At 48.5% G+C, this 71,387-nt stretch overlaps 1 protein-coding gene across 1 annotated transcript; it reads left to right on the forward strand.

The window, feature by feature from the left end:
• Nucleotides 1-5,497: 5,497 nt before the first annotated feature.
• Nucleotides 5,498-38,997, forward strand: LOC308257175 (F-box-like/WD repeat-containing protein TBL1X). The gene is made up of 12 exons (XM_080686259.1): nucleotides 5,498-5,838; nucleotides 22,632-22,773; nucleotides 23,234-23,375; nucleotides 24,713-24,776; nucleotides 24,895-24,992; nucleotides 27,475-27,535; nucleotides 29,910-30,031; nucleotides 31,288-31,362; nucleotides 31,650-31,777; nucleotides 33,856-34,021; nucleotides 35,781-35,882; nucleotides 36,427-38,997. Exons 1-12 carry the CDS (start codon nucleotides 5,634-5,636, stop codon nucleotides 36,451-36,453), a joined length of 1,332 nt encoding a protein of 443 aa, XP_080542385.1. The 5' UTR covers nucleotides 5,498-5,633; the 3' UTR covers nucleotides 36,454-38,997.
• Nucleotides 38,998-71,387: the final 32,390 nt, after the last annotated feature.

Consider the following 71,387-nt stretch of genomic DNA (forward strand, 5'->3'; position numbering starts at 1 on the left):
GCTTAGAATTAATGCAAGGCTGCGGTGCTGAATAGCTAAAGAGAAGGTGGATAATGAAGAGCAAGACTCGGCTCAGTGTGGGGCACTGTGACAGTCCATGCACACCCAAGGGCGTGACAGATGTCCTGGGCACCACCTCCACCCCATGTCACCGTGTTTGCTAAAGAGCTTTGGGGAATCCCTGGACACTGCAGCTCGCTCCCTCGGCAGCTGGGGCCTCACCTCCAGACCGCATGCTCAGGGTCTCATCAGAGGTGTGCCCGCCCACATGCGCCACCTTCCCAGAAGCGGGGCTGTTATGGGGCCCACAGGGGCCCTCGTGGGTGGGGCAGGCCTGCTCGGCAGCCGAGCTGGTCATGCGTTCCCACTGGATCTCCTTCCTGGGAGAGTGGAAGTCCAGGCAGCATCCGGTCCAGCTGTAGAAGGCCAAGGACAAGAGAAATCTTGGGCTGGGTTCAGTATGCCCTGGGAGGGGGACCAAGAGACCCGCCAGTGATGCAGGGAAGCAGGCATCCGAACCCTGGGTGCTCGCAGAGGGCCAGGCCACTCAGCACGCCCCCTGGTGGCCTTGCCTGGAATAGCAGGCAGGTCTGATGTAATAGGCTCCTGAGGCAACCATGAGGCCAGGAAGCGGTCTCACTTCTGTGAGGTAGGGACACATGAGCTAAACCAAGGCCCCAGGCGGCACTGCCCAGGAGGGAGACGGTGAACCCTGGTCTTACTTTCAAGTCCTTGCGAATCAGATTTCCTCCTATTCTGAAGTGACATCAATATCAATTCTGTGTAGGGCACCATTTGTCTCTCCACTGACAGCTTGTGTTTGTATCTATATATACTAGTAAAAGGCTAATATGCAAAGTGTCCCCTCAAGAGTTCGACCAGGAGACTGGGAGTTCGATTGTTCTCTATAATGTGCGCTGACCACCAGGGGGCGGCACGGAACATGGTGGGTGACCAGCAGCGGCGGTGGGGTGCTGAGGAAGCGAGGGAAGGAGGAGGCAGGGAAGCAGGAAGGCAGGGAACCTGATCGGCTCTCATGGCCAGCCAGGCCTAGGGACCCTCCCCCTGCATGAATTTCATGCACCAGACCTCTAGTTTTTACTATAAATGCAATGTAATGGAAACACTGGGGTGATCCACCCACGGTGTTTCCACCTGATCATCGCGTGTATTTCTAGCCAATATATTTTGATGGGTGTGTTATTATGAATCTATATTTAGTAAAATTTTAAAATTTATAATCTTTTCTTTTTGATCCTTACCCAAGGATACTTTTTCCAGTGATTTCCAGAGAGACAGGAAGGGAAGAAACATCTATGTGAGAGACACATGGATTGGTTGCCTCCTGCACACCCCCCACACCGGGGCCAGGGAACTGCAACCGAGGTACGTGCCCCTGACCAGGAATTGAACCCGAGAGGTTCAATTGTAGGTGGACCCTCTGACCACTAAGCCAAACCAGCCAGAGCTAAATTTATAATCTTTTAAAAAATATTTTTAAAGTCATATCAGAGTAAGGCAGAAACATCAATGAGAGAGAAACATGGATGGGCTGCCTCCTGCATGCCCCCTACCAGGGATGAAGCCCGCAACAGGGGGATGTGCCCTGGCGGGGAATGGAATGGAACATTAATGATGAGAGAGACGCATTGATCGGCTGCCTCCTGCACATCCCACATTAGGGATCGAGCCTGCAACTCAGGCATGTACCCTGACCGGGAATCGAACCGTGACCTCCTGGTTCATAGGTTGATGCTCAACCACTGAGCCACGCCGGCTGGGCTGATCTTATACATTTAAATAGGTGGACGTTTATGAAGCTGTTTTTTTGTTTGTTTTTGTTTTTGTTTTGTTTTTTAAGCAAGCAGGTTTCCATCCGAGGGAGACCTGATGGAAGTAGACCATGAACTTGGTGCGGAACAAATGCTTCCTGGACCTGCAGCCAGGAGACCAGGACTTGCCCTGCTCCACCCTCCTGCTTCTCTCTGTCACTTAGGTTCTGTCTCCTCATCACTGGTGCGCACCCCGGGTACAATCACTGCTCACAGCTACCGAGAGCCTGCCACATGCCCCACACCTCGTACTGTTCTCGACCATTTACCCACATTAACACGTTTACTCCTCCGTAACCTTCTGAGGTACATGTGGTTTTACAGGGATGGAGAGAGAGAGAGACAGAGAGACAGAGAGACAGAGAGAGAGAGAAACATTGGTCGGCTGGTTGCCTCCTGAACTACCCTGACCGGGCCAGGGATGAACCTACAACCCAAACCTGCAACCCAGGCACATTCCCTTGTCCCAGAATCAAACCTGTGACCCTTCAGTGTGCAGGCGGATGCTCTAACCACTGAGCAACCGGCCAGGGCGTAAATAATTTTGATTGAATCTAATGGCCCCAGGGAAAAGGTCTTCAAGGTATGTATACCACCTTATGCTCAACAGGAACCCTGAGAATGCTGGGCTGCAGGGGCTGCCTGAAGGCAGGTGGTACAGTGATCAGTGCCTGTGGGCCCGTGGGTTTGGATTCCTGCCCAGTCACTGTTGGCAGATTGCTCATTCTCTCTGGACTTCAGTGTTTTCCGCTGCAGGGACTGGACCAAACCCTGTGTGGCCTGCTGTGAGATAGATGCCCGCCTCTCAGAGCCACATAAGTCCTGTCACTGACATTTGGAGTTCTACAGTTCAGCACAGCCACCTGTGCTTCAGTCACACCTAAACTTCCACATCCTGTCCAGTGTGTCATCACAAGACCTCGTCAAACACCTTGTGAAAATCTTGTGACTATAAGGCATCACCCCAATTTACCAACCTTGTACCTGTCTGGAAGGGTTTAGTATAACATGGAATCAGTATGGACTTCTACAGGTGACGGCTTTGTTTTCTAAACGCTCACGACCCAGCCAGGGGCACACTGGCTCTGTGGGGCTTCCCGCTCCTGGGACATTCAGAAGACAGGATGGTGGGTATACAGTCTTCTGAACGGGCAGAGGGATCCCTATGAGCACCGCTTCTAGGCATGCAAGTCTCAGGTGTGGGAGCCACTTCTTCAATGTAGACAGCAGCCTTATATTCAAATGATGCTAATCTGGGAGGGATGCCTAATGTGAAGATTAAAAACAAACAACTTGACCTGGCCAGGGTTTCTCAGTGGCTAGAGGGTCTTGGGTTCGAATCCTAGTCAAGGGCATGTGCCTCAGTTTCAGGTTTGATCCCAGGCCCGGTTAAGGCTGGTGCAGGAGGCAACCAATTGATGTGTCTTTCACGTTGATGTTTCTTTCTCTCTCTCTCTTTCCACTCTCTAAAAAATCGATAAAAAAAATATCCTCGGACAGGTGAAGATTTAAAAAAAACAACTTAAAATGGTGTTAAGTAAGGATGCGTATCCATTTGCACCTAAGTTCAAGAAATGAACAGTACATCCCTTCCAAGTGACAGATGGGTAATCTCATCATGATTATACAATGAACATAAAATGTTAAAAACAACTTCGGCTGGAATTGATGGAGATGATGAAATCATTGTCCCTGCTTTAACGAATCTAGTGGCCTGAATTTCAGCCCTGAGATTTAAGCCAATACCACCTTGGGGGCGGTGGGGCGGGTGGCTATTTTGGGACAGGGGGACTTGCAAAAACTTTAGGACCTACTCTTGATTCCAATAATTACAGGCTGTTGTTCTTTGTGATTAAGCCCCTATCCCAGTGGTCGGCAAATTCATTAGTCAACAGGGGGACTTGCAAAAACTCTAGGTCCTAGACTCTTGATTCCAATAATTACAGACTGTTGTTGTTCCTTGTGATTAAGCCCCTATCCCAGTGGTCGGCAAACTCATTAGGCAACAGAGCGGCAAACCGCGGCTTGCGAGCCGCATGTGGCTCGCGAGCCGCAGTTTGCCGACCACTGCAGTCTAGGTGCATGGATGTGGTCCTTTGTTTTTTGGCTTATCATCTCCTCTTACTTTTTATTTGGAGTTAATTACAGATTCACCTGTAGTTGTAAGAAAGAACCCTGGACCCTACCTCTCCCAATGGTAACATCTCGCAAAATTATAGCACAATATATAAACATTGATACAATGACACAATCCACCAAGTTTATTCAGTTCCCCAGTTTACATGCATTCCTGTGTGTGTGTATTTAGTTCTGTGCAATTTAATCAGTCTGTGAGAATTCACATGGCCACCACCGTCACGGTACACTTGAGATTGATTCTTACAGGCATATTCCCTAAGTGTCAGTTCAAAAAGAAAAAAAAGCGGGGGGGGGGCATTCATGGGCAGTAAGCACTGCCCAGCCACAGGACAGGTGCCAGAGGAGTCTGTACTCTTATTTCAATTGCCTGGATGTCACAAAGATCCGCCATGGGATTCTGACCATGGAATGCAGATCCCTCATTTGGCCGCTGAAGAAAGAGACCAGAGTTGAACTCATCCTGGCTCTTCAGTGGTGGAGCCCAGACAAGGACCAGGGCCCTCGGAGCCTGTCCAGTGCTGTCCGGTCTTGTCCTTGCCGCCTATTCCCAGCGTCATCACCTGCTAAAAGTCCCCGATGGATGCAGCTGCTCTGAGGAAACAGGTGTCCATCAGCATCCAGCTTCATAACTACAAACAGCAATGAAAAATTGTTTTTTGTAAAGCATGCAAATACAGACATGCTGCTATTTCTTTATTTGGGACTTTTATGGAAATTAAAAAGGGGCAGGAAGAGGTGGCACACCCGTTCAATTCATAAACATTCAATGATGCCAGCCCAGCAAGCTCTTCCCCGTTGTAGAGGATGCAGCCCTGGGACACTAAGTCCTGGTGACAGACTTCCATGAAAGTGAGAACAGGGTTTGAACGGGAAACTCTTCTGGGATTAACTACAGCAAGAGCCAACAAGAAGCCATTTCTCTTCTGGGCTGGACGCTGCAGGAGAGGGTTTGTGGGAGGAGGGGGTTTGTGGGAGGATGCGCAGTTCCTCCTGTGGACAGGTCCAGCTCTGGGCCCTTGGCTGAGGGGTGGGAGGGGGTCCGCCTTCCCATCTCTCCAGCTGGAACAGTATGCGCGCGCGCGGTACGCTTCCGGGACCCGGAACTTGGGGCCAGGTGCGTCCACGCGGGACCGGCAGGTGGCGCGCGGCTCCCGTCCGCTTCCGGCCTCACCTGCGTGGCTCGAAGTCCGCGCCCACAAAGGCGGCGGCGGCGCAGGGCCGGCCGTGCGCTCCAAGATGGAGGCGCCAAAGACTCCGTCCGCTGTCTGGCCCGCCCCGCGCGGGAGCTTCCGCCGCCTCACTGGCCGCGCCTCGATCTTCCCGGAGGCGGGCTGACGGGCCCCAAACCTCCGAGGGCCTTCGGCGCCCGCGCGGGAATACGGCCAGGATCCCGGGCCACCCACCCCCGGCGCCGAAAGCGCCCCCTGAGCACGCCCCCTTCTCGCCCCGGGCAGCTGGGGAGACCCGAGCACGCGCCCCAGCGCCTCAGCCCGCCCAGGCCCGTCCCCCGCTCCACGCCCCGCCCCGCCCTCCCGCCGCTCCGCCCTCCCGCCGCCAGCCCTCTAGGCTCCTTCCCGGATCGGCCCGCAGTTTCAAGTTGCAGCGCAAGTTCGCTGGTGGCCTGAAGTCTCCTCGCGTCGGCCAGCCGGACTCCCGGAGTGCATGGAGGTGGGCCCGCGGCCTCTGGGGCCTCGCAGCCTGCGCGCCCCGCGCCATGGAGGGCGCCGAGCCCCGCGCATGGCCCGATCCTTGGGCCTGTACCGCCGATGGCGGGCGCCCCGTGGAGGTGCAGCTGAACGGTGGCGCCCCTTGGGGCTTCACCCTGAAGGGCGGCTGCCAGCACGGCAAGCCGCTGGTCATCACCAAGGTAAGGCGACCGCGGGACCCTCACAGGACTGCCCGCAGGTGGGCGGGGGCTCGGAGGGGGTGGAGGTACGGAGGGAGCGGAGTGATCGCGCCCTGGCCCCGGGGCGCGCGTCTGCTCGGATCACCTGTGGGGAGGTGGACTTCCGGACACGTATAGGTGTGGTTCGGCGTCACCCCCGCTGCTCTGTGGCGTTTTGAGCCCTGCTGTCTCCTGGCGCCGCGCAGTGTTTAAACGGCTTCTGTTCCGGGTCCCCCTCCGCGAAGGAGCCCGGCAGCGTCCCTTGTCACTCCCGGTCTCGCCAGCAGCGGCCTGCACCTGTGGGGCTGCCCAGGGGCCCGAAAGAAACGCTCCCAGGAGCCGCCCCACCGGTGTGTGCATCTGTTCGGCCCCGGCTTCAGCACCCCTGGGATCTGTACCCTTATCGCTAGGAAACCCAGCCCAGCAGCTGCCGCCAGCCAGCTTTTAGATCCCCATCTGTCCATCATTATTTACTGACTTTCGGTTTCCATTTCCATGGCGCTCTGGAGACCTGCCCAAACGCACAGAAACTTTTCAGCCGCCTTTATAAAAGTGGAGCTTCAGCTCCAATACTAAGAAATTCCTAATGTGTCTCATAGGAATGTGTTTCTCTTATATGGGTTTGGGGGGCAGGGTCTGCTTTAGAATTGAATTATCTTGTTTCAGAAACAAAATTCATCTCGAAACGGACCAGGGGAACCTGTAAAAACACACAAACAACAAACAAATCGCCCTGTTTTCTTCTGGTTCAGAGTGTGGGTTGGTCCGTTTATTTGGGAAGGGTTGGGCCAGCTCATTCCTAGGGACAGAGTTCCATTTAAAATGTAAAAATGTTTGGCTACTGGAAGCGTTTGAAGGTGACCTACCTGTTTGCTGGGCTTTCCTGCTTGTCCACTGCAGGGAGGAACCTGGTGGCTGCCAACCCACCCCTCCTGTCATGAGTTTGGGAAGTGGTGTGGCTTTGTTGTTCAGAGAGCAAATGAGCCATCAAACTGTTCTATTTCATACTTTCTCTCATGTTTATATTTGCAGAACTGGGGACTTTGTGGGAGGTTTGTTTACAGTGCACTGAATTTATGTTGAACTGCATTCCTTGAAAAGATGGTGGGCAGTCATTGTACACCTGGCCCAGCAAGGGCACGTTTCCCACATAGTTTGTATTAACGCGAATTTTGCCTGTATCTTTTAAAAAAATATATACTTGGGTATCAACTTTTTTATTAATTAAAAAAAAATTCTTTTTAGAGAGAGAGAGAAGGGGAAGAGAGAAACATTGATCAGTTGTTTCCCATATGTGCCCAGACCGGGGATCAAACTCGCAGCCTAGGTTTGTGCCCTGACCAGGAATGGAACCCCCAACCTTTTGGTATATGGGAAGACGTTCCAACCCACTGAGCACCCAGTCAGGGCTTGCCTGTATCTTTTAAATAAAGGGTTTACAGGGCATTTCTGATGGTAAAATTAAAGATATTGGATAAATTATTCGGACCTTGAATATTTCATGTATCCTTTTTAAGAAAAGATACACAATTCAACCTTCATGGTGGGGTAAATGTAGGTTTACAGTTGTGAGTACTCGGAACAGTTTATTCTTGTATTATTACTTAATGTATTATTTTCCATACAACTGTAAAACTACCCCCCCCACACACACACACACCCTGTATATTCCTTGGACTTGCCTTTATAGCAGATGGAACAAGTTGTAAAACGTTACTTAAGATGAAGCCTTGCTTTTTGGCCTTTTGCAGTGTGAGAAAGCCGGAAGTCACTTTAAAATTTAGTTGTTTGCCGAAACTGGTTTGGCTCAGTGGATAGAGCGTCGGCCTGCGGACTGAAGGGTCCCGGGTTCGATTCTGGTCAAGGGCATGTACCTTGGTTGCGGGCACATCCCCAGTGGGAGGTGTGCAGGAGGCAGCTGATCGATGTTTCTCTCTCATCGATGTTTCTAGCTCTCTGTCCCTCTCCCTTCCTCACTGTAAAATATCAATAAAATATATTAAAAAAAAATTTAGTTGTTTTGCAGCTGGATAAAGGGACTCCAAAGCACCTTCTCCTTTCTCAGATACCCCAAGTTCTTTTTTGCCTTAATGTATTTTTTGTTTTTTAATTACAGTTGATATGCAATATTATATTAGTTCCAGGTGTGCAACCCAGTGATTAGACATTTATATTAGTTACAAAGTGATCACCCTGATAAATCTAGTACCCATCTAGCAACAGGTACCCCAAGTTCTGAAAATCCCAGTGACCTCCTGTTTTCCTTAAGAGGACCCTCAAAGTTCTAAAACGATACACTAGTGACCCAGTGTATTATCATCAGTGGCCTCCTGTTCTCCCTAAGAGGTGCCATTCTGGAAACTGAAGGAGGTGGGCAGTAACATCCAGCTGACACACCTGGGCCTTCTCAGGGCGCCTGAGGCCGTTTGCTCCTGATTTGGCCTGTTGCTTGGCTCCCATGGTAGTTGCTAAGGTTTTTGTTTGTTTTGCTTTGTTTTGGAAAGTTTTTGTGGCTAGGCCAGTAGCAGTGTACACACACAGCCTTTCTGGATTGTGCTTCAGGATTTTGCAGACTAAAATGCTTGTGATTCTTATCTGAGGCGCTCATGCGTCCCTCCCTTAAACTGATGCTGGGTCTTTGTAGCTGCTTCAAGGTGATTGGAGATTTGTGGTTTCTTTGCTTACAAGGGAGAGGATTCAGAGCAGCTTCGACTTGTGTTCTAAGTTTTCATGCACACTTGTATGCAAGTGCACATACGCGTTCTCACACATGCACACGTGGAACAGTATTGAAAATATTTACATACCTGTCTTTTCTCCTGGATTAGTTGTCAGGGACGCTCACTTACAGTTCAACAGCTGGTAATTAATATCATGTTATTAGAAAAGGAGGAGGACACAGGCAGTAGGAGGGTGAGGGCCTGTGCTGGGGGGTGAGAGTGGGCTGAGAGAGGTCAATGGGGAAAAAGGAGACATATGTAATACTTTCAACAGAAAGAATTTAAAAGAAAAGGATGAAGGGATGCGTGTCTAGCTCTACTTAAAGAATGGAAATAGACTGTTTTGATGGGCACTGGGGACAATTATTTCACACCAGAATTTAGTTTAATCCGAGCTTTAACTTTTTTTTTCCTCTTGTTACCAAAAAATCTTCAGGGCTCATTAGATAGTGATTCTTCTAATCAGTTTTTTGCATTTAAAAAACTTTGTGATTAGCCCTGGCCTCGTGGCCCAGTTGATTAGTCATCCCATACACCAGAAAGGTTGTGGGTTCAATTCCAGGTCAATGCACATACCTAGGTTGCGGGATTGATCTCTGGTCAGGCGTATACGGGAGGCAACTAATCAGTGTTTCTCTCTCTCTCTCTCTCTCTCTCTCTCTTTTCCTTCCTTTCTTTCTAAAATTAATATAGCCCGGCCAGTGTGGTTCAGTGGTTGGGCATCGGCCTATGAACCAAGAGCTCACTGGTTCTATTCCTGGTCTGGGCACATGCCTGGCTTGAGTGCTCAATCCTCAGTAGGGGGTGTGCAGGAAGCAGCTGATCAATGATTCTCATCACGTTTCTATATCTCCCTTCTTCTCTGAAATCAGTAAAAATGAACATACTCTTGGGTGTGTATTAAAAAAAACAACCACTTTGTGATTAAATAGTTTATGTATTAGAGCCCTGGGGTCTTAGTACATTTCCTATTTGTCAGAATCTGGCTGGGAGAAGCTGGACCCTGTGTGAGGACACACTTGCTGTGATAATGAGGTCTCCTTAGAAAGCCTCACAGGGGTGTGCATCTAAGAACTGGAAGGGGTGCCCAACTAGGCTGCTTCAGTCCCTAACTTTCTGATGGAGACCTTGTGTAGCCTACTGTATAGATGTGCGCTGGGGTCACCAATCTGGCAAGTCTTGAGAAGGACCTTGAGGACCAGATCTAGACTCCGAATATTCCTGTTTTTCCTCCAGTCAGTGCCATCTGCTGTTGTGGGAAATCCGTCGCAGTGCCATATTGAATGACTCTCTCACATCCATTTGATGACAGTTTTTAACTCTTGATGCTGTGGATGTTCTGGGCTGGTTTATTTTCTCTGGGTGGCTTTCCTGTGCATTGTAGGATGTGTAGCAGCATCCCTGGTCTCTAACCACTGGCACCCCCTCTCCAGGGGTGATAACCAGAAACCCCCTCCAGGCTGCCAAATGTTCCCTGGGTGCAACATCGCCCTCTTTTGGTAACTGTGTGTCACTTCTGCTTTGGAAGGATTTCAGTGTTTAAAGCTTCCTTCTTTTGAAGACACTGGCCTGTGGGGTCTTCTGCTTGGAGACCCCTGGTGTGGCCAGTCATTGCATAGAGGGCTGTTTTTTCCCCTAGCTCTGGCCTCATGAAAGGCTTCATTACATAGTAAAACGCAAATTTGCTTCATCCGCAATTTTGTAGCTGGAGAAAGAACATGGGAGCCCAAGTTTCATTGTTTCTGTATAGGGTATTCTTTCTTTCTCCTTCCCAGTTTCTTTTGTCAGTTGACCCCTCCCCAACACCCTGTTTGCCAGGGGCTCTCCAAGTGCATGAACTTTGTCAGGTCCCTCCACAGGGTCCGTGTGCAGGCCGCTATGCAAGCAGACTACCAGTAATTTTCCATTCAAGTTTAAATGCCTTGCCTTGAAAATGGACCACCACTGACTTTATTTCTAACACTTTCCCAGAGTTTAACTCTGAGATGACCCACCTGAAAACAATGTCTCCTGAAAACTCCTGGTTTGGCACGTGCATCCTTCACTGGCTCTTTGCCGTCCACTACAATGTTGGTTTCCTGAAAGTCCTTCCCTTATCTCTTGTCTCTCATCTGTGTGGTCCCTTGCACTCCCTGGAAAGAGTGGGTGTATGTAGACAACTGTTGAGTTTCCGTGTGCAGTTCCGACCTGGGTTCACTCGCAAACTCAGAGTGATCCAGATGGTGATCATTCATTCATTTTCCCTCACCTCCTTTATTCTCCTGCATTGCCAGTCCTGTCCATAGCTTTATCCACAAATCTGGGACTCATCCCTAAGTATCTCTCTCCTGACCTTCCTCAGCCACAGACCCCCAACTCCTTTGGAGCCTGAGTGTCTTGTGTTGCAGTTTCTTTCTTATCCGGGTGATGTCGCTGCCTGCTTTATTGCTCACCTGGACAGCCGCAGTGGTCACGGACTTGTGCACTGCCTCCGGGCTCTGCGTGTGTCTGATTCCTGTAAACGGACGGCCAGCAAAGCCGGGACCAGAGCGCTCTTTGAGTTCTCACGCTCTGGCTGGAACTCAGTAACAGTAACCATGACCTCAGCGACTGCTCGTGTGACACTTTAGCTGGGTATACTTGGTACACTAGCGACTTGCAACCAGTGTGCTGCTAGAATGTTTAAAACATGACCTCTTTCCTCTTAGATTGTCAAATAAAAATATGACAACAGCCAACACAACAATTCGGTGCGGACGAATCAAATTTATGCCTATTGTTTTTGTCTGATCGGCAAAGAATATATTTTTTTTGGTGTGCTGCAGAATTTTAGTAATTACTTTATGTGTCATGATATGAAGATGGTTGAAAGTGGCTGCTATAGATGCTTCTTTTTGTTTTAGCTCCTGACTGTTTCACAGCCTCATCTTCCATATCCTCCCTCCCATCTTGATCTTTTAGGCCCCTTGATAGCCACTTTCGCATGTCACTCTTGAGCACTTGAAATGTGGCGAGTCCAACATGAGATGTAGTGCAAGTGAAAATACACCCTGGATTTTAGACTTAGTCTGAAAAAAAGGGGGGTGTAAAGTATTTCACTAATAATCCCTTTAGATCTATTACTTGTGGAAATGATATTTTGTCTCATTTGAATTAAACAGATAAAGTCTCTTATTAAAATTAACTTCACATATTTCTTTTGCTTTTTAAAATGTGGTTCCTAGCCCAGCTGGTGTGGCTCAGTGGTTGAGCATCAACCCATGCACCAAGAGGTCCAAGGTTCGATTCCCCATCAGGGCACATGCCTGGGTTGTGGGCTCGATCCCCAGTAGGGGGCATGTAGGAAACAGCCAAACCATGATTCTCCCTCATTGATGTTTCTATCTCTCTGTCCCTCTCCATTCTTCTCTCTAAAAATCAATAAAAATATTTTTAAAAACCAATTTAAAATGTGGCTCCTACAAAATGGGAAGGGACATCTGTGGCTCTTGGTGTATTTCTTATTGGCCAGACCAAGCATGTCGAACTCGCGGCCCATGGGCTGCATGCGGCCCACGACGAATATTATTTTTTATAATTTATTAATTAAGGTATTACATATGTGTCCTTATTTCCCCCATTACCCCCCACCTCGCATTCATGTCCCCACCCCCCTGTGGTCTGTGTCCATTGATTAGGCTTATATGCATGCATATAAGTCCTTTGGTTGATCTCTCCCCTTTCCCCCCACTGTCCCCTACCTTCCCTGAGGTTTGACGTTCTGATTGATCTTTCTCTGTCTCTGAATCTATTTTTGTTCATCAGTTTATGTTGTTCATTATATTCCACAAATGAGTGAGATCATGTGATATTTATCTTTCCCTGCTTGGCTTATTTCACTTAGCATAATGCTCTCCATCTCCATCCATGTTGTTGAAAATGGTAAGAACTCCTTTTTTACCGCAGCGTAGTATTCCATTGTGTAGATCAGGGGTCCTGAAACTTTTTAAACAGGGGGCCAGTTCACTGTCCCTCAGACCATTAGAGGGCCCGACTATAGTTTAAAAAAAAACTATGAACAAATTCCTATGCGCACTGCGGGCCTGGGACGAGTCGGCTGCTAAGCAGGACAGGCAGCGGCACCAGGCGGGCCGGATAAATGTCCTCGGCGGGCCGCATGTGGCCCGCGGGCCGTAGTTTGAGGACCCCTGGATGTACCACAGTTTTTTAATCCACTCATCTGCTGGTGGGCACTTAGGCTGTTTCCAAATCTTAGCTATGGTGAATTGTGCTGCTATGAACATAGGAGTGCATATATCCTTTCTGATTCGTGTTTCTAGTTTCTTGGGATGTATTCCTAGAAGTGGGATCACTGGGTCAAATGGGAGTTCCATTTTTAGTTTTTTGAGGAAACTCCATACTGTTCTCCACAGTGGCTGCACCAGTCTGCATTCCCACCAGCAGTGCACGAGGGTTCCTTTTTCTCCGCATCCTCGCCAGCACTTGTCATTTGTTGACTTGTTGATAATAGCCATTCTGACAGGTGTGAGATGGTACCACATTGTTGTTTTGATTTGCATCTGTCTGATGATTAGTGACTTTGAGCATGTTTTCATATATCTCTTGGCCTTCCTTCTGTCTTCTTTTGAAAAGTGTCTATTTAGATCAGTTGCCCATTTTTTGATTGGGTTGTTTATCTTCTTTTTGTTAAGCTGCATGAGTTCCCTGTAAATGTTGGCGATTAAACCCTTATCGTTGATATCATTGGCAAATATTTTCTCCCATGCAGTGGGCTTTCTTGTTGTTTTATTGATGGTTTCCTTTGCTGTGCAAAAGCTTTTTATTTTATTTTATTTTTTTTTACTTTATTTATTTATTTATTTATTTTTTTAATACATCTTTATTGTTCAGATTATTACAGGTGTTCCTCTTTTTTACCCCCATAGCTCCCCTCCACCTGATTCCCCACCCCATCCCATGCCCTTACCCCCCGCCACTGTCTTCATCCATAGGTGTAAGCTTTTTGTCTAATCTCTTCCCGCACCCCTCACACCCCCTCCCCCCTGAGAATTGTCAATCCACTCCCTTTCTATGTCCCTGATTCTATTATATTCACCAGTCCATTCTGTTCTTCAGATTTTTTTATTCACTTGATTTTTAGATTCACTTGTTGGTAGGTATGTATTTGATGTCATTTTGTTGTTCCTAATTTTTATCTTTACCTTTTTCTTCTTCTTCCTCTTCTTAAAGAACACCCTTCAGCATTTCATGTAATCCTGGTTTGGTGGTGATGAACTCCTTTAGCTTTTCCTTGTCTGTGAAGCTCTTTATCTGACCTTCAACTCTGAATGATAGCTTTGCTGGGTAGAGTAATCTTGGTTGTAGGTTCTTGCTGTTCATCACTTTGAATATTTCTTGCCACTCCCTTCTGGCCTGCATAGTTTCTGCCGAGAAATCAGCTGACAGTCGTATGGGTGCTCCCTTGTAGGTAACTAACCGTTTTTCTCTTGCTGCTTTCAAGATTCTCTCTTTGTCTTTTGCCCTTGGCATTTTAATTATGATGTGTCTTGGTGTGGTCCTCTTTGGATTCCTCTTGTATGGGGTTCTGTGTGCTTCCTGAACTTGTAAGTCTATTTCTTTCACCAGGTAGGGAAAGTTTTCTGTCATTATTTCTTCTAATAGGTTTTCAATATTTTGCTCTCTCTCTTCTTCTGGCACCCCAAAAATTCGGATGTTGGTACGCTTAAAGTTGTCCCAGAGGCTCCTTACACTATCTTTATATTTTTGGATTCTTTTTTCTTTTTGTTTTTCTGGTTGGGTGTTTTTTGTTTCCTCATGTTTCAAATCTTTGGTTTGATTCTTGGGGTCCTTTGATCTACAGTTGAGTTTCTGTATATTCTTTATTTCAGACAGTGTATGCTTAATTTCTGACTGGTCCTTTTCCATTTTTTTGACATTCTCATTAAGATCCTTAAAGGTCTCACTAAGTTCCTCAGCAGTTTTTAGAAGATTCTTGAGTAACCTTATAAATGTGGTTCTGAACTCTATGTCGTCCAGTAGTTTGCTTTCCTCCATTTCTCTCATTCGTGACATGTTTCTTTGTCTCCGCATTTTGTTGTTTCCTTGTGTTGATGGAGTGGCTTTGTGTGGTAGGTGACCTATAGGGGCCAGTAGCTCAGCCTCCCCAATCACCTGAGGTGGACGCCTTTGGTACACCCCTTTGTGGGCTGAGTGCAAAGTCTTGGTGTAGTTAAGCCTTGATTGCTGTTGGTACACTGGGAGGAATTGACCTCCAGGCCAATTGGCTGTGAGGACCCGCTGTGTCTATAATGGAAGAACTGCTGCGCTAGAGACACGCTTATGGTGTAGGACTTGTTTCAGTGGGGCTTTGGTGCTTACTGAGTCTGCCTCTTGAATGTGTCACTTATGGATGTGAGGAGTTGAAATCTGGTGTCTCACACTGACCACTAGGTACACTGGCTTCTGGATATCCAATGGGGTGCAGGTCAGCTACTGTCTGAGGCCACCCAGCAGGAGCTACAGCGAGAACTACAGTTTTCTCCTCTTTGCTTGGGTTTTGGAGGTTTTGGAGCTGTCTGACCCAGGCTGCAAGTTTGCTAGGTTAAGCTGCGATAGGGCAGGCCATTCATATGCTAAAGCCGCTTCTTGGAGCTTGGGTGGGTTCGTAGATTGTGCGGGGCGGGGTCTCAGGGCGTCACTAGGCTAGGGCGTGGCAAACAGCGATGGCTGCCAGTAAGCTGGCTCTGCGTCTCCGACAGTGTCCCCGCGTCTCGTGCCCCAGCACAGTAAACAATTATTCCTGCATGCAGCCCTGCAAGCAAGCCACCCTCACTTTCCAACCCCACGGCAGACAGTCCAGCTTCTCCCTGTAGGAGTTTGGGTCCCCCGCGTCTCCCCAGAAACTGGAGTTCAGAGTAATCGGGAGCTTATCTCCCTTCGGGTTGAAAACAGCAGTGCTCCCAGATGCCCGTCGCCAGCCCGATTCGTGCGTCTCCGTACCTCAGCTTTTCAGCGCTTGTGCACCCCTCAATGCTGTTTGCTCTTTCCTTCTAGTTGTAGAACTTCCACTCAGCCAGCATTCCCGTGGTTCTGGGTGATAGACGTTTTGTCTTTTAGTTGTAGTTTTGAAATTGTTGTGCGAGGCAGCAGTTTAGGTGTTTACCTACGCCGCCATCTTGGATCCTCTCCAAAGCTTTTTATTTTGATGTAGTCCCATTTGTTTATTTTCTCTTTAGTTTCCATTGCCCTAGGAGCAGTATCAGTGAAGAAATTGCTTTGGCATATGTCAGAGATTTTTCTGCCTATAGATTCCTCTAGTATTTTTATGGTTTACCATCGTATGTTTAAGTCCTTGATCTATTTTGAGTTTATTTTTGTGTATGGTGTAAGTTGGTGGTCTAGTTTCATTTTTTTGCATGTATCTGTCCAATTTTCCCAATATCATTTATTGAGGAGACTGTCTTGACTCCATTGTATGTTCATGCCTCCTTTGTCAAATATTAATTGGGCATAGTGGTTTGGGTCAATTTCTGGGTTCTCTATTCTATTCCATTGATCTATATGTCTGTTCTTGTGCCAGTACCAGGCTGTTTTAAGAACAGTGGCTTTGTAATACAGCTTGATATCTGGTATTGCGATCCCACCTACTTTGTTTTTCTTTCTCAGGATTGCTGTAGCTATTTAGGGTCTTTTTTTATTCCAGATGAATTTTTGGAAAGTTCGTTCTAGGTCTGTGAAATATGCCGTTGGTATTTTAATGGGAAGTGCATTGAATTTATAGATTGCTTTGGGTAGTATGGACATTTTGATGATGTTGATTCTCCCAATCCATGAACGTGGTATGTTCTTCCATCTGTTTATGTCTTCCTCTATCTCTTTTTTCAGTGTCCTGTAGTTTTCCGCGTAGGGGTCTTTTACCTCCTTAGTTAAGTTTATTCCTAGGTATCTTAATTTTTTTGGTGCGATGGTAAATGGGATTGCTTTTTTAGTCTCTCTTTCTGTAAGTTCATTATTGGTGTATAGAAATGCCATAGATTTCTTGGCGTTAATTTTGTATCCTGCTACATTGCCGAATTCATTTATTAAGTCTAATAATTTTTTGATGGAGTCTTTAGGGTTTTCTATGTATAGTATCATGTCATCTGCAAATAAGGACAGTTTTACTTCTTCTTTTCCAATTTGTATGCCTTTAATTTCTTCTTCTTGTCTGATTGCAATGGCTAGTAGTACTAGCACTATGTTGAACAGGAGTGGTGAGAGTGGGCATCCCTGTCTTGTTCCTGTTCTTAGGGGAAATGGTTTTATTTTTTGTCCATTGAGTATGATGTTAGCTGTGGGTTTTTCATTTATGGCTTTTAATATGTTGAGGTATGATCCTTCTATTCCCACCTTGCTGAGAGTTTTTATCAAGAAAGGGTGTTGGATTTTGTCAAATGCTTTTTCTGCATCAATTGATGTGACTATGTGATTTTCCCCCCTCAATTTGTTTATGTGATGTATCACGTTTATTGATTTGCGAATATTGTACCATTCTTGCATCCCCAGGATAAATCCTGCTTGGTCATGGTGTATGATCTTTCTGATGTACTGCTGGATCCGATTTGCTAGAATTTTATTGAGGATTTTGGCATCTATGTTCATGAGGAATATTGGTCTGTAATTCTCTTTCATTGTGTTATCTTTATCTGGTTTTGGTATTAGGGTGATGCTGGCTTCATAGAAGGAGCTTGGAAGTGTTCCTTCCTCTTGAATTTTCTGGAATAGTCTGAGGAGGATGGGTTTTAGTTCTTCCTTGAATGTTTGCTAAAACTCCCCTGTGAAACCATCTGGCCCTGGGCTTTTGCTTGCTGGAATCTTTTTGATGACTGCTTCAATTTCTTTCATAGTTATCAGCCTATTGAGATTTTTAGTATCTTCCTGAGTAAGTTTTGGAAGGTTGTATTTTTCTAGGAATGTGTCCAAGAGAGTTAGGGCAGAGAAAAGAGAGCACAAATGCTATCAAAGAGAGAGAAAAAGATAAGGGATAAAAGACAAAGGAATAAAAAGGAGAATATATATATGTGTATGTGGGGGTAAGATACTACAGAACCAATAGATAAACAATCAAAAAAAAAAAAAAATACAACCACCACACACCCAGCAAAGAGGATTGGGGCAGAATCTGTAGAGGCTGAGCTTATATAGTGAAAATAAGATTAAGAATTGGATGAATATAGGGAGGACCTCAATTTAGTATTGAGGAAGTAGAAAGGGAATAAGTGGATGAGAAGAAAGAGAATGAGAAGAAAAAAAATATATACAAAAAATTGATTTCAAAAATGGTATAAAAATTAAAAATAGCAAATAAAAAATAGTGATGGAAAAATAATGTGAAAAGAAATAGAAAAAAAAAGCAACAAATGAAAACAGGAAAACAAAGAAGAAAAGAAAAAAGGGATAATAAAAAAATAAAAGTGAAAAAAGTGGAGTGTTGTTCCTTTGGCTAGCTTATGCTTCCAGTCGTCTGTACTGTACTCTTTCTCAGTTTCTGGTTGCTTTGGCTCCACAATGAATATTTTTGTGGCCCAGCCAATATAATGGTATGTAAGAAACATTTTAATAAAAATTTCATAACTTAATTTTTACAATATCCTGTTATGCAGAATCTTCTTATATAATAAAGAGGTAAATTACAAATTGACCATCATGCCCTCACAAGATGGCTGCCTATGACCAGGCCGACAGGGGGGTTAGTGAGGGACAACCAAATGACTGAACAAGCAGGCTGTGTGGGGCGACCAGACTGGCAGGGGGGTTAGTGAGGGATGACCAAACGACTGAACAAGCAGGCTGCGTGGGGTGACCAGTCTGGTGGAGGCAGTTGGGGGCGACCAGGCCAGCAGGGGGGTCAGTGAGGGGCGGTCAGGCTGGTGGGGGGGGGGCAGTTAGGGGCGACTAGGCAGACAGGTGAGCGATTAGGAGCCAGTGGTCCAGGATTGTGAGAGGGATGTCTGACTGCAACTGGGGTCCTGGATTGGAGAGGATGCAGGCTGGGCTGAGGGGAACTCCCCCCGCCACCCCTCCCCCCCCACACCGGGCCTCTAGTTATTAATAATGAACTACAATGTTCACTAATGACTGATTACTATGATTGTATTGCATTCATTTTCCTTATGTGCCTCATGCGCAGGCACACCATTTCCCTCCACTAATATTAGCGTATATTTTAGCAACCGATTGCCACATCATTAGTCTTGGACTGACTTGTTTGGTGTGTGCAACAGGAAATATTTCGCTTGCTGAGTGGAGGCGGACCAGGAAGGCCCCTCACAGACCTTGTCCCCACAAGAACCTTGCAGGGATCCATTTGTGTTGGTGCTGGGCCCACCCACAGGCAGACAGCCTGGGCAGAAAGTCTTTGTCTGGGGAGCCGCTTTCCTGCAGGTTAGAGGAAGGCGAGGAGGTCTCGGTGGGCAGTTGGGCAGGAACCCAGGCCTTGCTCCAAGGGCACCAGGAGCCCTGGGCAGTTTTTAAGCAGGACTTGATGGCAGGGGTCTCTCTGGCAGCAGAAGGGCCTTGGGCTGCTAGTGCGATGAAGTCAAGGGCTCTGAGTGGTACCCCAGAGGCTCAGGAGGTCCCACCTGGTGTTTGGATGGAAGATGCTGCAGATGGCACCTGAACTAGGTGTGTAGCTGCAGGTGCTGCCGCCACTCCCATCCTGCCCGGTGGAGTTCAGGGCTGAGTAGCGATGGGAGCCCCAGCTCCTACATGTGGGTGGCGCCTCCAGAAAGTTCCATGGAGGCAACAGGTGCGTCCAGGGCATACCTGGATCTCTCTCTGCCCAGGTGCATTTGGACAGTTGGCAGGTGCTGTCTAGATACCAGGCCAGCAGGGGGGTCAGTGAGGGGCGGTCAGGCTGGTGGGGGCGGGGGCAGTTAGGGGCGACCAGGATTGTGAGAACAGGATTGCATCTGTTCTCCCCAGCAGATCCTGACAACATATGGCTTGCTTTGCTCCTGTGTGTTTTCTGTGCTCTGTCCTAAGTGCTTCTAAAGGAGACAGGGTGAATGCTAAACAGTTTTGGGGACCCAGTTACAATAGCAGCATTGAAGGTCAGACTTGGCCTTGTAATTCAGCCCCAAGCTGTAGCCCAATATATATGTGTTAATCACCATGAAACTGTAACTCATCAAATGAGTCAGCTGCCTAATTTTATACAGATTAATAACCATTCCAGGTAAGTGGCTACTGCCAAATTAACTGCACTAGAGAATAAAAAACCTGTGGTGTAATCGAATAAGTCTTTTCCATGTTCTCAAAAATTTCTTGTTATTCTTTATCGTCTTAAGATTGTATATGAATTATCTTCATAAGCAATAAAATTTTTATTTTTGTAGCCATGCCTTCAATTTGTGTAAAATTGTATAGAATGCCTTGAAAATGTCATCAGATAGGAGTTACTATTCTCAGAAAGAGGGAGGATTGTACAAAGTCAATTTTGTTTTTGCTTTGCTTTGGTTCTGGTAATAATCGTGAAACCAAGCTTAAGATTTAAATGGAGAAGCAATAGCCCTGGCCACATGTGTGTGTGTAAGTTTGTATGTGTGCATCTCTGTGTGTGAATGTGTATGTGCATGTATATTATGCACATGTGAATGTGTGCATTTGTGGGTGTGCATGTATATATGTGTAATGTGTGTGCACGTGTGTGTGTGTGCATGCAAGTGTGCACATGTACTATGCAGACGTGAATGTTCTCCCTTGGTTGGAATTTGCTCCACTTGGATCAGCCCTGCAGCTACACTGTCCTTGAGGACTGAGTTGACCATGGTGTTGACACCTCACCCCATGACCTCCTCACCTGCAGCTGGCCAGCCACAGCCCAGCCCGTGGTGGCAGGTTACTGTGCGTAGGTGCAGGCCAATGAGTTCTTCACATCTCTCTCCAGCTCCAGTGTGGAGTGGACAGCCTGGGCAGGCAGTGGGGTGGGTTATACCGCAGTAGTATGGCGCCAAGGCCATCTGTCCAGTAAAATGGAAAGGCTTCCCTCCAGTGGCTCCGTAGTCAGATTCACAAGATCCGAAATGCTGGGTGGAGCAAGAAGAGGAAAATGGGTAGCCTGGACTCCAGGTTGTTTAGTGGCTGTCCCCTCATGGGAGGTACAATTCTCAGGTTTCAAAATCAAACGGAGAAAACAAACAGCGTTCTTTTCCAAGTTTTCCTTCACCGAAACTCACTTATACTTGGTGAGCTTTGAGATCTCTGAATGTCCGCCAGGATAGAAAATTTGCAAACTATTTAAAATTTTTGTAACTGATTTATTTTAGAGAGAGAGACACACAGCAATTTGTTGTTCCACTCGTTTATGCAGTCATTGCTTGATTCTTGTATGTGCCCTGACCGGGGATTGAACCCCTAACCTTGGTGTGTCGGGATAATGCTGTAACCAACTCAGGGCCCAAACTTTAAAATTACACAGATTTCTTTTAAATATTAAGAAAATAGTGAAATATGGCTACACAGACATGGATGTCCCTTGAAGCACACCATATCTCGAGACAGATGGTATGCATTGTGTAAGTACCTGTGGGTGAGTTCCCACACTCTAAGCAGCACCCCCTCTCTTGGGACTCAGTTGGCCGTTTTCCAGGTCACTCTTGTCCCGAGGCCTGCACCTGTTTGCCCTCGGCTCCATGCTGCTGCCAGGCAGGCTGCGGCCAGACTGGGGTCCAAAGTCACATTTCTTTCTGAACGATGTCGTCTCTGTCCACTCGTGATCCTTCCCATGGCTGACAGACATTAGCCTGGACCTACTTATGGAGAATAGATAACTTCCTATTCCTCTGTCCAACTTGGAGTAAACATAACATATAGGGTGGGACAAAAGTAAGTTACAGTTGTTCCTTTGGAAAATAATACAATCTACACTAATAAAAGAGAAACAGGCAAATTACTGTCACTCCGCTATGCTACCAGCCAATCAGAGTGAGTATGCAAATTAACCTGAACACATGGTGGCAGCCCCGCCACTCCCGGCCTGTGGGGGTTGGAGAAGTCGGGCGCCAGTGCCTGAGGCTGGCTGCAGCCAGGGAGACAAAGAAGCTGCCTGCCCTGTGATCCCAGGCTGCAGCTAGCAGCAGACGCCTCACGTCTGCCTGCCCCATGTCCTGGGGGAGACAGAGAAACCTGGCCCCAGTGCCTGAGGCTGGGTGTGGCCCGGGAGACGAAGAAGCCACCTGTCCCATGATCCCAGGCCACAGCCAGCCAGAGAAGTCACCCACACTGCATCCCAGGGAAGACGGAGAAGCCGCCCACCCCGCAGTCCCAGGCGCCAGCACCTGCAGCTGGCTACAGCCTGGTAGACGGAGAAGCCGCCCACCCCACAGTCCCGGGCACCAGTACCTGCTGCTGGCTGTGGCCTGGGAGACGGAGAAGCCGCCCACCCCGCAGTCCCAGGCGCCAGCACTTGCGGCTGCAGCCCAGGCGAAGCCACCTGCCCACCATCCCCTGCGGCTGCAGCCGGCCTGGGCGCCTATGGCTGACCAGAGGGAGGGAAGCCCGGATCCCAGGTGCCTATGGTCAGATGGAGGAGGGAATCCTGGGTCCCGGATGTGGGGCCGAGGTAGAGGTGGTTAGGGGCAATCAAGCCAGCAGGGGAGCAGTTAGGGACAATCAGGGTGGCAGGCAGAAGAAGCTAGAGGCAATCAGGCAGCAGTTAGGAGCCAGCAGTTCTGGATTGTGAGAGGGATGTCCGACTGCCGGTTATCCCCTGAGGGGTCCCAGATTGGAGAGGGTGCAGGCCGGGCTGTGGGACACCTTCCCTCCCCACTCCCCCGTGCACGAATTTCGTGCACCGGGCCACTAGTATTAAATAATCATAAGAGGGTAAAGTTTTGCATATTCACAACTGTAAACCTACTTTTGTTCCTCCTTGTACTTATCAAATAAACTGGCGCATTTACTCAGTGACACAAGCCATGGCTTAGCTATACTTGTCAGAGGTGATATTATACAGAAAGGCTGTTTGTGAAAGCGAAGTGCCCAGTGACACCATTCTCCTGTGTTGCTCAGCCACGTGGCTTCTGTTTCCTCCCACAGAAAATCGTTTGGAGCCAATGGAAACCATGGAAGTAGATGGGGATGTTGAGGTCCCGCCCAACAAAGCCAGGGTTCTGCGGGGCCATGAGTCTGAGGTCTTCATCTGTGCCTGGAGCCCCATCAGCGACCTCCTGGCCTCTGGGTAAGGGTGTCAGCCTGGGGGTGCTCCAGGGCCAGGGGTCCGAGCTGCTCGCTCCCTCTCACCTGCCTGGGGCACCTTCCCAGGTGTGCAGACCGAGGCCTGGGGCACCCACGCTGCCTTCCCTAGAGTGCCTCCAATTGTGGTCAAACTGTAGAGAAGTCCTTGTGCCGTTTTCTCCCGGGGTGGGGACTAATGCCGGCATTTAAAATTAGTGCAGCAAAGATGGCGCGGAGAGAACCCCGCGAGAAAAGAGAAAACGACTTCCATGCATGGCTTTGGATTTATGGCAGGCCTGTCCCCCGGGTCCCTCCTGGTGCCCATGCCAGAGCATACTGGCCTGGAACCATCGCCTGTCTCTGCTCCTCGGTTGCGGGCACTGAAGCGGGTTGCAAGGTGGGAAAAAGGAGAAACCCGTGAGTGAGCGAGCAGAAAGCTGACTGCAGCACCTTTCCTTCTGCAGGTCCACAGATTCGACTGCACGGATCTGGAACCTGAATGGAAGCAGCAGTGGGGCGTCCACCCAGCTTGTGCTGCGGCACTGTATCCGGGAAAGGGGGCAGGACGTGCCCAGTAACAGAGACGTGACCTCGCTGGACTGGAACGTAAGCACGGCCGCCTCCCAGATGATTGTGTGTCAGGGCTGCCGCGTGGGTCTAGGGGTGCTGGTGTCGTGGGGGCTCCCTTCCCCAGCGCTAGCCAGGTTGTGTCAGGCAGACGGCTGGCTGCGTCCTCGGTGACCACTCACTCCCAGCATTAGCCCACGTCTTTGAGCAGCCAAGGAAACGTGACTGTCCATCTTGGTGTTTCTTTTAAAACATTCTTTTCAATCCTCACCTGAGGATGTTTATTGATTTTAACATAAGGGAGGGAGAGAGAGAGGGAGAAGTATCGATGTGAGAGAGAAACACCGATTGGTTGCTGATGGGGACAACCTGGGCATATGCCCTGACTGGGAATCGAACCCACAACCTTTTGGTATAGAAGACAATGCTCCTACCAACTGAGCCACACTGGCCAGGGCTCCGCCTTGGTATTTCAATTGACAGGTGGGACATAGCTCTTTATACCTTTCCTTGACGTTCTCTCTCGCTCTCGCTCTTTGAAGTGTTTCTGCACACTCTGTCATTTTGTCACAAACTCTGTTCTTTCCTGAACGATGTTCAAGGCTCACTAAAGTCTCCAGCGTGTCATAACTATTGGCTTGGTATTTGTTGTTGTTAATCTTCACCTGAGGCTTTTTTTCCATCGATTTTTTTTAGAGAGATTGGAAGGGAAGGAGGGAGAGAAAAACATCGATGTGAGAGAGACACATTCACTGGTTGCCTTCCGAACGCCTCCTGACCGGGGCTGGGGATCAAACCTGCAACTCAGGTACATGTCCTTGACCAAAAATCGAACCTGAGACCCTTCGGTGCCCAGGTCGATGCTCTAACCACCGAGAAACACTAACCAGGGCTTTTGTATGGTATTTTTAATTATGTCATTGGGGTGAATGGTTGAAACAGATTTTACATGCCCCTCCTCTCCTTGGTTGTAACACCTTACATGTTCATTTAAGAGGTGTGTGAGATGAGTAGTTAAATGGGGTTGGTGAGACTCAACTGGGGACTGATTTTTTAAAAATATATATATTTTTATTGACTTCAGAGAAGAAGGGAGAGGGAGAGATCAGTAAGAGAGAAGAGTCATTGATTGACTGCCTCCTGCATGCCCCCTACTGGGGACTGAGTCTGCAACCCGGGCATGAGCCCTAACTGGGAATCCAACCATGATCTCCTGGTTCATAGGTCAACTTTCAACCACTGAGCCACACTGGCTGGGCTGGGGACCGATTATTGATGCCAGAATGTCCTAGCCCTGGGGTAAGAGGTTTTCTTCGCTTTGTCAGAACTGTCCCTGCTAAGCTGTTTCTATTGGCCTGTTTCTTTCTGGCCCACAGAGCGATGGGACGCTGTTGGCAACAGGCTCCTATGATGGTTTTGCAAGAATCTGGATGGAAGACGGTGAGTCCTGCTGCCCTTGGGTTGGGGTAGGAGAAGAGCTCCTTTGGGGTGGAGTCACGGCGTGAACGGGCTGTGGCCTTGAAGTCAGCATGTTTGCTGTTTGTTTACTTGCACACAGGTAATCTGGCCAGAACCTTAGGCCAACGCAGAGGCCCCATCTTTGCCTTGAAATGGAACAAAAAGGGGAATTACATTGTGAGTGCTGGTGTGGACAAGGTGAGTACTTGCTTATAACACATCTTTGAACTGTAGATGCTTATTGGGGTTGAATCTCTAGTTAGTGTCGAGGTTCCTGTGAATCCTGAGGCTTTCTGCTTCCCCTCAAGAAATCAAGGCAGCGTGTGTGGTGCTTGTTGGTTTTCCTGGCTGTGACCTTGATGTTCATTTATAGCCCGTCATCTCTTTCATTTAAAATGTTTTTTAAAAAAATCTGTTTTTATTGATTTAAGAGAGGAAGGGAGAGGGACAGAGAGATAGAAATATCAATAAAGAAAGAAAATCATTGATCAGCTGCCTCCTGCACACCCCCTCCTGGGGATTGAGCCTGCAACCCAAGCATGTGCCCTGACTGGTAATCAAACCATAACCTCCTGGTTCAAGGTTGATGCTCAACAAATGAGCCACACCGGCCGGGCACCTGTCATGTCTTAATATGTCACACGCTCCACAGACCTTTGTGCAAAACATCCCCATTCAGTTAAGGTGCACAGTTCAGCGACAGCCACAAAGCCCAAAATATTGACCATCTGGCCCTTGGCAAAAATAACTTTGCTGAACTCCACACTCGAGTCTAACCCTCTATGTCACTGAATTGTGCATTCTCTCTGTCTCTCTCTCAAGCCAGTAAGCCCTTCATTCCAACTTGGCATCCTCATATCTATTACAAAAAGCTGAGATGCTGTGGTTGGCACACCACATAGAGGCTTTCCAGAAACTACCATCGAATTTTTGCCAAGGGCCCCTAATTCAGATGTTACCCACATACCACTGTGTCTTGTACGTGGATGATCATCATTACTGCTGATGCAGTTACTAAAATAATGTGTGGGGAATGACCAGTAACCTTACAAGCACTTTCCCCCTGTGTTGGCCCGTTTGGTGCTCCAGGATGGGAGACGGGCATGCAGAGCATGGACCCCAGGCCACAGAGGGCCTTGGGACTTGTCTAGGGCACACTGGTGTGGAATGGACGTGGGTTGGGAGGCAGGCCCTGGGTCCAGCCAGCAGTTACTGCCCTCTCATGGAATCCTAGCCAGCACTTTGCATCCTCACCGACTCAGAGCTACTTTTTTTGTATTCATTTCTGATTTTCTACCTGATGGTCAGTGTTCACTACCAGATGAGCCATTTGGTCAGTGAAAGTGCACATTTGAAATTCTGTCAGTCTTTGGGCCTTGCACTGTCTGCCTTTATTGGCCAGCCACGGCAAAGATAATAATGTTCAGAAAGTAATACCCAAGGAGGAAGTGTAATTTATGGGGATGCTGGCATTGAACTTCAGTGGGAGCTTAACCCGAAGGGGCTAAAGTATATTTCAGATTCTTAACAGTTCTTGCAGTTTTAGAAAAAAAAAAAAAATTTTCTGTCCACAGTATATTTAATGTAGACATCAACAAAATTACTGATGTAGTATGCGAAATTGCATCAGATTTGCGAGTTTATGTATTCTCTGCAGCACCTGATTTGTTTGTGAGTAAAAGTGTTAGCCCCACCAAACAACTGAATAAAAGATGTTCGTTGGTCTATAGCTGACCCAGAATGTGGAGAATCGGGTTCCAAAGGTGCTCACTGCTCCGAGTATTTCCTCTGAACATTTCTACAGTCAACGCTCCTTATAATTAGTTCTTCTTTAAACAAGAGCTTTATTGTCAGTGACAGGGAAGTGCACAGGTTCCAATTAAGTGAGTTAAGACATCATTCCAGAGGTTTCACTGAGCTGCCTCCGGTGCTTCCCTATCTTCCCAACATCGGTGGGTTCATAAGAACTCCTGTTTGTTTTCCAGGGAAATGGCCTTTCTCCCCTTATTTATAGGCCAGTGTGGCTCTGCTCTGCTTGCTATCCCCAATTCAGGGCGTGACCGATACACAGGACAATCTTCAGAAATGCCCATTTGTTCTTCAGCTCTTCATTCGGAAAAGTGCCAGAAAGATACTTAGATAAGCTTTATTATGAGTTTTTCAACTTGTAATGGGAGAGAGGGAATCCCCATCAATTTTTGTAGTTTTCCAATTATCAGTTACGGCTGCTATGTTTTGTGGAGTTCCCAACAACACACATGGCTCTCAAGACTGTTACATAAAATAAAACACTGGATTCCACAGACCTCGGCAAAGAAGACCGCCAAGTACCTCATTAACAGATATATACTGAACACATGTTGAAACAATATTTTAGCCATGCTAGAGTGAAATAAAATGTGTTGTTAAAAAGAAGTTTTATGGCTGCAGCAACCTTGGTTCATATTCGAGTCACGGCACCAAAGAATAAAAGGTAGTTTTAACAGATTCTTTTTTTCTCTTTTTAGAGTGCTTTCTAGAAAACAAAATTCCCCGCATGGCTCACATTCTGTGTTTATTGGGCAGTGCTGGTGTGAAAGGAGGCAGGGCTCACTGCCTTGTCTTGTGTGTTAAATTTTCTGAGGAAAAAACTTGTCCGGAGGAACAGTCACTAATGTTTCCTTTTGTTTGCGGGGCACAGACAGCAATAATTTGGGATGCCCACACGGGAGAAGCCAAACAGCAGTTTCTGTTTCATTCTGGTGAGTCTTCTGTTTTTGTTTTGTAATCTAATATGCTAAGTGTCCTTCCCTCCATCCGGGTAATGACATCACGTAGCAGTGACATCACGTAGCAACGCTGTTACGTAGCAACGCCCAACTTCCTCTCCCAGCGATGACTAGCCTCCTTACGGTTTCTTCAGCCCAGGAACATGACTTGCTTTATAGCTTGGTGGAAACACTTTACACTGTACCCAAATGTCTGTGAAGTGTTTTCCCGTGCCTCATCTCATTTGATCCTCACAGAAGTCCTGGAGTAGGTAGATAGGAGACTTGGTGGAATCCTATTTTCTTTTCATTAGCCGGAAAACAGAGATTTTAGAAAGCTTAGAAACTTGACCCAACTTAAAAGAAGTAAGAAATGGTGGACCTTGAAAATGACTTTAGGTTTTTCTCACTGCGCAGAATATAGTCAGACACTGCTGCAGTTAAATATGTTACCCTTTGTTCTCCCTTTGTGATCTACAATAATAATGTGCTTTGTGTTGATATTTACTGCTGTGTTGCTGACAATTACCTGAAAGAGAAGTTGGGGTGCTTCACTGGGCTGGAAAAAGTTTAGCTAAATCAGAAAGCAGGTCTAATTAAGCAAGTTTGTTCTATATCTATAAAAGGCTAAGTTGACTCGTGCATGTACAATACATATAACACTCTCGCTGGCACCAGTTGCACGCGTGTGTTTCCACCTATCAGTATCAATGGTGAATTTTGTTGACACTTCTATTATAGAGAAAGGGCGAATAGTGATATTAAAATATTTCTTCTAATTTCCTTTCCATGTGCACAAGTTCGTGCACCAGGCCACTAGTTTGGAAATAATAACACAGAGTCCCTGTGAAATGTCCCGGAATGTAATCTTGAATACTCTGAGGAATGTGTCCATGGAATTGAGCTGCAATCATGGTGAGCATTGCTCTTAGGCTTATAAGGTACAGATTCCCCAACATCAAAATGTTAAAAACACCACAAGGACTAATACCTAGACCAGAGTGGCCTCCTTTCTCTTGCCAGCCAAGGGGGGCTGTGTTGGGGGTCCCTGAGACCCCCCAGATCCGGCGAGTCACGGCTCAGGTTTATCACAGTGAAAGGACACAGCAAAATCAGCCACGAGGGAAAAGGTGGACAGGGCAAAATCCAGCACTTGCAGTGGTCTTCTGTGGACCCAGGGTCGGGGGGGCCGTCCCCCAGAATCAAGTTGCGACCGGCCATGCGGCAGGGCCTCCTCCGGGGAAGCTCCCTGCAGCCTGGGTGTGCAGGATGTTTGCTGGGGCTGGTCCTGCGGGCACTGTCTGCCTGCTCGTACCCAGATTGCAGACTCCTGGAAGGAAGCTGGCATAAACTATGTTGTTTGCAGCTGAGGTACAGAAGCTGCTCTTATCAATTTATGGAATAGTGGGAACCTTCCAGAAATCCAAGTCCCCAGACGTGGGCCAAGAGAGCAGGGTCAGCCCTCAGGTGGGGAGTCTTTCCCATAGAGAAGTGCAGCCACCACTGTGGCCCTAGCCACATCCATTTGTGTTTGTGGCCACAGCAGGCCACGTGGGGGCAGCCCGGGGTCCAGAGACTCCAGTTTTCCTCCTGATCTTCCCTCTTGCTCTGTGGGACTCAATTCTTCTGTGAGGGGCAGCCTCTTAACTTGAAACAAAGATAGCTGTGCACCTCCAGCAGGAGCGGACTGTCGGAGGACACCAGCGTGAGGGACAGATGCCACTTCCCGTCATGGGCAAGGTCTTCCTTATAGAGGGAACACTGAATGTGTGGGCTGAGCATGCACTGTTATGTCACATGTCCCTGAGCTGATGTTGACAAGCGGGCTGAGTGTCTTTCCTGATGGGCAGTTTGGGATGCCCGGTGATGGCTGAATGGGAGGGCTGAGCCCAAGAACTGCCCAGACGGCACAGTGCATCTCGGCATGTGGCGCAGGCTCCAAGCAGGGGGCGTGGGTCCTGGAGGGGTGGACTAGGAGGGAAGGTCCCAGCGAGGGCATGTCACCACTGTGTCAGAGCACAGACTCAGATCTGATACTCCGTCCAGAACGCCAGCAGCGTTGGAGGCAGTCACAGAGCGAGACCTGGCATGTCTTGGGTGCCTGTCCTCATAGTTTCCAGTCCACACCACATACATCTTTTATGGCCACTGGTGAGTTTTATCGTTGGTGTTGCTTTCATCTCACACCACTGATGGTGTGGACAGTGCTGAATGTATTGCGGAACATGTCTCCCCACCCGTAAGTGGGCACCTCTCCAAAGGCAGACAGCTTGGGAGCCCGACCTACGTGTGTGTTAGAATGCATGTAACATGATATTTACCATTGGTACATAGGACCCACACATCCTCCCTCTGTTCCTGCCCACAGCCCCCGTTCTCGATGTGGACTGGCAGAACAGCACGACCTTTGCCTCCTGTAGCACAGACAGGAGCATTCACGTCTGCAGGCTCGGCTGCGACCGCCCCGTGAAAACCTTCCAAGGACATGCAGTAAGTGCCAGGTCTGACGATGGGGCTCGGGTCCATGGGAAAGTTCTGGGAGGGGTGTCTCCTTTGTGCCTCTGGTTAAAAGATGCTGTGAGGCCTACTGACCCCTTGAATTCTTAAAGGATAGGAATATTTTTGCAGCATTATTTCCTATACCCTATTAAAATACAACTGATATTCTTTTAAGCAGATTTGTCACCTGCTTTTTGAATTTATTTTTTCCTCCTCTCTCCTACTCAGACCTCTGATTTCATTATGGCTCTCACCTCACTGTGTTCTTGGGGAGTGGGGGCATTAATAAAAAAGATGCTGTGCCTGCTGACCAGGTCTTTTGCAGCCCTTTGCTACTTGGGCTGTTGTAGTATCTCAGTGGTTGGATTAACCCAGGTATAAGAAGGCAGTGGGAAAAACACAGACCCTGAGATGAGCTAGATGCTGGATTTTGAAGGAAGTACTTAAAATAGCTATTAGACAAATGTGTGAGGACATAAAGGAAAGGATGCTCGTCATGAGTGAATAGATGGGGAATGTCAGCAGAGAAAAGAAAACTATGTTTTTTAAAAACAGTCAAATGGAAATCTGACAGCTGAGAGGTACAGTGTCTGAAATGAAAATTTAATGGGTGGGTTTAACAGCCGATTGAGGTTGCAGAAATAAGGCTAATGAACCTGAAGAGAAATAATAGAAATAGCCAGTTTTCTTGAATTTGTTGGAAAATGTCGACATTGGTTTTTAGAGAGAGTGAAGGGAGGGAGGGAGCAGAAGAGAGAGAGAGAAACATTGATGTGAGAGAGACACATCCATTGGTTACCTCCTGCATGCACCTCGACCAGGACAGGGAATCATCCTGCAACCCAGGTACGTGCCCTTGACTGGGAATCGAACCCGATACCCTTTGGTGCACAAGCTGGTGCTATAACCATTGGACAACACTGGCCAGGGTGAAAGTGATTTGCAATGTCACTCTTAAAACAGCGGGTTGTATTGGTTTTCTGTGCTGTGCTTATTGGATGTAAATGCAGTTGTGATTTTTTTCTTAGAGTTGTGGATGTGGGTGACAGCTTTGCATGGTATGTGGCCTTGCTTTTTACATAAATGAAAGGCAGAGTAAGAAACAGAGGGAAATGTGTGGGTCCTGGACTGGTCTTCCATACCCAGGGTAACTCAATAGTCTGCAGAGCTGATGGAGTGCTTCCCCCTCCACCCGCTTCTACTCACAGGCCTTTATTTCTTTGTAAAACCCTTTGCTCTCTTTCCAGAATGAGGTTAATGCCATCAAGTGGAATCCCTCTAGAATGTTGCTAGCGTCCTGCTCGGATGACAGTACATTAAAGGTAACCTGGAAGGATGGGCTGTTTGATCCCAGGCAGCCACACACCTTAGTGCGGGTCTGTGGTCACGGCTGCTCTGGGTGATGATTTTGTAACGAACACTCTTCCTGCTACTGGTGCTACTGGTGCTCCCAGGATTTTGCTCACCCCTCTGCCTGGTCAGTGACCCACCAGTCAGTGAGCTTCCCCAGGGCCCCAAACCTGAGGAACGCTCACAGAGTGACCGGTGCTGAACCGTTCCTGGCTGGAGAAAGAGCACCTGCTCACATTATGCCCAATGTGTTCTCTAGATCTGGAGCATGAAGCAGGACACGTGTGTCCATGACCTGCAGGCTCACAGCAAAGAGGTATATACCATAAAGTGGAGTCCGACCGGGCCAGCCACCAGCAACCCAAATGCCAACATCATGCTCGCAAGGTAAGTGGGGGACGGCCCACAACCTGGTCCCACTCGGCTCCCGAGAGCAGCCTTGCTCCCCGTGGCTGTAACAGTTATTTCATCAGAGGGAACGGAAAAGTTCTTTTGTAAAAGTTGTGGCCAGTAATGCGGCCAGTAGATGTTACTTGAACTCGGAGGGAATAGGAATGTGGCCAGTAAACGTTATTTGCTAAAGTGTGTTGTGAATGAGTTCACGTCCTTCCAAACTGTACAAGGAGTAGCTCCCCTGGACAGAGCCCATGAAACAGCGCTATGCAGCGTCGCTTGAGCCATGAAGTGACGCCCGAGTAACGGTGCAGATCCCTGTCACCACCGGGCTGGTGGGAAGGGTGGGTTATGCGTCCAGGCTTCCAGCATGTGGCTTTGTGAGGGTTTTCATTATGACAGACAAAGGAAGCAGAGTGCGCCATAGCCTTGGTTTACTTAGTCCAACTCAGAGCTGCAGGTGGCGTGAATTCTGAGTGGCAGTAAAGGGCTCCCCCCCGCTAGCCAGGGCTGACCGAGCCATACATATAGTGAACTCACCCTCCCCTCCCCAACCTCCCACCCCCCAGGCAGCAGATTCTTCGCAGAATTGGGGAGAGGGGATGTGGCCGCGGTGGGCAGCCCAGAACCACGTCATTTCAGGCTGCACTGAACAGAACTGTCTCGGCCAGTGCTCACAGGACTCCATGCAGGTCCTGGGTTTAATAAGAATGTCTAGACAGAAGCTGAGAGATTCTGAGGCAGGATATGCCCGCATCCTTTGGGGTCTGGGATCCATGGTGCACACAGTGAGGGGGTGTTCAGCTGGAGAAGACAGCATTTGGGAGGAACGTCTGGGTCCCAGGAAGCAGAGCAGGCTTCTGCAGCTGCAGAGAAGGGGTGGTGGGGACAGGTGGCAGGTGGCGGGTGGACAGTCCTGTGGATACGGAGGGACTCTCCATCTCTGCTGCGTGGCACAGGCCGGTCAGTCTCACAGCAGCAAGGATCCTTGTTGCTGAAAGTGCTCGGCCCAAGGCCGTTTCTTAGAAAACACTGGAAGGAGGAAGGAGTTCCTGCGTCAGCTGAGAGGCTGCTTGTCCTTTCAGTCAACAAGTGTGAAGGGGACAAAGCAGTGCCCAGTGAGTCCCCGTTTGGAGAGAGAGAACACCAAATAGCAGCTCTGTATGTGTTCTTTATGTCTGAAAAGAAAACTTGCAGCTCTCAGAATACGATTGCATATTTACATGTGATTGTATTTTAACTCCCATTGCATTAAAACTTGTGTTCACTTAATTTGCCATTTCCCCAAATATTTTGGTTGGTAACAATAAATGTTGTGTTTTTGTTTTTTCATTTTTTAAAATTGACTTCAGAGAGGAAGGTAGAGGGAGAGATAGAAACATCAATGATGAGAGAGAACCATTGATTGGCTGCCTTTTGCATGCCAATCACTGGGCATTGAGCCCATAACCCAGGCATGTACTCTGACCAGGAATCGAACTGGGACCTCCTGGTTCATAGGTCGATGCTCAACCACTGTGCCACACCAGCTGAGCTAAATGTGGTGTTTTAAATTTACTACATTTAAGAAAATGTAGTAAGTATTCTATAGACATATTTATCATCTGTGTCTATAGAAATTGCAGAAACAAATGAACATGAAATCAGTGTTTCCCAAAAAAAGAAGAAAGGAATTGTATAACAGTGGCTTTGTCGTCGAGGTATCTCAGCCACACTTTAGCGTGACGAAGTGTACCTGTTACTGTCACTGGAAATGTAAAAGCTGTGAAAGGAAAGCCACGCACGATGGATGTACGTCTAAGAGCAGTGGTCGGCAAGCTCATTAGTCAACAGAGCCAAATATCAACAGTACGATTGAAATTTCTTTTGAGAGCCAAATTTTTTAAACTTAAACTTCTAACGCCACTTCTTCAAAATAGACTCGCCCAGGCCGTGGTATTTTGTGGAAGAGCCACACTCAAGGGACCAAAGAGCCACATGTGGCTCGCAAGCCGCGGTTTGCCGACCACTGTCTTAGAGAAATAGAAGAAAGCTACCTGTGTGTATGGTGATGTTTCCTCCCTTCCTCCTAGTGCTTCGTTTGATTCCACTGTCCGGCTGTGGGACGTGGAGCGCGGCGTGTGCATCCACACGCTCACCAAACACCAGGAACCTGTCTACAGTGTCGCTTTCAGCCCCGATGGCAAGTACCTGGCCAGCGGCTCCTTTGACAAGTGTGTGCACATCTGGAATACTCAGGTAATCCCCTATTCCTTTCTCAGAGTAACTCCCACGTCAGGTTTTAGTGACCCAGGCTCAAAACCGTCGCTGGGGAGTTTGTGCTAAGTCACTTCTAAGTCCCTGGCATGAAACCCTCTACCTGCCTCATCCTTTTCTGGGGTCCCAGCTGTCATCTCAGACAGCTGTAACACAGTCCTCTTGTCTCCAGAGATGCTGCCCTCGAGGTACTAAGGTTGGGGCGACAGGTGTCATTCCATTTGTACTTTCCAGGGGCCCAGCTAAAGGGGTGGGGCCAGCCACTCCACATCATGTAGAATATCAGAGGGTACACAGGAATATGTTTGCTTTGTTGTGCCATTTTGATTTCTCTGATGAAAAATGTTTCTGTTTCTGTAGGAAAGGGTATGTCGGTATTGGGTTGTGCTGTTGGCAAACTAAAAGGAGACAGCATTTGAGTAAAGGTAGCCGTGGGTAACCCTGGCTGTACCTGAGGAATACGCATTCTGAATATAAAGAGTGGAAGTGGGTGGGAGATAGAGTAGGGAGTGTTATGTCGGTTCTCTAGCTGATGGAAGAGAAATTGTCGGAGCCATTGCAAACAGCCAGTGATCCAGTTTGTGTGACCTCAGGGTGGATTAAATGGCCTCCCCTCACCCCTTTTAATCTAATCTGCCTTCCAGCTTCCCTGTGGCTGGGTTGAAATTGAGGTGCATTTTAATTGAGTTCATGCCCCCTGTGGGAAAGGCTGGTAGTACATGAAGCAAGTGAACTGCCATTTGGTCCACAGAGACCTCAGGCTTCTCAGAATCTGCCTCAGATGGGCTACATCCTCTTAGAGAGGGAGAAATGAGGGTGTGCCCTATGTGGAACCAGCCTGCCACCACGCCTCACAGCCCAGATAGGCCAGGTGGAAAGCGCACAACCCATGAATACTGTGCAAGTGTCTTTCTTCATAGAAACAGTGACTGGTGGATTTGTAAAGTGACATCATAGAAAAATGACATTAGGTATTGCCCACGGTCAAAATCTCATCAAATTATGTCACTCCTTTTTTATAAACCACAAACCTCTTTGATCCTCCGTGAGGGGATGCCCTCTCTAAATACAAGTATGTATATAATACTAGAGGACCGGTGCACGGATTCGTGCACTGGTGGGGTCCCTCAGCCTGGCCTACGGGAATTGGGCTGAAACCGGCAGTCCGACATCCCCCAAGGGATCCTGGAGTGGGAGAGGGCACTCTGCAAAGTGCAAGAGGGCACTTGCTCGGCAGTTCCTGTGTTGAGCATCTGCCTCCTGGTGGTCAGTACGTGTCATAGCTACCGGCCAGTGGGCTGGTGGCCCAGTTACTTAGGCTTTTATATATATAGACTAGTGGCCCAGTGCACGAAATTTGTGCGGCGGTGGGGGGGGGTGGTGGCAGTGTCCCTCAGCCTGGTCTGCACCCTCTTCAATCTGGGATCCCTCTCGCAATCCAGGACTGCTGGCTCCTAACCGCTTGCCTGCCTGCCTGATAGCCCCTAACCACTTAGCCTGCCATCCTGCTCGCCCCCAACTGCCACCCCCCCCCCCCGCCGGCCTTCTTTCCCCCAACTGCCCTCCCTTCCTGGCCTGATCACCCCTAACCACCTCTGCCTCGGCCCTGCCACCATGGCTTTGTCCGGAAGGTCTCCTGGTCTAATTAGCATATTACCCTTTTATTCCTATAGATAGATTGTAGCCTTGCTCCCCCACAGTTCCCGCCCCCTTAGCTCCTGACCACTGCTTTGCTTTGCAGAGTGGGAGGCTCGTCCACAGCTACCGAGGCACTGGCAGCATCTTCGAGGTCTGCTGGAACGCCCGAGGGGACAAAGTGGGCACCAGCATGTCTGATGGCTCTGTAAGAACACCACAGTTTGCTGGGGGGGGGGGGGGGAGGCAAAAGGGGAAACCCAAGGCAGCTGATACCCAGGGTAGAGGCTGAGAACCTTGCTCCTGTCTCAGCCCCACATTTGTGTCCCCAGCCTGGACCCTCTGCTGATAAAGGTATGACCTGCATTCCACAGGTGTCCTGGGTCCGGGGGCCCTGTGATTCTGTGAGGCAGGGGGCGGTGGGAGGGCTGGTTGAGTGTCCTGTAGCCCCCATGTGTCCCAAAGGCCATGAGCACAGGCTTGAGTTGTCATCGGCCCTGCCTCTAGGTGTCTGGGCTGTGACACCTGCCCATGACCACTGCCTCTGCATTATTTTCAGGTTGGTCAGAGGCTCAGCCCCCCAGGTGTAGCCTGTTGTTACAGCTTCTCTGAATGTTCAGGACTGTGTGCCAATAAAACTTTATTTATAAAACATAGTGGGTGGGCCTTATTTGGTTCATGGGCCATGTAATTTGCCAACCTGGGTTCTGTGTGTTGTCTGAAGGTAACAGGGGCTCTCTGTTTCCTTGCAGGTGTGTGTTTTAGATCTGCGAAAGTAAACGGAATTGAAGGAAAGAGAAGAGAATTCTAACCCACCAGCAATTAGCATGGGGTGGAGGTGGGGTCGGGGGAGGGGAGGGGGGCATCCTATAGGCTCCAAAACTGCGCGGGCATGGTGTGTGGGCGTGGACTTCGAAGTCAGCTCCTACTGGGCCATGGGCGCCTGTATCTTTCCTAGTTCTCGTCAAAAAGTTTGAAACACACACAGTCGAATCAGAGGTGAGAGAGTGGTTTCTACCCGGGACATCGGTTTGGAAAGCGTGACGCCTCCAGTGGGATGGTCTGCGTTTGGTTCCCACCCAGACAGGCTCGGATGGCTGAGACTGGAGGGGGAGAAAAAAAGCAAAGGAGAAGAAAAGCGAAAAAGGCTACAATAACCTGAAAGGGGGTGGAAGAGCTCTCCCCTCGTGCTTGCTGTGTGTTGCCCTAACAATTCGGACACTGTGGTCGCCCTCGCCCAGGATGTTCAAAGCCCAGCCTGTGCCGCTGAAATGCGGGGCTTTGTGATCCTGGCACGCCCCATTTCGCACAACCTTCTTTGTCCACTGGCCTTTCTGTCGGTTGGAATCCTGTCAACTGGGCCTTCTGTCCACGATGGGGCCTGTTCCCCTTCCTCGTTGCCTGTCCCTCCACCTTTTTCCTCCATTCAGTGTGTCTTGATTTGCTGTTGATGCGACCTTGGGGACACAATGACAAAATCTTTGCCGGACAACTTTCTTGCCCCTCCCCTCTCCCCCTCCCCTGCTCCCCTTTATCATAGTTGTTTCAGATCGTAGGTCTTGAGGGCACTTTCAGCGCAAAATAAGTGCTTTATGTAGGAAGGCAAGGTAGGGGGACTTTTTACAGGAGGAAAAAAATGACTTAAAAAGAGCCTGGAGTATTTTTGGGGGAAAAATATTTTTTTGTTAAAACAATTTTAAAATCCTAAAAAGCCATCAGAGAGCTTTGTGTGGTTTCATATTTTAAAAGATTCTGGGGAGTGGGGGGGGGGGGCAGACTGTCGACGTGGTGGGATTTCCTCCGTGGAGGGAGAAGTCCCGCTCTTGGCTGGGGGACAATGTGGGATCTCCCCGGAAGTCCCCTCTATAGTCCTAGGAGGGAACTGAAGAAGGGTGCACTGTGACTCCCAGGAGCCTGCCCCAAACCAGTGGGTACTGAGGAAGCCATAGAAACAGACGGCTCGGCGCTCGGCTGTGTGGCCTGTTAGTGGCATCTTGTACATGGTCGGCCATTGCCTGGATCCGCTGGGCGGGCCTGGCACGGCTGACCCCTGGCAGGCAGGGACAGAAGTGAACGGGAAGGAAGGCCCTTGCATCCGCAGGGCGAGCTAAGGGTAGAGTGTCACCCGTCACCTCCACTGTCTCCATCTCTTCTTTCTCTGCCAGGAGACTAGATTTTCTTTTTTTAATGAACCTTTTTACTGTTTTTAAGAAATTAAACGAGTTTGCGTTTCTACGGGATTTTCCTTTCATTGGATGAGGTGGCCTTTGTGCTGTCAGCCCCGATGCTGACCTGGTTTTGAAAGGAGCAGTGGGAGAAGGGCCATCACTTTCCCCGGGCAGAGCAGGGACAGGAAGGCGGCTAGGCAGGTTCGGCCGCTGCGTCCCAGCTGCTAGACAAGATGCTATTCAGGGGCGGCGCCGGGCAGGTGAGCGCGACAGGAGAGACCTGTGACAACATCACCAGGCACCGTGGATCCGTGACTTCCTTGAGTCTGAGCCAGAGAAGTCCCCAAAGTGCTGTTTCCGAGTTGGGTGTGTAATTTGGGCTATTGATTGGCACTGTGCCAAGCGCAACATCTAGGAAGACCCCACTCTCATCTTCGAAGGCAGCCGACACCTGGACCACGTTGACCATTTCTGCGCTGAGAACATTAGGTTTGGAGCGCAGTGTGCGGAGGTGCAGACACCGTCTGACACCCCAACCCCCAACAGAAAAGTGTGCATCTCTGCAGAGCGTCGCTGCCCAGGGCCGTGCCCCCTGACTGTTTGCCCTCCTCACAGCTCTTAATGTAACGCCTACGTGTTAGTGACCAAACTTGGCCTTGATCTGAGCAGGCGGCCCAGCCCGAGGCTCCGGTGGTTTGCAGGGACCAGGGGCTGGCCCTGCACGGGGGAGGCGGGATGGCCAGGACCTCACGGCCGGGACGGGTTTCCTTCTGTCCTGAGATCCGTCAGGGGCGGGCGAGGTGCACTCTGTCCCACGTGAGGCCTACTTAGCTCTGGTTATGTTCCTCTTTTTAAACCTGTTGCACCCTTTTTTTTTTCCAAATCGTGTTTCTTGTCAAACGCAGACGCGTTCCTCCGCCCCTCCCTGGGGTTTTGAACTCTGGCTTCTGGGTGTGTATTGTCTGTCAGATGCGCCAGCCGCGCGTGGTTCCCGTCAGCGCCTCCCGACCTGTCCGCCCACGTGCACGTGTGTCGCCCACCCGCGCGCCCTCACACCCTGGACAAGAACCACCTTGCACTTCGTAGCCCATTTGCTTCGATAGAATCAATAGGCCCTGTTCAGGGTCTTGAATAAATGGCTCTATTTTGATGTGAGAGGATGTGGTAGGTGTGCTTTCTTCGTCCTGCTCTCCCACTGGGGCCCACGACACCCCGATGAGAAGACACGCGCGTTCTCCCCACAGGAGGGGACTCGAGTGCCTCTCCCGGGCCACTGCTGGCCGCGCCGTGGGACAGCGACAACGTCGGGGGCTTTGAGGGTGCTGTCCTCAGGGAATGTTTTCAAGTGTGTTCCTTTCCATGGCGGCATTTCCGCTGGCTGTCCATGTCAAAGTGAGCGAATGTCCTCCTGTCCCGGGGGTTTGGGAGAGTGGGTTCCGGGGTGAACGGGGGTAGTTTGCAGAAGTCGGGGTGCAGGGACGCTGGACCTGATTGTGCACCGCTACCCAGGCTGAGGAGCTCACTGCCAGCTGCCCCGTTGCCCTCCATGCGCTTTAGCCCGGGCAGGCGGGGCATCACTCTGCTGGTTAATGGGTGCCCCGCCCTGTGTCAGGGAGGCGGTTGTATCCGGGACACCGAGTCACAAAGCGGTCACGGTGTCACTTTCCTCCACGTGCAACTCGACCCTGTGTGGGAGCAACGCACGGGCTGGGCCATCCCTGCCTCTGTGAGCCCGGAGTTGTCTGGGGTGCAGCCCACTTTCTTTTTCTCTTTAGCCCATTGACCAAGCCCGTTCCCACGGGGTGGGTTCGGGGAGCCATTCCGAGCAGCCCAGCCCTGCTGCAAAAGCACAGCAGGCCTGGCAGGAAGTTGTAGTGAACTCGGAGCGGCAGGCAGAGCTCAGGACAGCGCCAGGGGTGGAGGCTGGGGGTGGGGGGAGCCTGTGCGGTGGGACTCAGGGCTTCAGCAATGATGCTGTAACAGGGCAACGGCTTCCGTGGGGAAGTGGATGGGGACACATGCCCTCAGGTAATGGGAACCTTCTCTGTAGTGACTTCAACACGCTTCCCTTTATCCCCTGAGCTTGGCTCCAGTGGATGTGTTGGTGGAATGTGGTCACCCACTGAATGGAGACGTTTTTGGTTCACTTCCCACATCTCTTGGCTGTCCCTGAAGGAGGTGGGGTTGTCCGTGTTCACACCTGCGGGGCTGGCTGTTGGTTACTGTGCACGGGCACCTGGGAGTCACTTTGTGAGCTGCATGGGAGGGAGGGGGAGCAGGAGGGGAGCAGGGGTGTACCTCTACAAAACGCTCAGAATGTGGCCAAATGGTCTCCCCCCAGTCTGGCTACTTTTTCTCTGAAGCATTTCATCCTCTTGGAAGGTAAGCAAGGCAGGAGGAGGGGCTCCACCTGCAGGAGGGCGTGAGGAGCCGGGGCAGGACAGGGTTCTTTGCAGAACTACACAGAAGCCTGAAGTTCCTGCTCTGGAAAATGGGGGCACTGAGTCGCCATCATCCTCACCCAAAAAACCACTCACAGGTCTGGCTGTGTGGTTAGAGCATCAACCCATGCACCAAGGGGTCTCCAGTTTGATTCCCAGTCAAGGGCACATACCAGGGTTGCAGGTTCACTCCCCGGCCATCAGGGTACATGTGGGAGGCAACCAATTGATGTGTCTCTGTCACATCAATGTCTCTCTCTCTCTCTCTCTCTCTCTCTCTCTCTCTCTCTCTCTGCCCCACCCCTCCCTTCAACTCTGTAAAAATCAATGGAAAAAATATCCTCTGGTGAGAATTGACAAAAAAAAAAAAAAAAGTACTTATGCAGTAATGCTCTATCATCGCTATAAAATAAAATTAACTTGAGCAGACTCATTCACAAGTCTTTTATGTTGTGACAAACTGACCAGTAAGTTAAAATGAACCGGAGCATCTTTCTACCCAGACTACACCCCAGCTACACCTCTGTCAACCCAAACTCCTGTGTGGGTCCCAGTTCCAGAAGCTCTTCAAGAGCTTCCCTCCGCAGTTACCCCTCAACCCATTATCGCTTTCATTGCCCTAAGCATCCAGCGGTTTCTAATACCTGCCATCTGAGCAACAACAAAACATCCCCTGCAGACAGCATCACTGGGAAGTTGCTGAAAACCAAGCACTCCCATTTATTCGTTTGTTTGCTCAATGACTGTCTCTTACTCACCAACTTGACTTGACACACCACGCCCACAATGCTCATGTGTGTGCCCAGTGCTTGGGCACAGCTCAGTGTCTGGAGTGGCCATGAGTAGTCACAGCCACTTGCTCATGGGCACTAGCTTCTAACTTACATCTAATTGGCTCTGCAGAGTCCTGTGCCTTCTTCCAACAGCAAGGGAAGCTGGGAAGGCGAGCAGCTAGTGTCTTTGCCCCTATAGTGGAGTGGAGCTGTGCTCCCTCAGGTAGGGGGTCCTCAAATAGAAGAGGCTGTTGATGCTGGGGGCAGACTGTCAATACAGAGATTAAGAATGCAGACACCCCCACATTCCTGTCCTATTGGGATCAGCTCCAAATGTAGAAATGTGCAGGCCTGGGCAGCATGATGACAGTGCCCTGGATCTGTCTGCGGCCACGCCACTCCAGAAGCACAAACCCAGAAGCTCCCTGCAGAGCTTCTGTACAGTGAAAGGGAGTCCTGGCTGTGTTCAAAGGTGTCACATGGCAGAGGTGTCTTCAATGTCCTCACAAAATACTCTTGCTTTGCTACAGACACATAGCTGGTTTACAACACCAATGCGTAGTACACTATTTCTGCCAAGACTATATATATATATGTAAATTTTCCAACTGATGGAAAGATAGAGACCTAGGCAATGATGTGAGCATAAATAAGATTCTATGGATTCCTGAGATTGAATTGCTCAGTATAGCTTGAAGACGCTGAATTCCTGATCAAAGCTGCCTCTTTGATGCACTCTTGTGCACAGAGAACATGCAGCCCCATGTGAGGACCAAAGGCTGAATTAATAAAACTGCCTCTTCTGCGCACTCTTGTGGTGCAAGAAGAATATGCAGCCTCATGTGGGGACTAAGGGCTGAATTCCTGATGGGAGCTGCCTCTCCTACGCCCTCTTGTGGTGCATGAAGAATATGCAGAGCATATTTGGGGTCAATGGCTCAATTTTGAAGCATGTTTTTAAAGATTGACATTTTCCGTTATAAAAACGAGCCTTAGCTGGTGTTGCTAAGTGGTTAGAGCTTCAGCCCTCAGATGAATAGTGTGCTGGTCCCCAGATTGAAGGGTCATAGGTTCAATTCCAGTCAAGGGCACATACCTTGGTTGCAGGCTCCATCCCTGGCCCCAGGTTGGGGCAAGTGCAGGAGATAGTCAATCGACGTGTGTCTCTCACATTGATGTTTGTCTTGCTTTCCCTCTCTCTCTCCCTTCCACTCTCTCTAAAAACCAGTGGAGCCCAGTTGTCATGGCTCAGTGATTGATCATCAACCTATGAACCAGCAAGTCATGGTTTGATTCCTGGTCAGGGAACATGCCCAGGTTGTGGGTTCAATCACCAGTGTGGGGCATGCAGGAGGCAGCCAGTCAGTGATTCTCTCTCAGTATTGATGTTTCTTCTTTCTGTCTTTCTCCCTCCCTCTCTGAAATCAATAAAAACTTATTTAAAAAACAATGGAAAAAATACCCTCGGGTGAGGATTACAAAAAAAGGGAAAAAGATGCACTCTTGAGTATTTTAAAATGTTGAAAGATTTAAAATTTCACCTTATAAACAAGTTGGAAGATATTTAAAAATTTCAAGAAAGAATAAGCAGTGGTCCACCCAGCAAAAATCATTGTTAACATCATAATGTGTTTCCTTCCAGTGTTTTCTCTGTCATTTTCATTTGTTTGATACAATCGGATCACTGTTTTTATTCAACTTTGTTAAAAGTGCTATAGTAATACACTATTTTAAAATGTAGACATGAAAAGAGTGATCCAAAGGGACGTAATAATTTCATATTCTCAGTGGTAGAGTCCATTAAATGTTTAAAGTCGTTGCCCTGGCTGTTTTTGCTCAGTGGTTACAGCACTTCTAAAACTAAGCTTTAAACATAATTAGAAATTACTCCAAAGATATCATTTTAGGTCAAATTCAATCCAGTCCCCTCCAAGTCCCTACTGGTAGGCAGTTAGCAGTATCTTATGGGTAGCCCAGGGGTTTTCTACATAAGAAAGTCCCCCTTTCCTTCAATACTTAATATTCATGAATTTATTTAAACTCCCCCTAAAATAATATATATTCTCAACCTGGACTCCTGGAGTAAAAACCCCTTCTGATTATTGCCAGGTGTTCAAGGTGAGACTGCATTTCATTTATTCTAAGGTCCCAGAGGAGAGGAGAGTTTGGAGCTAAGATGTATTAAAGAAAATAATGGCTGAAAAATATCCAAATCTGGCAGAAGACATAAGCTGCAGATTTAAGAAGTTGAACAACCTCAAACAAGATAAACCCAGGAAGTGCATACTAAGATATATCACAAACTTCAAAACTGAACACTAACATTTCAAAAGTAGCGAGAAAGAAACACCAGCTCTATTAACCAAAGGGAAACAATTCAAATGACAGAGGATTGTCATCAGAAACCAGAGAGGCCAGAAGAAAGTAGCATGACATTTGTCAAGTGACAAAAGAACTGCCAACCCAGAATTGTATGTCCAGTGAAAACATCCTTCAGGAGTGAGGGGGAAACCGAGACATTCTCAGGTAAAGAAAGAGTGAAAGAGTTCGCAGCCAGCAGGCCTACCTTTAAAGACAGGTTAAAGGAAGTTCTCTAAACAGGGGGACTGGATTAAAAAAAAGGAATCTCTGAACAACAGGAAGGAAGGAAGGACAATGGGAAGAGTAAAAATAAGGGGAGAACAACAGATTTTCTCTTGAGGGTTCTAAATTATGCTTGATCATTGAAACAAAAATTATAAAACTGTGTGATGTGGTTCTCGGTGTATGTATGGAAGGAAAATAGTTGAGATGATTGTATTATAAAGGAGAGACTGTAACGACAATTAAATGGAGGTGAGGTTTCTATTCGTGACTCAAACTGGAGTGGTGACACTAGCAGACTGTGGGGAGTTGTGTGTGTACAACACCCTGAGCAACCGGTAAACGCTGTACAGAGATCTTCTCCACAGCACTGCAGGTGATTCAGAGGGTCTGTGAGATTATGTCCAAGTAACACACCAAGGCTGGAAAAAGAAACAGATGAACAAAAAAGAGAAGAAATAAAGAGAGCTCCCCCAGCAGACTAACAATTTCAGATGTCTCTCTAGTATCTGCCTGCTTTCAGATGCTTTTCAGTGCCTTCAGACAGTTGCTTTTTGTACATCGCCTGGAATTTAGTTGTTCCAAGAGGTGCTTACTCAGCCAGCATTAGAAGTGCAGTCTTGTTAATCAGTTTTACAAAAATGCTTTTTATTTGGGACAAGGCTTAGATTTATTAAAGAAGCACTAAAGTCAATAGCATTAGTATTTGTTCTATAACTTCTCAATTTGGAAAGGTGATGTACATTGGTTTCATAAATTCTATTATTTTTATGTAATTGTTATTCAGGATGAAATTCCAATCTTTGCTTTATGTTCTCATATAAGAGAACAGGAGAGGGGTAGTGAAAAGTGTCAAACCAGATCCAAGGGAAAGAGAACATTCATCTTTTCTTGGCCACTGGCGACACCTGCTGGCTCATGCATGGCAGTGGCTGGTAGTGTGCAGAGTGGAAATGAGGGAGGGTCCCTGTAACATAAGTTTATTCATTGCCTTCCAGTTCAGATGGAGGGTCGGCACTTTTCTCGTGCCACGAGTTAGAAGTCTACCAGGATAAACAAAGCAAACCCACACCCCTTCAGAGCTGATCTGCTTTCAGTGTCCCCACCAAACTGTACATCAGCACCATGGACAGAGCCCGCTCTCCCTCACCAGCCACATCCAATCCATCACCAAATCCTGTTGGTTTTACCTCTCTCATTGCTACCTCCACCTCCCAAATCTAAGTCATCACCATCGTCTCTCACACGCCCACTATGTCCCATGTGCTTATACTAAATCATTAAATAACCCTCACACTGACCCTAATAGGTGTGAACAGATGAGAGGGAAAGCAAGGTTAAGTACTTTGGTCAGCATTCCACACTCAGCAGCTGGTGGAGGCAGGGTTGATCCTGGCAGGCTGCCTCCAGGTTTGTTTTCCTGAAGGTGACACTTGCTGCCCGTTCACCACCACACTATGCCATAGCCCCCAAATGGTCTACTCAGACATGTAAAAGCTTTTCAATTTAAGAAATGAGAGTTGAATATTTAGTTCTCTGGATACAAGTTCATAAAATTAACTGCTATTTATTCCAGTGCTAGTACCCTAAACAGACCTAACACAACATCTTTGATGACTTGCAATAAAAGATACTTAATAGGAAGAAGGTTGCAGGCAATGCTCCTGTTGCGAGGGAAAGGGGCACTAAAATTCCACGCCACGCCTCCCCCCAAACATGACCACAGGGGTCCTTTTATTCTTCTTTTGAGGTGCAGTCACAGACATCAGAGCTGCCTTGGGACACAAGCAGCTGCTTTACACTCCCCCTCAGGGCAGGAGTGTGCTCCCTCCCACAATGCAATTCAAATAAAGACAAACCTGAACTGCAAAACGACACAATGCAAAAATGAAAATAGCTTCTTCCTGACTTCCTGCATCCTTAGTGCTGGGCGAGCTCATCAGAGCTGAACTGTTGTCAGTATTTGGAGCCTGAGCTTTTCTGCTCCCAATGTCACACTCAATGAACTGTGGGGAGGCAGCACTGAGCAGTCAGACTTTATCACTGAGCCAACCCAGGCCTTCCCACTCCAGTGTTTTCCCATTGTATGGAAACACCTGTGAACACAAATGTTCCTGAATGTGAGTGACTGAAATTTTTCTTTATTTAATTTGATACATCTAAGTTTTTACAGAAGGAACAGTATTGGTTTTTCTATTGTCCAAACCAGAAAGTTATTTTATAAAATCATACAGAAGTCTTTAAGCAGGCAAGGCAGTTAATGATTGTATGGCTTATGGCTTATCGGGCTTTCTCACTCATTAGCCTGGCATCCTCCCAGCCCAGCTCTGAGGCACACAGATATGAAAACCAAAGCTGGAAAGCTAAGTGACTCTGGCTTCAGGGTCCTGCCTCTAAAATAAGGACAGCACCGGATTGAAATGCTTCTCCACAAGCCTAGGACCCAGCCAAGAGGACAATAAGAATGAGGATAAGGCTAACAGGTAGCGTGCACCAAGAAGGATGCTAGGCAGTTTACAGGCATTGCCTCATTTGACCCTCAGAACCACCCTCCCTCCAGATGGAGAAAGTGAGGTTCTAAAAGGTGAGCACAGGCCGTCAATGGGAGAGTAACCACATGGAGGCAGAGCGGAGGACCGCACAGCAGCCTCTTCCCATCACAGTGCTCATCCCCTTGACTTTGGCCTGTCCATTCACCTAGGGTTTAGGTATTCCACAGACAGCTCATAGCATTTAGCTTCAGTCTTAGACATCCAAGTGAGAAATACAGTATAATCACCACCAAAAATGGCTACAGCTGGGGCTTGCTTTATATATTACTAGAGGCCTGGTGCATGAATTTGTGCACGGATGGGGTCCCTCAAGGTGGCCTGTGGGGATTGGATCCCAGCTCGTGCCCCCAGGCTCACAGCCCCAGCTCATGCCCCCAGCCTCGCAGCCCCGCAGCCCTGCCTGGCACCCCACTGTGGCCTGGCACTGCCCCCTCACCCTCGGGGCAATCGATCGGGGCCTGGCCCCCTGCCTGGTTCCCTCAGAGCCTGGGAGCTGGGCAGCGGCCTTGCCTCCCGCCCCCTGCCCCATGCTGCTGCTGCTGGTCGCTGTCTGCAGAGTGATCAGCAGGGTGATTGGGCCCCTGCTCATACCTGCCTTGGCCTGATGCTACCTGCTCACCTGCTCCACCATCCTGGCATAGTTCTGTTCTCCTCAGGGCCCATCAGGGCCTACAGCACCTCCACTGCCTCCTGCTGCCAGTGCTGTGTCACCGATGCCTGCTGTGTTCTGTGCCGCCCCCTGGTGGTCAGCACACATCATAGTGAGCAGTCGAACTCCCAGTTGAACAATTTGCATATTAGGCTTTTTTATATAGGGTTACTAGTGCCCCAGTGCATGGATTTGTGCACATTGAAAGGAAATTAATTAGAAGATGGCTGGCGGGGCAAGACTGGGCGAGACAGGCTGGACATGCCCTGGAGCCAACCTCCCATGGTCCCTGCCTGGCCAGCCAAACCTGGGGTGGCGTTGAGGCTCAAAGGGCACCTGTGGAGTGAGCGGGGTCCCTCCGGCAGGTGGGGTCCCTTGCCCTGGTCTGCAGGGATCGGGCCGAAACTGGCTCTCTGACATCCCCTGAGGGGACCCAGATTGTGAGAGGGCAGTTCTCAGGTGATGCACCTGGGAATCGGGCTCCCTCCTCTCTGATTCCAGGTGTGTTTCCTGAGAACCGCAGCTGCCAAGTCACTGCAGGTCAGCAGCTCCTGCGTTGAGCATCTGCCCCCTGGTGGCCAGTGTGGATCATAGCCACTGGTCAGACAGTCTGATGGTCACATAGTTGCTTAGCCTTTTATATGTATAGATGTTATTTATATATTCTATTATATAAATTAATTCATATATATAACATCTAAGCTATAAAGAGGGAAATCAGTCTTAGGGCAATCTAAGCTCTTTCTATTATGCAGGGAGAGAGTGAAGACACTGACTAAGTTTAGATTTAGTTAAGGCCCTTCTATAAGTCTTTGACTATTAAATAAGCCTGTTTACGCACAGAAAGCCTGACAGTTAGCTCCCCTTTCTATTACCTCACCCCTCTCTGCTCTCCCTCCTTACCAGGGCACTCTTCTCTAAAAAAAATTAATGAATGACCTGGGGAGACTTCTAGGTGCTAAAGAACTTCCCTGTACGCCAGGGTACAGCCCACCTACTCTGGCACTGCAGGCTCCTCAGGCTAATGGCTCACTTCCAGCTCCTGCAAATCACACACAGAGAACTTCATTCTCAGCAGGGAGTACCAGTAGGAAGGAGACCTAGATATACAGCAGTAGAAAAACCTATAAGGCTCTCTACAATAATCAACCTAGTCCCTCATTCTTAAATAAAAATGGATAACCCAAGCACCACTGGACATAATAAAGAAAACCAGCAACATGGAAGATAAAATTTAAGACTAACCAACATTAAATAAATAAATAATTTGGGCCTAGAGGAAATGAAGACAACTCAGAGAACAGAAGAAAACTTAAAAAACAAACAAACAAACAAACAAACAAACAAAAAAACACTCCTAATCATGAGAGTAGTGAGGAGATAATCTGAAAACAAGAACGTGATGCTATAAAAAAAAGAATAATTAGAGGAGGAACCAAGATGGCGGCATAGGTAAACACCTATACTTGCTGCCTCCCACAACCACATCAAAATTACAGCTAAAATACAGAACAACTATCATCCAGAACCGCGGGAAAGCTGGCTGAGTGGAAGTACTGCAACTAGAGAGGTAAAGAAGAAAGCACACTGAGACTGGTAGGAGGTGCAGAGGCGTGGAACAGGCTGGTCCAGCACCCAGGTGTGCCGCTTTTTTAATTCGGAGGGATATAGCCTCTGTGGAGGCCGACTGGAGAAACAAGGAGTCCCAGCCCCACACCAGATGCCAGCCCAGGGTTCCAGAGCTGGGGAAAGAAGTCCCTATGGGCAGTGAGAACTACGGACTATAAAAACAAGTGTGTATTGGAGCTGAGTGACACACAGGCTGCTGGAGACCCAGCTGCTCCTCTTAAAAGGCCGGCACTGCCAACTGAATTTACAAGCTCCTGCTTGTTCTGAGTTTCAGTGGAGGCGAGGCTCTGGGGGATCCAGACAGATATGGGGAGAAACTGGACTGTCTGGCATTGGGGCAGGAACTCGGGGGTGGCTTTCTTCCAGATGGAGGTGCTTACAGTGATCATTGTTTCCCTGCTGGGACCTCCCTGGTGCAGGGCTGACTGGCAGCTATTTCTGTTTGCTCCGCCCTGGAGATTCCCTGAGATCCCTTCCCACCCAATTTATAACCCCACCCTGTGTGCAGCAGCTTTTGCATATGAATGGCCTGTCCTTTCTCAGCCTAAAACTGTCAAACAAGCTGCAGCTGGGTCAGGGAGCCCCAAAACTATCAATAAAAGGCCCAAGGCCCACACCAGCACCAGCCTGCCTTGCTTCACAGCTGGGCCTTGCATGGACACTTCCAAACCCAATACAAAGAGGAGGAATCTGCAGATCTCTCTGTAGCTCCTGCTGGGTGGCCCCAGGCAGTGGCTGACTTTGCACCTCATTGGAGACCCAAGAGCCAGTGTACCCAGTGATCAGTGGGAGACCATACCAGATTACAATTCTTCAGATCCATAAGTGACATACTCAAGGGGCAGACTCAGTGAGCACCAATGCCCCACTGAAGTAAATCCTGCCCCATAAGGGTGTCTCCTGCACAGCAGCTCTCCCACTATAGTCACAGCTGGTCCCCACAGCCAATTGGCCTGGAGGTCAATTCCTCCCAGTGACACCAACAGCAATCAAGGATCAACTACAACAAGACTATGCACACAGCCCACAAAGGAATGCACCAAGAGTGTCCACCTCAGGTGATTGGGGAGGCTGAGCCATTGGACCCTACAGGACACCTACTACACAATGCCACTCTATCAACTCAAGAAGACTTAGCAGCTCCCCAATATGTGGAAATAAACACAGGGAAGCAGCCAAAATGTGGAGACAAAGAAACATGTCAGAAATGGAAGAAAGCAAACTACTGGATATAGAGTTCAAAACCACAGTTATAAGTTTACTCAATAATCTTCTAGAAACCTCTGAGGAACTTAGACCCTCAAGGATCTTAGTGACAATGCCCCCAAAATGGAAAAGGACCAGTCAGAAATTAAGCATACACTGACTGAAATAAAGAATAATATATAGGAATTCAAAAGTAGACTAGAAAATCCCGAGAATCAAGTAAATGATTTGAAATATGAGGAAGCAAAAAACACCCAACCAGAAGAGCAAAAAGAAAAAATAATCCAAAAATATGAAGATAGTGTAAGGAACCTCTGGGACAACTTCAAGTGTACCAACATCTGAATTAAGGGGTGCCAGAAGAAGAGAGAGAGCAAGATATTGAAAACCTATTTGAAGAAATAATCACAGAAAACTTCCCCTACCTGGTGAAAGAAATAGACTTACAAGTCCAGGAAGTGCAGAGAACCCCAAACAAGACAAATCCAAAGAGGACACATCATAATTAAAATGCCAAGGGCAAAAGACAGAGAATCTTAAAAGCAGCAAGAGAAAAGCAGTTAGTTACCTACCTACAAGGGAGTGCCCATACGACTGTCAGATGATTTCTCAACAGAAACTATGCAGGCCAAAAGAAAGTGGCAAGAAATATTCAAAGTGACAAATGGCAAGAACCTACAACCAAGATTGCCCAACAAAGCTATCATTTAGTATTGAAGGTCAGATAAAGAGCTTCACAGACAAGAAAAAACTAAAGAAATTCATCACCACCAAATCAGTATTATATGAAATGCTGAAGGGTATTCTTTAAGAAGAAGAGGAAGAAGAAGAAAAAGGTAAAGATAAAAAATTATGAACAACAAAGTGACAACAAATACATATCTATCAACAAGTGAATCTAAAAATCAAATGAATAAAAAATCTGATGAACAGAATAAACTGGTGAATGGAATAGAATCAGGGGCATGGAAATGGAACAGACTGACGATTCTAGAGGGAAGGGGGTGTCGGGGGTGCGGGAAGAGATTAGACATGTATGCAGTACCTATGGACACAGACAATAGGATGGCAAGGGTCTGGGGTGGGGTGGGAACTGGGTGGAGGGGAGCTATGGGAGGAAAAAAGAGAAACATCTGTAATAACCTCAACAATAAAGAAAAAAAAGAACAATTAAACAAAAAGAAAAAACACACACTTGTAAATAACCAATATGTCTGCTGAAACCAAACATTCCATAGAAAGTTAAAAGAAAAAGTCAAGAGAATCTCCAGGCACAAACAAAAAGACAATGAAGCAAAAACGACTAATGGGCAGATGAGACCCACGGAATAGTCCAGGAGGCTCAGTTCCTGACTCAAAGGTGTTTCAGGGAGAAGCAGAGGTGCCGAATAAAGAACGTAACTTAGTCACTTTAGTAAATGAACACTTCCCGAGCTCATGAGAGGCACGAGTTTTCTAAATGAAAAGACGCACTGAATGCAGAGCAAGATAAACAGGACAAAGACATCGTGATAAAATTTCAAAACACCAGGCTGAGGAGCAAAGCCCCAGCAGGTCAGTTAGAAAGGAATGGCCATCCCTGAGTGCAAGGAAGCCTGACAACGTCTGTGAAGGTTTCAGTAGAAATTATTGTTACTCTCCCTCCAGCCAATTATTAATCCAACATAAGGGCTAAAGTACCTTTTCAGACATGCAAGTCTCACAGTGAATCTTTAAAATGACTGTGAAGGGGATCTTTTGATACACAGAGAAGACTATTTTATGGTTACTTGGGTTTAAAATGAATTAGTTTATTAGAATAAACTCTAAAAACAAAGTTTTCCTTGGGGCTTGAAATTCAGACTATAAATCTTATTCTATTTAAAATTCAAGTAAAGCAAATATAATCACCTTCACTTTCTGTCATTATTATTTAATTTAACTTGAACTAAATTCCTTAAACCAGTGGTTGGCAAACTCCTTAGTCAACAGAGCCAAATATCAACAGTACAATGATTGAAATTTCTTTTGAGAGCCAATTTTTTAAACTTAAACTTCTTCTAACACTACTTCTTCAAAATAGACTCGCCCAGGCCGTGGTATTTTGTGGAAGAGCCACACTCAAGGGGCCAAAGAGCCGCATGTGGCTCGTGAGCCACTGTTTGCCAACCATGGCCTTAAACTAGCACTTCAAGGAATAAATGTAGTTAAGTTCCCTTAGAAATTTCAAACTTCATATAAACTTAATTTTGCTTTTAGGCACTTCGAATGCCTGACTTAAGTAAAAGTTCTTCAAATGATTATCATTTACACTTGTAGAATGAACCTCATGTTCTTTTGAATGTTATAAACTCTTTAAATACCCCAAACACACAGATTGTCTTTGTTTATTGTTGACACTATTGCAGATGTCCCCCAATTTCTTTCCCTTTATCCCCCTCCACTCAGCTCCCATGCCCCCACAGATTATCTTAATAATATCCTAAACTTAAGTCAAACGTATTACTATTCTAATTCGATTTAGCTCATCATGACTACATGACTTTAAACTCTATTTAATTTTAAACTCTCCCAGGGATAAAAAAAAAAAAAGTCAAAACAAAACAAAAACACTTATCCACCAAGAGAACCATTTTCTCACCTTAAGGAAGCTGGAACTGTTAATAGAGAGATCTGACCAGGTCACAGGACCTGGGCCTACACAGGCCAAGAACCTCCCTCAATCCTGCCTCAGCCACCACGTCCACTCAGCAGTTTCTATAGTTGCTGTCACAACAGCAAGTCCACCACCTTCAGGTTTAGGGTGGTTTCTCCTAGACCCAAGTGAGGCCGTGATGTAATTCCTCCACTGGATTCAAATGGACCAAAGCCTGCATCTCCATGGCAACTTCAGCAATGTCCTTCCTCTTGCTTCCCTGAACCCTGCGCTTCTCAGTAAACTTAAAGTATTTCTATTGCCCCTTCACTCTAATGTCTCATAGCAAAGTAATGTTAGAGAAGTTAAGGAGCCACTGTGAACCTTCATTTTCTCCTGGTGTATTGTGAAAATTAATCAGGAATAGTTTTCAGAGTACAAAACAAATTAAGTTGCCTCTTTTGAACTCTCAATTTAATCTTATCATTTCAGTATTTAGACCTGACAATTTCAAGAAATATTTTAGATACGTTTTGGAAAGTTTGATTGTTGTCTCAATATTATTTCTCATTATTAGTTTTTTTAATAGAAATTATCTATTAAGAAAAGGAAAGCAAAGCAAACAGTTTCAATGCTGCGAACACAGCTCAGCAATGCAAGTACACTTCTTGGAAAGCTTATAACATTGAGTGTGCTTTACTTTGGTAAATATCTCACCTTTTACTGGCTTGTAGAGCTCCTTTCAATAGACAGTTAGAAAGCACACGACCAACCTACAATAAATAGACTTTAAAATAACACATTCATAAACACCATGTAACCTTAGGAAATAAAATTTTAATCTTTTCCCCAATATTTTATGATGAATACATACAATAAAGTGCAAAGATTTTACAGTGAACACCCTAACCCACCAGGTACATTTCCACCATTAACACTTTACTATACTTAGAGTTATTTGATCCATCTGTTCATCAGTCCACCTTATTTTTTTATGTATTTCAAAATAAACTGTGATCATCAATAAATTCCCCCCTGAAATAATGCACGATAGGTATCGCTAACCAGAGTTCAATATTTGGTGTAAAATTTACATACAATGAAATGCACAAGTCTTAAATATACATTTGTATACACCTGTGTAACCCAAACCCCATCAACGTATAGAAAAGTGCCTTTACCCCACAACGTGCCCAGATTGTACTCTTTTGTGTAATTCTTTCACACAGCATGTTTTTTTGTTTTTTGTTTAATCTTGTTGAAAGTATTACATATGTCCCCTTTTTCCCCCCCATCAGCCCTCTCCAGACCCCCTCTCCCTACCAGGCCCTCTCCCAAAGCAGCCTCACCACCCCATGGGTTATGCATACAAGGTCTTTGGCTCATTACCTCCCACCCACCCTCCCCACCTTCCCTCTGAGATGCCACACACTGTTCCATGCTTCCATGTCTCTGGATCCACTCCTTTCATCAGTTTGTGTTACTCAGATTCCACATATGAGTGAGATCATGTGATACCTGTCTTGCTCTGACTGGCTTATTTCACTTAGCATGATACTCTCCAGGTACCTCCAGGCTGTCTCAAGGGTAAGAGGTTCTTCTTTTCACTGCTGCATGGTATGCCATGGTGTGAATGTACCACAGCCACACAGCCTGTTTTGAGATACTTCTATATTGCTTACTGTGTGCATCATTATTAGATAATTCCTTCTTATCACTTGGTGTGCATTGTATGAGTATATCACACATTTGTTTATCCTCATTCTTTGATCCTCATTCAGGCTCCCAGCACTCGCCCCGCCAGCGCCCAGGCCTCTCCACTGTCCAGACCCCACGACAGCCAGACATACCTGCAGCTTCAGCTCCCCGTCGCGCTGCAGGAGGTGTCCACCTCCTGCCTCGGCGCTGGGCAAGCAGGTTGTCAGGAAACAGCCTCCGTGGCGCCACTGGGTGAAGTCACCGGTGACAGGCAGGGGGAGACTTTATGGAAGCAGGTCCTCTGTCCCCTAACCCCACCACGCAGACCCAGAACCCTCAGCCCCCGCGCACATGGTCATCTGTAACCCGCACCCAGAGGCCGGGGTGGACGTGTGGGTTCCCATGGCGTCGAAACCACAAGTCCCACAACCGCAGTGTTGTCACATGACGGCAGGGCCTCGGTGTTATGCCACTGGTTTCTGATGCCAGTTTTGTTAAACTAACCTGATACCATTCAAGCACCTTAAACTCTTAAATTAAGAGTTTGTAAATTGCACCAATTTACAATCCTACCAACAGTGCACAAGGGTTTCCTTTCTCCACTTCCTCACCAACATTGTCCCTTCTTGACTTCTTGGTAACAGCCCTTCTGACAGTGGGAGGTGATATTGTGTGATTCTGATTTGCATTTCCCCCTGTAATTAGTGAGGCTGAGCATCTTCTACATTTAATTTTAAATACTACTGAATAAGCAGCACTGTATGTAAAATGGAAACCACTGCCATTCTTATTCCTCAAGAATTAAAATGCAATTGCACAAAAAACATCAATTATTTTACTTGTAAATATAAGCTTTTTTTTAAAAAAGATACAGAGTCACTGAGAACACTTTGGAACCAGAGCCCAAACTGAGGGCCCAGCTGGGATGTTTACATTTTGCTGGTCATCTATGCATATTCCCAAAGCAGCCTCAGCTATCACCTCGATCCCACAAACCTTCACATCATCATATACACAACATTACCTCGTCACCATTTGTCTCATTCTCTGCTTTACCTTTGGTTCAGAGCACGCAGCACATCCTGACTTCACGTTATACATGTGCTGGCTGGTTTGACTCTTGCATGCAAACATGCCATCATGACAAGCTCTTTGGTTGAGCACTGCGCTTCTAGTACCTGGCCCATAGGTGGCGCTCAATACAGTGAACGAATTCCTCTCAACCCAATCTACAAATCTGATGAGATCCCAATCAAAATTCCAAGGGAATTTGACCATATGATTCAAAATTCATACATACTAAAATATAAAATGTGTATTTTTTGAAATAAATTTTATCTGCAGGAATTGATTCAAAATGAATAAATGTTCAGAGGTACCTATACAACAATGATCATCACAGAATTATTCATAAAGTAGAAAACAAAATAATTTAAGTCCATTAACTACAGCCACATTATATAATTTATAACGAAGCAGGAGAAAAGATACTAGAAGATATTATTTTTCAGAAATAATTTTAATATTAGTAAATACTTTATTAAACAGAAATGTAACAAAAATGACACAAACATGGATGAGTATATTTACATATATTATGAGAATATCTGAAAGGATAAATATAAATATATGTAAAATTATTTCCTATTTAATCTATAAAAAAGAAATTATGTTCAGAATAATTTCCATGTCTGCTGTCAATCATTCAATGACTTCCTTTTGCTGAATTTTCTGCTGGCTACCTAGGACTGTGGCTTCAGCTGGCAGGACCGGATGTAACTGCAGGACAGAGTGGCACCTATGAGCTGCCAGGAGCCATACCTCAGGTGTCCCTCCCAGTGTTAGGAGCCCCAGGAGTTGCTACACAGCAGGGTCTGGGGCGGGGGTATCAGGGAGCCATGGACACAGGTTCTCTGGACTGACCAACAGAAAGAGTCCACCCCTGCCTGTGCCCAACTCCTGCCCGGCCTCACCTGTCATTTTCGCTGAGCCGCTGCAGAGCCCAGAACCAGGTCTTGAATTCCTCCTCAGACTCCATTTTATATTTCTGGGCAGCCACCTGCAGCAGCACTATCTCCTCCATTACTTTCTGCTCCTGGGCCCAGAGGGAAGGAGAGGATGCAGACACAGCCCAAGTTGGGGTGAGGAGTGGGGCAGGGGCCTGGTCCTGGGTCTTTGCACACAGGGGCACCCTCCTCCCCCCTGATTCCATCCAGGCCCTTCCTGTGCTCACAGATGGGCATCGGCAGCCCTTCCTCCAGGAGGTTATCCTTGATGCCACCCCCTACCCTCAGCCACCTACTGGAGGGTTCCCCCACTTCTGTTATCAAACTCTCCCAATAAATGGAAGATGCAGGGGATGGAGCCCAGGAGTGTGCTGGCCAGGGCGTCTCTGATTCTCACTCCCCTCTCCTGCCCCACAGGCTGTGCCACAGCTGCTAACCTTTTCCTTTCTTTCTATGTTGATCTGATTCCCCTACAAGGCAGACATCCAATGTCCATCAGAAAGAGCCCCCTGGCTAGGACTAGCCACCAATGCCCACCTTCTCATGTTGCACTGCCACCAGGTCCCAGGAGGGGATGGGAAACAGGAAAAGACAGGACTTGGATCAAGTCCAAGCTCTGGGCTCCAAAGGAGCGGGTCACGGATGGCTATGATGAGCCTGTCGCCCCAACTCCCAGAGGAGGCTGTGCTGAGAACTCAGGGCTTATTATGGGGGCTCTCTGTCCCCAAAGGCCAATCCTGGTCACCCCAGGTCAGGCCCCAGTTAACCCACCTCCAGATCATCCTCCATGCTAGTGTTCAGCATCTTCAGGTCTTTTATAAATGTCCCGAGGAAGGGAACACACTAGGCAAACAGGGTGAGTGTGGGATGAGCCCCTGCTCTCAGGTGCCCCACAGACCCTCTCCTGAAAGCCTCCCACCCTCAGCCTCCTGGCCACCCAGGGTTCCCTTAGGGCCTCCACTCAATTGTCCCTTCCCTCACTCCTCAGGAACTCCTCCTAATCACATCCCAGGACCTACTTTTGGCAAATCACAGGGTCAGTGGTCCCTGGCCAGCCTCACCCTCATGTTCATCCTGCACCCAGCTCCTCCAGGCCCTCCTCTTGGTCACTTTTTTTTTTTTTTTTTTTTTAATAAATATTTATTCAGATTATTACAATTATTTCTCCTTTTTCCCCCCATAGCTCCCCTCCACCCATTTCCCACCCCACCTTCTGCCCTTACCTCCCCCCACTGTCCTCATCCATAGGTGTATGATTTTTGTCCATTCTCTTCATGAACCCCCCATACCCATTTCCCCCTGAGAATTATCAGTCCACTCCCTTTCTATGCCCCTGATTCTATTATATTCACCAGATTATTCTGTTCCTCAGGTTTTTAATTCACTTGATTTTTAGGTTCGCTTGTTGATAGATATGTATTTGTTGTTCATAATTTTTCTCTTTACTTTTTTCTTCTTCCTCTTCTTTAAGAATACCTTTCAGCATTTCATATAATACTGGTTTGGTGGTGATGAACTCCTTCAGCTTTTTCTTATCTGTGAAGCTCTTTATCTGCCCTTCAATTCTGAATGATAGCTTTGCTGGGTAGAGTAATCTTGGTTGTAGGTTCTTGCTATTCATCACATTGAAAATTTCTTGCCACTCCCGTCTGGCCTGCATAGTTTCTGTTGAGAAGTCAGCTGACAGTCATATGGGTGCTCCCTTGTAGGTAATTAACTGTTTTTCTCTTGCTGCTTTTAATATTCTCTCTTTGTCTTTTGCTCTTGGCATTTTAATTATGATGTGTCTTGGTGTGGTCCTCTTTGGATTCCTTTTGTTTGGGGTTCTGTGGGCTTCCTGGACTTGTAAGTCTATTTCTTTCACCAGGTGGGGGAAGTTTTCGGTCATTATTTCTTCAAATAGGTTTTCAGTATCTTGCTCTCTCTCTTCTTCTGGCACCCCCATAATTCTGATGTTGGTACGCTTGAAGTTGTCCCAGAGTCTTCTTACATTATCTTCAACTTTTTGGATTTTTTTTTTTGCTTTTTGCTTTTTCGGTTGAGTGTTTTTTGCTTCTTTGTATTTCAATTCTTTGACTTGATTCTTGTGTTCCTCTATTCTGTTTCTGGGTCTCTGTATAATATTTTTTATTTCAGTCAGTGTATGTTTAATTTCTAGTTGGTCCTTTTTCATATCTTCGAGGGTCTCGTTATATTTATCAGCCTTTTCTAGGATATTCTTAAAAAGTCTTATCACCGTGGTTTTGAATTCTATATCCAGTCGTTTGTTTTCCTCCATTTCTTTCGTTTGTGATCTGATTCTTTGACCCCGCATTTTCACTGATTCCCTGAGTTGGTAAGGTAGATATTTGTGCTAGGTTTCCAATATGGCCCAGTGGGTCTGCTTCCCCAGTTAACCTGAGGTGGACACTCTTGGTGCACCCCTTTGTGGACTGTGTGTACAGCCTTGTTGTAATTAAGTCTTTATTGTTGTTGGTATCACTGGGAAGAATTGACCTCCGGGCCAGTTGGCTGTAAGGATCAGCTGTGTCTATGCTGGGAGAAGTTCGGTGCTGGAGACAGCCTTATAGGATTAGACTTGCCAAATTGCAATAGCCTCTGTGCTCAGCTTGGATGGGGTGGAGTCTCAGTCTTGGCTTCCTGTCAGCCTTGCCCTTGCGCGCATGTGCGCTTTCAGTCCTCCGCCTTCCCCGGCTCCCGAGTCTCCGCCCGAGAGTCCAGACTCCCCCCACAAGAGCGTGGGTCCCCAGGGGCTCGCCTGGAACTGGGGTTCACTGCAGTCAGAACTGGGGCTCAGTGCAGTCAGAATCCTCTGACTCCCTTCCACTAGGGAAAGCCTGTGGCAACTTCCGCAGCCTTTGTGCGCACTGGCGCGTGCGCGCGTGTGCACTTTCAGTCCTCCGCCTTCCCCGGCTCCCGAGTCTCCGCCCGAGAGACCAGACTCCCCCCACAAGAGCGTGGGTCCCCAGGGGCTCGCCTGGAACTGGGGTTCACTGCAGTCAGAACTGGGGCTCAGTGCAGTCAGGATCCTCTGACTCCCTTCCACTAGGGAAAGCCTGTGGCAACCTCCGCAGCCTTTGTGCGCACTGGCCCGCGTGCGCCTTCAGACTTCTGCCTTTCCCAGCTCGAGTCTCCGCCCGAGAGTCCAGACTCCCCCCGTAAGAGCGTGGGTCCCCAGGGGTTTGCCCGGAACTGGGGTTCAGTGCAGTCAGAACTGGGGTTCAGTGCGGTCGGAGGCTTCCTTCCCCCTTCCGCCAGAGAAAGTCAGCCAGGCTCTCAGCCGCCCTTCCTCTCTGCGCGCACAAAGCCCCTTTGCCGTACCTCCAATTCTCTGTGAGCTTTTCTCTTTTCTTCTAGTTGTAGAATTTCCACTCAGCCAGCTTTCCTGTGGTTCTGGATGGTGTCCGTTCTGTCTTTTAGTTGTAGTTTTGAAATTGTTGTGCGAGGCAGCAGTTTAGGTGTTTACCTATGCCGCCATCTTGGTTTCTCCTTCCTCTTGGTCACTCTAAGGGAGGGTTTCAGGTTCTGTGAGCACAGGAGGTGGGGCTGGAGGAGGAAGACCTCCCTCTCTTGACTTCTCCAAGAAGCGTCCTCTCCTCTGACTCTGGAGCACCCCCCACGCAGGCTCACTCACCTTCTTCTGCAGCCTCTTCTTGGATCCTGGGATGTTCACCATCAGAGGGACACACGTGGAGGGCTGCTTCAGCTAGGGTGGAAGGCAGGGTCATTGAGGTCATGCTCACCTCACCCCATTTCCTCCACCACCCCTAACCTCACACCCTGGCTATCTGACCCAAGTGGGCTCGTACCAGTGCCACCCTGACTCCAGCCTGCTCTGATTCTGGATAGCTCCCAGCTACAACACTCACTCAGAGTGTGTGACCTTGGGTCTGGGCCTGGCATCCCTGACCTGTTCTCTCCTCCGGTTAGTGGGAGACTTCCACCTAGCTCACAGGTTCTCCTGAGGACTCAGTGTCATTCCTGTCATCATTGTTCTCACCCTCAGCCCTCCAGGTGGGACAGGGCAGGGAGCTCTTCACAGTTCTTTCCTGCCCTCAACAGAACAGAACACTCACATCCTGAGTACAGACTGGGCTGGTTTGGATAAGAAACACCCATTCATCCTACAGCCTGGAAGAAGCCTACGCACCTGGAAACTTTGCCCCATGTCTTCTTCAGACGATGGACAGACACGCTCTGCAGAGCAGCCAGGATGGCATGCAGGGAGGAGAAGTTCCTTAGGGTTCTGCACTCCTGGGGAAGGGGAGACATGGGCTGTGAGGTGGGAGCTGCAGCTGTAGTTTCAATCCCCCTCGATTGACACCCCTTCCTAGTGGGACAGATGCTCAGGGTGGGCACATTTAGCACCCAAAGACCAACTCTCAGAGCTCAAGCCAAGGAAGGGGCCAGGCAGGAAGTGCGCCTTTCACCACGGGGACCTGGGCATCAAGGTCTGCGTGCCCCCAGCAGAGAGGATATGGAGGCTGTGCTGGGCCTCTGACCTCAGGCCTCAGTCCTGACAGCTGACCAAGCAATAGCGGCATTTTTCAAGGCTCTACATAGGGATGCTGCTGGGCCTCCCCTAACAGACCTTGGCCACCTTAATCCAGTGATCCACCAGTTTGGCCCTGTCCTGGGCACTTGAAGTTGTCCCAGAGGTTCCTGTCCTGGGCCATCATGCTTAGGTCCCCAAGGCAGGTGGTGATCACACAGGTAGCCACATTAGGAACTGAGTGACAGTGGCATGGGCAGTGGATGCCACGTGATCCTTGCCAGGCTTGGCCCTCTGAGACCAGACGGAGCCCAGGCACTGATGGGGCAGCACCTCTTGAACAGTTCCTGGGGAGAAAGGAGAGTGTCACCCAGCCCTGCCACAACCCAGCTCAGTGTCCCCCGTCCCTGAAGGGTTCACTGGTCAAGACAGAAGCTCAGGAAGCTGAGGATGTGCCTGAACCTTTGGAGTCCATGGGATTCATTCTCTGTCCACCAAGGGCACCCAGCACTGGATGACCCAGGGCCCAAGACTGGTGGGGAAGGGACAGGAGCATCTGCCTCCAGCCCTTCCTCAGTGTCTCCAAGCTCCAGGAAGTGGCTCAAGTCTTCTCACCCCAAGGGGACATATTCCGGCATCTGACACTCCTCTGGTCTGAATCCCCATTCAGTGCACATTCCCCTGTGACAGCTACAACCACAGCTGTTTGTCTCCCTTGTAGTTACACACACATCAGGGGCCTAATAAGTGCTGAGGCCGCTGAGCCTCATGGGCACATGGATGGGTGACCCATGGATGTGGCTGCACACAGTGAGCTCCCCTCCCCACAAACCAGGGCAGGCCCCACCCAGCTTTCTGTCTTGTCTCCCTCATTTAATCTGCACAGCCACTCTGTGCAGCAGGGCCTGGGGTGCCCTCCTCCACTGCCCACAAGTGGACAGCAAAGCTTGGGGGTGGAGAAAGTTGCCCAGGACCCATGGGTGGTAAAGTGGTGGAGCTGTGATTTGCATCAAGATCATAGGAGTTGGGATCAGGGAAAGGCAGGTCAGGGCAGCTGAAGGCAGAGGGAAGTGGTAGTGCTAGAGCCATCTGGACCACCAGCTCTGATCCAAATCTCCCACCCTGAGAGCCCCAGACTCACCACATCCATTGCTGTCAGTTGCTCAGCCACCAGTCTTGGAGGGAAGGTCAGGATGTGAAGTTTCTCCTCCCTTATAAGGTGCTTAGGGGTCGCAGCCCTGGGTTAATCAGTTGTTGGGGATAGAGCTGGCTCTGTTGTTGGGATTCAGATCAGAGCTGGTGGTCCAGCTGGCTCTAGCACTACCACAGCTGGACCGGGCTCTAGCCCAGGAGCAGGCCCTTCCTCTGGCTCTGGAATGCACTTGAGCTCTGGAGGTGGTTCTGGAGCAGGTTAAAGTGACAGATTCTTGTACATGCCTCACTTTCCACAGACAGGAAAGATGCGACCTCCTTTTAGGGAAGTCTGGCCCCTGAAACACCGCTGCCCCCTACCCCCTCCTCCAATTATCTTCCCAGACTGCAGACCCCTCACCTTCCCATTGTGCCTCAGTGGGTTCTAGATGCTCCAACTCCACCCACAGACTTCTGACGAGGCCCACCGCATGTGGGGCAGAGAGGCTGTGCAGCACCAAGGCCTGCTTCAGTATGAACCAGGGGGCAAGGAGGGGCTGGCCCAAATATTGTACCCAGTCTGGCCAGGTTCCCATCACTGAAGCAGTGGCCCTGGGGAGAGGCAGGTGGGAAGTAAAGTCAGAGTCCTGGTCTTTCCTTCCACTCTGCCATCCCATGGCACCCTTGTTTGGGACTGAGCCTCTGTGCAGTCCCTACCCATCCAGGGGACAGCCCCATGCCATACCCGGACCCTATGTGGCTGTCCTGGTTGTGGCAGGCGTGGGATCCAGCAGGTTTAACACGGAGCCTATGTGAGACTCTTCTTCCCACTGGCAACTCTCCTGAAGGTCCTGTACACTGCCCACCCCAGCCCTCCATGCCCCTGGGCATCTGGGCTGAGGACTGAGACAGACTTGTGAGCAGCCTGCTCACCACCATCCTGTTCTGAGCTCGCCCATGGGGATCAGGGGAGATGGATGTGGAGAGGGGCAGGCAGAGCAGAAAGGGTCTGTGGTGGGGATGGGACTCTGAGGGACAAGTCAGCCCAGCCTCCCCTTCTCGGTCTACAAGGCCAGGGGCCCCTTCCACTCTCCTCTTTGACTCGTGTCTCCTTGTGGAGGAGCCACCAGAGCTCAGCCCTCCCTTGGGAATCAGAAGATGTGTAAATCAGGGTTCTACCAGGCCCTGCCCTGCCTGAGAACCACCTCTGCTAACACAGGAGACCCTCCTTCTGCACCCACAGACCACTCACTTTGCTAATTGCTCCTGCGGTGTGTCACCCCAATCATTATGAGGAGGTTTCCCTCCAGATGTAGAAAACACCTTGATGGCATCAGATCTAATGGCTGGTGGACAGGATCTGCGAATGATGGACAGTGTGACTGTCTGACTCACTGACTACAACTGATGCCAGAGATTGTGTCTGCTTCATTCCTTGAGTCTGGCTCAGTGTCTCCAAAAGTGCCTGCCTGTAGTAGGAGCTTAGTGCACATTGTCAAGTAAATGAGCTCCAACCAGAACCATCCAAACCATCTGAGTGGGCCTGGGGCTCTGCTATCTCCTGCCATCCTCCATGTGGCTACACCAAGGACCAGGACAAGGTCAGCTAGGTGAAATCTCAAACTGCTTGACTGGTTGCTTTCCATGTGCTTTTCCAAACTCAGATGCCACAGGCCGCTGATCGGGGGGCGGGGGGGTGGGGGGGTGGGGGGGTCAGGGGTCTTTCCATGGGACAGAGAGACATAATTGGCAGGAACAACCACAGCAGGTCCAGCAGCCCTTTCTGCAGAGCCAGGCAGCAGGGAAGCCCTGCCATGGCTTGTCCCCTCAGCAGTGCCTACAAGAGCCCCATGAGGTCGATCCTGTACCACCCACTTATCAGAGGAGCATTCTGAGGCTCAGACTGATGTGATGACATTGTCAAGACACACAGCTAGCAGTGGGCAGAGCCCCCACTGTGCCACAGACGGGACCTGTGCTCGCCTAGTTAACAGCTCATCCAGGAACCCTTGGGCTCTTGAGAAGGCCAGGTGGATGGGCATCAGGGTGCAGATGTGGGGGATTTTTCCAGGCGGGAAAGCTGGTACCAGGGACCCCACCACCTTCTCCAAGGTGCCTTTCTGGAGGGCCCGCATCCTGCAGGCCTCACGTAGTCTCAGAGTTAACTCAGCGGCACACTGGGTGGGACAAGGAAGGACATCCAGTCAGAGGCATCACCAAGACTCCCAGGAGGCTGGAGGTCTGGAGCTCACACAGGAGTCCCAGCCCCTCAGGGACGTGCGCAAGAGGAGGGACAGGAATGCCCAGGCTGAATGAGGTTCTAGGTTTTCAAAGTTCCACTTAAGTTTGCGGGTTGGGGGGTGTTCATACAATTTTTACCTTTTGGACATGTTTTTTGCTTGTTTGTTTTAGCTGAGGAACAACGAACCTCCTGTATTAATAGTTTGTACGAGGAGCATTGTCCCCATGAGGCCTCAAGAAACATCCCCATTATAGAGATGAGAACACAGAGTTAGGGATGTCACATGTCTCCTCAAGGTCATGAGGGCAGAACTGTGAACTGTCCTGCATGACATTCACTCTCAGCTACCTGAGACTTATCTGCTCCCGACATGGATGGAAAGGGGGTGGGAACCTTGCCCATCCCTGTGTGGGGACAGTGTACACGGTAGACATGGCCTATGAAAACCACTGACTTTGAAAAATACACTTTTGTTTCATCCTTTTATATTAAAGGGCATTTTTAGACCCTCATTGTGGAGATCCCAGATTCTTGAAGGGGCAAATGCCTGCAGATGCCAGACTGGAGGAGGGTGATCCACAGGCATGAATCTGAACAGAGGACGGGAGGAGGGAGCAAATCCATGTGGTGGGTGTAAAGTGACAGGTGACTCAGTATCCCTGTGAGGCAATTGCCAATGAAGGAACACTGTGATTGCCTTGAACAACCTGACATCAGACAGGTGAAAATTTCAATGAGTGAGAAATCCCCGGGCCAGGCTGGGAGCAAGGCAGCAACTTTAAAGAAAGTTTAAAACTTCCCATTTACCAATTATTTTACTGTTTTATTATGAATATTCCTGAGCATATTTGTTGCTACTCTATCAGTATGGTGGAAATAAAATATAATGATGTGCTACTAAAATATCTTATGTCCATGTTCAGCACCATCATTTTGGCAATTTGAAACTGATGATGATGAGAGTACTTACATCAAGAATATTGACAAATACTACAAACCTTGATTTCACTTAATGTATTATTGAATGCTTAGACTTAAAATAAAATGGTGGAGCACGTTAGCAATGCAGATTAAAATTATAAGTGTATTGTGCAAGTGGGCTTTAAATTGTACATAGGATAATATTTGAGAAAAAAATTTGCTTCTTGTATTTTAAAACTAACAATTCCATTCGGGAAAGAAGTCTCTTGAGTCATTGAGGAATGAGTGAATTTTAAACATGTCTTAGATGCCACACTGTCCTCCTATTGTTTAAAATAATAAATTCATTTTTAAAGTAAGCAAAATATTCTGAGCAGACATTTCAACAAGAGATAAAGGCAGTGTAAATAAACTCATGGAGAAATGCTCACCATAAAAAATTCTTAGGGAAATGGAATTAAAATGAAAGCGAGTTAACACTACACTCATTTCCGGGATTACAGTTTAAAAAGATTAACTATGGCGTGTGCTGGCCAGGGTGTGGAATAACTGAAATTTTCATTACAGTGGGTGGGTAGGATGACAAAGGGAATGACAATTTTAGATCATATTTCTGCATATCTTAAAATGTAAGACATTCACCTACACTGCAACAGTTTGATAACTAAAACATATAACTTGAAAAAGAACTGAATGCAAGTATTCCCAGCATATTTATTTATAATACCACAAACCTGGAAATAATTAAAATAATATAAAGATCAATAGATAAAGTGATTATCCATAGAACACAGTATTACCCAGCAATAAAAAGAATTAACTATTCATATAAGCATGGAGGGTCGGGAATGGGGGCTGAGCTGCACAATCACCCACAGAGGATGACATCTGTGCTCCCTGGGGCTGAATCCAAAGGGGCCTGGAGAAGCTCTGGGCCTGGACATGCCCCCTGTGGTCTCTGCACCTTCCAGCCAGGGGCTGAGACTGGGCTATTTTGGATTCAGATGGTTGAGGAGCCCAGATTCCTCTCAGGAGTCAAGGCTGGGGGCCCCAGTGACAGCTGGGCAGGTGGGTGTGGGCAAAAGAAAGCCCAGGGCCGTTTCCAGGGAGAGTTGTGTGTGTTGTCACTCTGTTCTTTGGGGCCATGCTCACTGGGAAATGGAGCAAGAGCTGCTGCAGGAGTTCCCAGGTGTCATGACCTGGGAGCTAGCATGTGCTCCAAGAAAACTGGTGATTCAGGCAGGTGCACCCAATCCACTGTAATAAAGTGGTCCAGCCATTGAAGTGCCTGGGGAGGGGAAAGAGCTCTCTCTGCAGAGGCCGATTCTCTTTCTGCTCATCAGGAGGTGTTGCTGGTTGCTGAGCCAGGAGGTCCTCTCCCGGGTGGCAAGGGTCTTGAATTTTCACCACTAAAAAACGTTGCATATATTTATAGCTCTTGTGAGAGAAAATGTCCTGGATCTTTCCTTAATGGTTAAACATCCAGCCTGCTGCTCTGACACGGGGCTTCTCCCTGTACAGCCCACCCCTGCACACTCTTTATTGCCTCTGCCTGGGATGTCCCCACTGATGCTGGGGCGTGGCCTGTCCTTTTCAAGGGTTGGTAGAGAGGGGCCTAAGGCAAGGCTCTGGGATGGGTTTGGGTTCTGTGTTTGCCTGAGAGGAGCTGGCCAGAGCTCTTCTGTCTCCAGCCAGAGGTCTCTCCAGGTCCCTATGCCCAGGCACCTGTCCCACTTCAGCCCCCTGATGCTTTGGGCTCACAAATAAGTTCACTTTTGAAAAGTCCTGTGTCTGGCCAGCACACACACACTCACCCCTGATTGCCACTGGCGTAGTTTGGGTCTCTGTTTTAGCATTTCTTGGTGTAATTTTCCATTTTGCTTTATTTAAAAATGAGAGGCCTGGTGCATGAAATTCGTGTACAGGGCGAGGGGTCCCTCAGCCCGACCTGCACTCTCTCCAATCCAGGGATGTCCGACTGCCTCTCACAATCTGGGACCGCTGGCTCCTAACCACTTGCCTGCCTGCCTGCCTGATTGCCCCTAACCCCTTTGCCTGCCTGCCTGATCATTCCTAACCACCTCTGCCTGCCTGCCTGATCGCCCCTAACTGCTTCCCTACTGGCCTGATTGCCCCTAACTGCCTCTGCCTCACCCCGCACCCAGGAACCAGGATTCCCTCCTCTGGCCAGTCACAGGGACCCTGGACCCAGGCTGGCTTCGCCCAGGCTGGCCGCAGCCACAGGGGACCGTAGGTGGGCGGCTTTGCCCAGGCCATAGCCGCAGACTCCTGGGACTGCAGCACAGGCAGCTTGTCCCTCTCCTGGGCCGCAGGCGCAGGCATAGCCACTGGCACCCAGAACCGCAAGGCGGGTGGCTTGTCCCTGTCCTGGGCCGCAGCCTGGCTGGTCCCCATTCTTCTCTCGCGAGCTCATTTGTGCCTGGCTGGTCCTCATTCCTCTCCCCAGTGTTGAGTGTCTGAGCTATTATGGCATGATGGCATGAGGGTGTGATGACCATTTGCATATTAGCTCTTTATTATCTATACTAATAAAAGAGTAATATGCTAATTAGCCTGGGAGACCTTCTGGAAACCTTCCAGAGGTCCTTCCAGACAAAGCTGGGGGCTTGGCCAGCCTGCAAACCACCCCCAGATGGCCCTAAGCCCCTCACCCAGGCCGGCCATGCCCCCCAGCAGGGACCCTCACCCCAATGGGGGTGTGGCCAGCCTGAAAACGGCCCTCAGTTCCTTGCCCAGGCAGCCACACCCCGCAGCACAGACCTCGACCCTGAAGAGGGTGTGGCTAGCCTGAAAATGACCCTCAGGCCCTCACCCAGGCTGGCCATGCCCCACAGCACAGACCCCCACCCTGATGGGGGTGTGGCCAGCCTGAAAACCACCCCAGCCCCTCACCCAGGCAGGCCCCGCTCCCCAAAGGGAACTCCACCCTATCCGGGACCCCCTTCAGGGCAGACCAGCTAGCCCCCATCTGTGCACCAGTCCTCTATCTATACTAATAAAAGGGTAATATGCTAATTAGACCAGGAGACCTTCTGGACATCCTTCTGGACAAAGCCATGGTGGCGTGGCCAAGGCAGAGGTGGTTAGGGGTGATCAGGCCAGGAGAGGAGGGCAATTGGGGGGTCATCAGGCTGGCGGGGGCGGGGACAGTTGGGGGTGATCAGGCTGATGGGGGGGGTCAGTTTTGGGCGAGCAGGCCAGTGGGAGGAGCAGTTGGGGGTGACCAGTCTGGCAGGGGGTCAGTTGGGGGCAAGCAGGCCAGTGGGGGGGCAGTTGGGGGTGAGGGGGCTGGCAGGAGGGGCAGTTGGGGGCGATCAGGCTGGCGGGGTGGGTAACAGTTGGGAGCGAGCAGGCTGGTAGGAGGGCAGTTGGGAGAGATCAGGCTGGCAAGGGGGGCTAGTTAGGGGTGAGAAGGCCAGTGGGGGGACAGTTGGGGGTGAGCAGGCTGGCAGGCAGAGTGGTTAGGGGCGATCAGGCAGGCAGGCAGGTGAGCAGTTAGGAGCCAGCAGTGTCAGATTGCAAGAGGGATGTCCAATTGCCAGTCCCACAGGGATTGGGCCTAAACTGGCAGTTGGACATCCCTCAAGGGGTCCCAGATTGGAGAGGGTTCAGGCCAGGCTGAGGGACATACCCTCCATGCACGAATTTTGTGCACCGGGCCACTAGTATAGGATAAAGGCCCCCTTCCCTAGCTAGTCATGGAGGTACCATGGATTCTTCAAGAAATGGTGCTGTCTTTTTTCAATGGTGAGAACATTCTGGAATACAAGGGTTTTCAGAAGGCCAGGATTGGTCTCAAGATAATACCACGCTGGGGGGATACACTGCAAATGGTGACCCTCTCCCTAAGATGGGCCTGTGCAGAGCAGACCCCTGCTCCTGTAGTGAGGTGATGGACCCAGGACTCTGGGGAACACTCTGCTAATGGGGTGTGTGCTTGAGGGAGCAGAAAGGTTGGGGGTCTTAGACAGTGTCCATGTAAGGGTTTCCTGCCAGCACATGGGGGGAGGGTCCTAAAGTGGGTGTACTGAGGAAGGCTCTAGGGACAAAAACTTGAATCAGGCTGGGTGGAAGGCAGCAGTTAAGTGTGGGCGCCACCTGTAAGGTGGGGGTGCGTGGACACTGTTGACCCTGACTGTTCCAGACTCCAGAAGTCCCCTGTCCTTGGGAGCTGGCGTTCTAGTGGAGGACAACCCACAGACAATGGGGCAGGATAGCTAGGACAGGTGTTCAGCCAGAAAGGTGAAGCCAGGGGTGGCCAGTGCCTCCCTGAGAGAGTCCAGGATGGGGCGGCAGAGTTCAGACTGGGGGCCGACAGGGAGCCTGCCCTGCACATTTGGGAGCTGAAGATAAGGCCCTGTGGCTGGTTTGGACAACCAGGATTAGAAAGTGGGTCATGGCTGGGCTGTGGGTGCTGTGAAAGGACTTGACCTTCTCCTCAGGAAGCCCCACAGTTTGCCTTGATCCCCAGGCTGCCTCCCGAAGGGCTGGTAAGTGGCCCCTTCAGCAAAACCAGCTTCCAGAGGGACATTTACAGTATTGAGTGCAAATAATAACACCAGTGGCTTAAACATTTTTGCTTATTATGATTAAATGTTTATCTGTAAAGTACTTTACTATATGCCCCTCAAGGACAGTTCTCCAGAGGAAAATGACAAATGCAGAAGTTTTCAAGGAGTCAGTAATAATGGTGAGCTTCCACAGAATTTCAAAAGAAATCTGGCCAAAGGTCACAAATATGGGCTGGATATGCAATAGATGAAAAATATTTGAGATAATGAGGAGCCTTAGACATTTACAATATATCAGTCTCAGGAAATCATCTTTACAAACCCAGCATCAGCCTCCACGTGGTCTCCAGGGGCTTCTCTGCTTTAAGAAGCACTGCAAGTTGGCTGACTAGTGCTTCCCGTGTCACAACAGTGTTTTTACACATTAGAAACTGGGGTGTCTCTTCATAAAGAAGTTTCTAGTTCACCATGGGCTGTACCCACCCCACTGTCTAAAGCTACTTTGGATCCCTCAGAATGACCTTCTCCCATGGGTAAGTTCATTTTTTATCACTCAAACATCAATCTGAGTTAAAAAAAAAAAAAAAGATGCCAAAACCGGTTTGGCTCAGTGGATAGAACATCGGCCTGCGGACTGAGGGGTCCTGGGTTCGATTCCGGTCAAGGGCATGTACCTTGGTTGCGGGCACATCCCCAGTGGGAGGTGTGCAGGAGGCAGCTGATCGATGTTTCTCTCTCATCGATGTTTCTAACTCTCTATCCCTCTCCCTTCCTCTCTGTAAAATATCAATAAGATATATTTAAAAAAAAAAAAAGAGATGACCTTATTCAGCAATCATGGGATTTAGTGCTTAAATAAAAGCAAGGTGGGGATCATGACAATGACACTAATAGTGTGGGATTTTTCTGATATCTGTGATATGGATTCAAGTAGCCTCTTAGGTGAAAGGAGACAGACATGCCCTGAGTTCAAATTATTCTGATAACTGTTCTGGAGAGATTGATCTGGATTTAATGTTTTGAAAAGTCAACACTTTTTATTTTTATTTTTTCATCTTCAACCAAGGATATGTATTTTGGTTTTAGAGAAAAAGGGAGAGAGAGAAAAAAAAAAGGAAGCATCAGTGTGAGAAGAAACATCCATCAGTTGCCTCCCGGGCATGCTCCACCAGGGATCTAACCCCCTGGCCAAAGCAGCATCTTAATTTTTTATGTTTCCTTCAAAACAGAGTATTAGTATGACTCAGCATTTGGGGGAGTGTTTGTTTTGCACGTGTGGGTGTTGGTTGATGTATGAATTTGCTGCCCCTTCGGGTATTCCTGATTGTATCTGTGTGGTTTGTATTCTCTTGGTGTCAGTGTCGTGTGTCCGTGTATGTCTGTTCTGGTATGTGCCTCTGTGTGTCTGTTGTGTGTGGGGGGTATGGCCTGTACTGACTGGGTGTCCCAGAGTGTTTGTGTCTGTGTGTTCCCCTCAAGGTGTTGCACCTGTCTACAATTGGGTCTCTAGTGAGCCTGGGCATAAGCCCTGTACCTGAGTGCCCAGCTGAGGCTGGGGGTGTTCTGTACCTAAGTGTTTCTGTGCCTGTTGTGTTTGTTGTTTCTCTGTGAGTTTGTGTGTCTATGCACCCCGGCAGCAGACAGCTGCATAGACAATCTCCTGAGGGATGAGGGAGAGGACAATATGTTCTTTTTCCCTCCAGGCTGAGCTCCTTCTACCCCTGCTCATCCAAACCTAGGTTGTCCCCCAGGGCGACCCATCTCAGGCTCCAGGAATAGATGAAGTAAAGGATCAGTTCATAGAACCCCATGCTGAGCAAAGGTGGGGAATTGTGGAAGACTAGGAGGGCAGAAAGGAGTTATAGAGTGTCAGGGTGTGTGTTTGGGGAGGACTCTAAACATTCTGGGAGGAGCTGGAAGATCCTGGATTCCTGGAAAGGAATAAGTGCATATGGGGGAAATCTGAGGGAACAGAATCCTAGGCTCCAAGTCCTCCCTAAAACTGAGAAACTGGATACCCCAAGAGAGGGCTGGGAGAGTCCTGTGGGAATCTGGGACACTGGAGAGCAGGTGAGA

This window comes from Plecotus auritus (genome assembly GCF_963455305.1).
Source record: "Plecotus auritus genome assembly, chromosome: 8".
NCBI classification, from domain to species: domain Eukaryota; kingdom Metazoa; phylum Chordata; class Mammalia; order Chiroptera; family Vespertilionidae; genus Plecotus; species Plecotus auritus.

Coding starts and splice junctions, on each gene's coding strand:
- LOC308257175 (XM_080686259.1), top strand. CDS start 5,634: ATGGAGGTGGGCCCGCGGCCTCTGGGGCCTCGCAGCCTGCGCGCCCCG. Junction 27,536..29,909: donor GCAGTTTCTGTTTCATTCTG/GTGAGTCTTCTG, acceptor TCCTGCCCACAG/CCCCCGTTCTCGATGTGGAC. Junction 34,022..35,780: donor TGCACATCTGGAATACTCAG/GTAATCCCCTAT, acceptor TTTGCTTTGCAG/AGTGGGAGGCTCGTCCACAG.